Source organism: Drosophila bipectinata, chromosome 4 (genome assembly GCF_030179905.1).
Source record: "Drosophila bipectinata strain 14024-0381.07 chromosome 4, DbipHiC1v2, whole genome shotgun sequence".
In the NCBI taxonomy this organism is placed as follows: Eukaryota; Metazoa; Arthropoda; class Insecta; order Diptera; family Drosophilidae; genus Drosophila; species Drosophila bipectinata.
In genome coordinates, this window is record NC_091740.1 from 3072641 (window position 1) to 3144729 (window position 72089).

Genomic DNA, 72089 nt, shown 5'->3' on the forward strand with positions numbered 1-72089 from the left:
AAATTGACCATGTTAGCATTTTGTTAGGTCGGCTTTTAGACTTATGTTTTGTATCTGATCCTGATGGTACCACTCTTTCCAGAGCTTTGCCCTTTCAACCCCAGAGGATACAAATCACCTCACGCTCGAGGTTTCAATTAAAACCATTTCTGGTATCGATCAGAAGCTTATTTGCAGGCTTTTAATTAAAAATACAAAAAAACAACAAATAACATAAACGAAAGCTAACTTTGGGCGGATCCGATTTTGATATACCCTCGCAGTTGAAACCGGATATATATCGCAAAAATCTGATATAGTTGGACGATCCTTATGAGAATATAATAATATATCCTATTTATTACAATACAAAATCTTAAAAAAGTCCCAAACTTCAATCTTCAAAAAAAAAAAACGAAGTTGGTATTTTTACCTAAAATAATTCCGATCGTTCAGTTATATGGCAGCCACAAGATATAGTCGGCCGACCCATATGAAATTTGATAGGTCGCATTATTTTGCAAAACATAGGACTCATGCAAAATTTGAACTCTCTAACTCTAAAAACATTAAAGTCATAGCATTTCCAATCAATCAGTTACATGGCAGCTATAGGATATAGTCAGCCGTTCCGACTTATATACTGCGTGCAAAGAAACAAGGGTGTGTGCGAAGTTTCAAGTCGATTGCTTTAAAACTGAAAGACTAGTTCGCGAAGAAACAGCCAGACGGACAAACGGAAATGCTCATATCAACTCAGGAGGTGATCCTGATCAAGAATATATATACTTTAGGGGTTGGAGATGTCTCCTTCACTGCGTCGCACACTTTTGCAGAAAAATCCTTTGCAGAAACTTGGTTAAAGCCGGATATTTTTACCTCAGAAGTTTTTCCAAGTAAGTGCACAGCTTTTAGACGCATTCTTACTTGCGTGGCAAATAATATTTGCAGGCTTTTAATTAAAAATACAAAAACAACAAATAACATAAAGGAAAGCTAACTTTAGACGGATCCGATGTTGATATACCCTCGCAGTTGAAACCGGATATATATCGCAATAATCTGATATAGTTGGCCGATCCTTATGAGAATATAATAATATATCCTATTTATTACAATACAAAATCTAAAAAAAGTCCCAAACTTAAATCTTCAAAAAAAAACGAAGTTGGTATTTTTGCCAAAAATAATTCCGATCGTTCAGTTATATGGCAGCTATAGGATATAGTCGGCCGATCCTTTTGAAATTTGATAGGTCTTATTATTTTGCCACACATACCACTCATGCAAAATTTGAACTCTCTAAAACGTGCTATCCGCCTAAAATGACAGGTCATCCTTACGCATAAATCATTTAATCAGCAAATCTTATTTTCTGTCGGTATTTTCCGAGAATAGCTTATTATCAGATTTTCTTAAGGTCAAACTAGTTGTGCGGGGATGTTTCTGACACTGATCATCAGAATCATCCTTAAGACTCGTTGTTTGCATTAGTTTGTCACGGCCGTATTTGAAGATGTCGCAATAGATGTCAACATATTAAAGGTAGCATTTGGTTCCGGCCGTTCCTCGGATATTTGTTTCTTTTTCGGTCCCAAGCTACTTCAAGGACAGATAGTTTTGTAACACATAATTTAATTTTATTTTTTTGTAATTCAGTTGTGTTTTTATTAGCTCGATGGTGTTTTTTTTTAATGCTTGTGATCAAACAGCTTGTGAATTCAAAGTTCATTCAAGAACCACATACGGCATAACAATTACGATCGTGTCACATAAGCTAAATTTTAACAGCATAATTACCACGTGTTGTTGACGTGTAGTAATTACCAACATAAATAGAAATGACGAAATAGCACGATACCAAATGGGCAGATACATTAGCAGCAATGAAGCTATTTGGCATATTCTGAGCTTTCCCATCCACGAAAGAGTTTCTGCTGTCCAACATCTGGCAATACATCTTGAAAACGGCCAACGTGTATACCACTGAAGAAAATGTTCTCCAAAGAGCGTTCGAAGCTCCGAAAACGACTCTAACTGAATTTTTTACATTGTGTCAAAAACCTGATGTTTTTGGCCAATTCGCGAAAACATTGGCGTATGGTGATGTTCCACGTTATTTCACATGCAACAACTCCAGTAAAAAATGGGAGCCACGGAAACAAGGAAAACCACATCCTTCCATTACAGGCATATTCGAAGCTACCGCTTTGAACCTAACGTATCGTTTTATTATTTGTTAAAAAATAAAAAAATTTTATCAAAAACCAAACAATTATAAAACTACTTTTATTTACACAATCTTGCGTCCAATCGCGGTCAAAACCAACACGATGGACTGGAAAGACCCCCCAAGAAGTCCAAGCGTGAGCCGTTACTCTACAGCAGAGACAAATTAAACAACTCGAATCCACAAAACTCGGGCTAAGATTAATTAAGGTGCTGCAACGAATTTCAAAGCTCCCTCTGATCGATGAACTGTATTTTTGCTGTATGTATGTGTGTGATGGTATGTGCATGTGAAGAGAGAAAGAACGGCAACGAGCAACTAAAGAACCAACCTGTAATCTTGACACGTGTTTGCCTCAAAACTTACGCCTTGGCTGATATTTTGCAGGCTTATGTATGTAGTTCATTTACCAAAATGCTATCAATTTGTTACTTAGCGATTAGCGAATACCAGCTGATGTGCTATATGAACAATGAATTCCAGCGGCGTGTCGAGTACAAGCCCAAACTGATATTGCGGATGTACGTATAGCTGATCTGCTAGGTATATATGATGATACGTCCTTCTGAGTCCACCCGGGGGCGCTAAAAAATGTTTGCTCCAAAATGGCAAAGTGCGAAAATGCCCGTTTCAGGCCAGCAACTATGGTCCCAGTAGAAACGCATCAACCGAATTCAATGGAAGTTAATTTATTACTAGTTTCTATCTGCTTCTTCTCTTCTTCCATTAGAAACTGCGACGCAGCGAGTGACAAGAACGAGTACTTAACAGAGCGATAATATCTTTAGGCGGTACAATTCAAATATATTTCACGTAGATATCTTGCAGCTCGGACTCGTTGGGGGTTATTTTATTTGCTCGTAGCTTGCTATGCCCCGTCTCATAGCTAAGTAGCCCAAGTTGCGAGTTCTACGTATTTCCCTCACATATTATTCTTAAAAACAAGTTACGACTAAACACAATCTTAAAAAAAAAAACGAAGTTGGTATTTTTACCAAAAATAATTCCGATCGTTCAGTTATATGGCAGCTATAGGAAATAGTCGGCCGATCCCGGTCGTTCCGACTTATATATTATAAACAAGGGTGTGTGCAAAGTTTCAAGTCGATAGCTTTAAAACTGAGAGACTAGTTCGCGAAGAAACAGACAGACGTGCTGTCCGAACAGCACAAAAAAAACAAAAAAACAGAACAGAACAAAAACGTGCTGTCCGCCTAAAATGACAGATCAACCTTACGCATAAATCATTCAATCAGCAAATCTTATTTGCTGTCGGTATTTTCCGAGAATAGCTTATTATCAGATTTTCTAAAGGTCAAACCAGTTGTGCGGGGATGTTTCTCACACTGATCTTCGAACTGATCATCAGCATCATCCTTACGACTCGTGGTTTGCATTAGTTTGTCACGGCCATATTTGAAGATGTCGCAATAGATGTCAACATATTAAAGGTAGCATTTGGTTCTGGCCGTTCCTCGGATATTTGTTTCTTTTTCGGTCCCAAGCTACTTCAAGGATAGATAGCTTTGTTTGAAAATATGTCGGTTTTGTTTTCTGCTCGGTTCTGCTTTGGCTTGAAACAATTTAAATTAATTCATATATAATACTATGTTTATGCGATGGAAATAACTATTTCTTGAAAGCGTGATATAAAAATAACCTCTGCTTATGCGACACATATAATTTCGTGATTTGGATTTAGTAGAGATGCCATCAGTATAAAATTAGGTATTGTCGTTTGGTCAGACTTTCAAAAAAAGTGAAACCAAGCAACGCGATGGACAAACTTAAATTCATCATTTACAGTCGGAAAATATGAACTCGGAATATATGAAAAATTAATTTCCAAAGTCCCTAAGATGAAATTTCATTCAATTGCAACCTGATTTGTAAACCAATTCATTCTTTGAGGCTGACATTATAGTCATCTTTCGTGTGTTGCAGAATTCACGAAATGGCGTTTATGCACACACAAATCGGCTGAAATCGTGAAAGGAAAGCATAAATTCGACATCGCAGAAACAGAATAATATTTAAAATGTAAGAACGAATCAGGTTTATTTACGGTTACTGCACAATTTTCCAGTTTTATGGTTGAAAAAATAACTGAAGTATTTTCTCAAAAAAATGTTTAAAAAAAAATTTTATGTAACAAAAGAATTTTTATAGAAGTATTAAATTTTCTTATACTAAACCTACAAACATATACAATATGTAAAATAATTTTTTCTCATTGCTTTTTTAAAACATATCATAAGCTGCTTAAATTATTAATAATAACGAATTACCAAAAAGAGACATCTAAAAAACATTGACAAGATTACACATATTTTAATTTTATTTTTTTTAAATTCAGTTGTGTTTTTATTAGCTAGATGGTGTTTTTTTTTAAATGCTTGTGATCAAACAGCTTGTGAATTCAAAGTTCATTCAAGAACCACGTATGGCATAACAATTAAAGGTTCATCGTTGTAAGATTTTAATTGAAGAACTTGGTGCCATTCCTTAAATTTTTGGATTGTTGAAGTAGATTGGACAACGTTGTCTAAATTATTCTTTGATAGGCGAATACCAATACGATGCTCAATACTAGGAGACTCGACTGCTTCAAAACATTCATCATCATCATGACATTTTTGATTATTTAATAAGGCTCCAATTGAAGATGATTTTTGTCCAATAAGTTCAATTTTACTATTGTTAACATGGATGCTATTTTTTAAACAACTAAGTTCAACATCCTCGTTTATATTACAAACGTTATTGAGCTCAGTTTGTAATATATCCAGGGAACCTTTTTCTTCCTTAGGTAAATTACCTCCAACAGAATTTAAATTATTTATTAAGCTGTGTTTCTTAGCAAAAATCGAATTGAATGATAACAGCATACCATTGTTTCTTAAAATTTCATATTCATGAACATTGTTTTTTATTATTTTAGAAGTAGAATGAATTAAATTAATATCTTTTTCTTCGTCGCTACCCAGCGAAAGTACGTCTTTGTCCTCAACTAATTTTACAGGTAGCACGGATTGAACGCTTCTATCAATTTCTTTTATATTTGATTTTGCGATTTTTTTTGCATCACCTTTTTTTTTCACTGCAATGTATTCAAAATCGCTGTCATCGAAACTAGAGCTACTACTGCTGTAATTTATTATTCTGTGTTTTTGACCCCTAAAATTCTCTGTTAACAATTCATCTTCAAAAAAAAGTTTCTTATGAAGTCTTTGTTTTTTTTTAACAGTATTTTTCACTTTGTCCTTAAAGCGAAACCAATGCTTTAAGTCCAAATCAACGGTATTACTTTTACGAGAAAAAGACTTTCGAATTGTTTGTCGATCAAGATGACGATTCCGATGACGGATAGGCAAACTTTCTTTGGAAAGAATTAATGAATTTGAGAGGGTTGAGAAGTTGAGATTAGGGGTGGATGACGATTCTTTTAAAATTTCAGTTTCGAATAAATTTTTTGGAGTTTTTTTGATTGTCAATACGATATGATTGCTAGAAACACCGCCATCATTGCTCGTACGGTGCACAATTTCATATTCATTTTTCCCATGTTGTCCATCAACCTCAATATGGTTCACAGTATCGTCATTTTCACTGCTATTATTTTCACCCCTCCGGTCAGTTATTGTGTCATTTAAGCTTATTTTAATCCGTTTGATTTTCCTCATTAAATAAGTGTTTTCCTCAGAATCTTGTTTTTGTCCACCACCTGGACCACGTCTTTTACGATTTTTTTCGTGTCTTCTTATTTGAGCTTTTTTTTTACCAATATTTGACACGTTTTTTAAAGTTGGAGACTTACAACTGTTTTTACAAATAGGGTTGGCATTGTCTTGAGTTTTTAGATCCACAGCATGTCCATCACGTATCTCTTTTTTATTAGCGAATGTTAGCAAATTGTTACTGATTGCTGAAATATAGCTACTATCAAAATGATCGACTAGGGCAGGATTAAAATAGCTTTCTTTGTATTTCATATTTTCCAAGCTGTTGTTGTAGGTAATCATATCAGAGATTGGTATTTCAGTATCGATCTGGAGTGGACAGTCCCGATTTAGCTTGTTTTTAAAAGTTTGGTCTGCACTTTCATTATGACTATCTAAGGTTTTGCGCTTATATTTTCTACATGTTGGCAAGCATTTAGCAACTCCAAGAAAAGGTGAAAAATCTTTCTGAAAAGATTTTACTTGGGTAGGTTTGAAAAATTTAAGCGAACTTAAATCTTTTCTAATATGATCATATTGAAGAAACCCGTATTTGGGTACAACGTCAGATCCATTTGTTACATTGTAAGAATATAAAGTATTCAGAAAATCATTTATTGATTTGAAAGAAATAGATTCATCTATACTATCCCAATTTCCATTAATATTTGGAATATAGTAATTGTGCAATGCATTAATGTGAAAACTACTAACTTTATTAGTTTGCACATAGAATCTTTTTTTTGCTAAGCAATCTGGATCCTCGTTTATGGTAAATACAGATTGAATTACTTTAGGTAACTCATCGACATTTTCTTGACTACAGCTGTCAAGTTGAGCATCGATATTGGTATTGCTCAAACTCAATAAAAATTTATTTGTAAAAATATGTGGTTTTGATATCTTCTCTGTCGCTTTATTAGCTACTGGTTTTGGAAATGCGTTCACTAAAGACTTCAGTGAATCATCTTCATCTTCAAAATCTAAATCAAATATAGACTTCTGAGGTTTTTTCAGAATTTCTTCCTTCTCAGTTGACTGCTCATGACTTGTACTTATCTTTTCTTGTTTTGTATTATGATCGAACTTTCCTTTGCATTTTATGCCAGGATTGGCTTTATTTCCCTGGTAATCTGATGTGAAAGGTTTCGACTCTCTCAACAAGTTAATATCATTTTCAAAAATTATGCAACTACAGGGTACTAGTTGAGCTTGGTAAGATTCCTCAATCTCATGCACACTGATTGGGCTACCAAAGCTGTTAATAAGGTGCATTAGCTGTGTGGTAATATCATTTAAACTTTCCGTGGTAAAGCTCCTAGAGTAATTAACGAATGAGGAAGTCTGACGACTACAGCTGTTGCTATCCAAAGATGTACACTCCTTAACTTCTTGGGATTTGCTACTGAAGTGGTCTGAAGTATCACTATCCGTATTAACAGTTTCTGTAAAAAAAAAAAAAAAAAAAAATATATATTGTATTATTGGCATGAATATGAGTATGAGTATGGCATAATTTAGACACCATATAAAAATATTCATAATTTCTTAAAATGAAAGAGCATGTTAAAACTCTGGTAGAAAACTTGTATTTAAAATAACACAAAAAACAAACAAGAAAGCAAAGCTAACTTCGGGCGGAGCCGAAGTTGATATACCCTTGCAGTTAAAACCGGATATATATCGCAAACATCGGATATAGTTGGCCGATCCTTATTACATTATAATAAAACCAATCAATTACAATAAAAAATCTAAAAAAAAGTCCCAAGTATCTTAAAAAATACGAAAGTTGATATTTCTACCAATACCATTTCCGATCGTTCAGTTATATGGCAGCTATAGGATATAGTCGGCCGATCCGGGCCGTTCCGACTTATATACTGCGTGCAAAGGAAAGAAGGGTGTGTGCAAAGTTTCAAGACGATAGCTTCAAAACTGAGAGACTAGTTCGCGTAGAAACGGACAGACAGACGGACATGCTCATATCAACTCAGGAGGTGATCCTGATCAAGAATATATATACTTTATAGGGTCGGAGATGTCTCCTTCACTGCGTTGCACACTTTTGGACAAAATTATAATACCCTCTGCAAGGGTATAAAAAGGAAAGCTAACCTTGGGAGGAACCGAAGCTGATATATCCTTGCAATTAAAATCTGAGATATATCACAAATATCGATTTTTTCGCGGTCTTTAAGAAATTAGGGAATGGTTAGTGCACCAATAAGTACAGTTAGAATTTCTGGATTCATCAAAATGCTTGGAGGTCAAACCGACCGAGGAGGCGTTTCCGCATAAAGTGCGCTCGAATCGCGGTAAGCGAGTTATTAAGAATCAGTCTAAAAAATTAGGAAGATAACGAGGAAGAATGGCCTAAAAAATTTAAAATAGATTTTAAGTTTGAAGGATTAAAAAGTGAGATGATACGGAGGAATGAGAAATTTCCTAATAGGAAATTCCTATGCACTCGGAATAGGGACGTGCTGAACACTGATTTAGAGTTTAAGGAAGATAAGATTTGCATCCCAGTGAAGACCCCTAAACTCTTATGTATAGATTCTATGCGGTATTGATGTACGAGGGCTGCTATATATATTTTTGGCCTAGTGGCCATTCTAAGTGTTGCCTGGCGCCATCTGACGTTTTCATTGGGAAGTTTGACAATTTTAGAAGAAACGTGCTCAGAACATTTTCGCGCAATCATTTTTCACGGCTTTCGACGTGAATTAACCCGACAAGAGTGCGTCGTTGAAATTAAATCTTTGTATGACGATCGAGCACTGTGAAAAACTAGTAAAAAGAATTCAATCGTGTGGCCGACGCTCGCTCGAAGTCGAAGTTTGTCCAAAAACAGTCGTTGTTCCAGAGAACATTGACGCCGTGCATGAACTGATAATGCAAGATCGTCATGTGACATACCGTGGGATAGAGGCATCGGATCTTTATAAGATCGCCACAGGTAAGGAATCATGAATCTATGCTTACAAGCCCTAAACCAAACAGCAATCGACCGTGTGGGTCTTCGAAGACGAACCAAATCCAACGAAAGTTGTTCGTGGAAGAAGCACTTCAAGCAAATGGTGGCCTGTTTCTTCGGTAAAACAGGTCATGTGGCGACTGTTCCGCTTGAGCAACATAGGTCAGTCAATTCTGAGTGGTACACCACAATTTGTTTCCCTGAAATCTTCGGAGAAAATCCGAAATCTTCGGACTTGGCACCTAATGACTTCTTTTTATTCGCGCACATCAAGAGAAAAATTCGTGGTCAACGATTTTCGACGCCAGAAGATGCTGTTGAAGAGTTCAAAAAACCATGTTTTGGAGGTGTCTCAATCGGTGTGGACAAAGTGCTTCGACAATTGGTTTGAGCGCATGCAAAAGTGTATAATTCATGCTGGAGAATACTTTGAAAAACAATAAAAACCATTTTTAATCATAAATATTCGCATTTTCATTATTAGGCCAGAAATATATATAGCAACCCTCGTAATACATATTGAGGACTTCTTTGGGCGGACCAAAGAAATGAATAAACTATTAGTAATATAGAGGTCGTTAAATTATTTTGATCACCTTTTAAAGGGTTATATACCTTTTTTATTTTCAAAAAATCGAAATTTTTCTTATTGCTTTATCTTGAAGAAAAAAACTCCTTAAGAAACTTTTCCCAAATTTTCATAGAGATTGGAGCAGTAGAAAAAAAGTTACAGCGCTCCTAACCGCGCGCCTCGTTGCGGCCTTGAACTGAACTTGAAACTTTAAACGCGAATATCTCGAAATGGTGTTTCTTGAAAAATGACTTTGCGGTGACATGGATTGGCGGAAAACTACTGAACCGATTTAATTCAAATTTTTTTTTAAATGTTCGTAATGAAATTCTTCTGTGCTTGAACGATCGACTTTTTACGCACAAACTATTTTTCGCCGAAATGAATTTTTTAGTAAAATTTCTAGAGACCAAAAAGTTCATTTTTAGCATAAAACGTTCCCGTATGCATAAAAAAACTAAAAATTTTAAAACCAATCGTTCAAGCACAACGAATTACACTAAACTAATGAAATTTTTTTACTTTTATGGTTTCAGTTGACCTGTTTGACTTGGGGAATAAAGTGTTAATAATAAAGTGTTAATAAAGTGTACTATAAAAAAATTAAAACATCCCTGTAATTAAATAATTGCTACGAACCTAAAAAAAAATCCGAACTTTGCTCTTTTTCTTCGACAAAGAAGGTATATAACCCCTTAATAAAACCAAGGACACCTTTAGCCTTATTAACCATGACAGGGTGACATGGATTCTCTGGGGTTGAATGTTTCTGAACTCTGAAGTTCAGAAAAAGGCGGTATATATGGCCACGTAATGTATAAAGATTTAGCGAACAAAATGATTTTAATGCAAATAAATTCTATGTCACCAAACTCTTGTGATTTCACCTCTTCAGAATCAAGTTTGGAATCTACCGAAATGACAAGTGGTATAGTCGGAACGGCCGAGATTGGACGACTATATCCTAAAGCTGCCATATAACTGATTGATCGGAAATGCTGTAACTTTGTTGTTTTTTGAGTTAGAGAGTTCGGATTAAGCATGAGTGCTATTTTTGGCAAAATAATACGACATGCAAAATTTCGTTTAACTATATCATAGCTTTCATATAACTGAACGATCGAAAATGACCAAACTTTCGTGTTTTGAAGATGGAAAGTTGGAACTTTGTATAGATTCTATTTTTTTTTACCCTCCAAAATTAATAACGATCGGCCGACTATATCCTATAGCTACCATATAACTGAACGATGAGAAATCGTATTTGGTAAAAATACCAACTTTGGTATTTTTAAAGATAGAAGATTGGGACTTGTTTGTAGCTTTATTGTAATAAATTGGTTATATTATGATATTCTCATAAGAATCGACCAGCTATATCCGACGTTTTCGGTTTTAACTGCAAGGTTTTAATAAATTGTTCGCTCAACACAACAAAGCCCCGTTATAGATTCCTCCGTCAAAAAATATATTTGTATCTCGGTTTGCCCCTGATATTACTGAGGTTGATATCTCGGCTTACATAAAAGCCAAAACAAAACCCGATATAAAGGTGGAGGACATAACTAAATAAAACAAGAAAGGAAAGCTAACTTCGGGCGGAGCCGAAGTTGATATACCCTTGCAGTTAAAACCGGATATATATCGCAAACATCGGATATAGTTGGCCGATCCTTATGAGAATTTGATAATATAACCCAATTTATTATAATACAAAATTTAAAAGAAGTCCCAAACTTCTATCTTTAAAAATACCAAAGTTGGTATTTCTACCAAAAACCATTTCCGATCGTTCAGTTATATGGCAGCTATGGGATTTAGTCGGCCGATCCTAATGAAATTTGGTAGGTTGGATCAACTGATCAAAAATATAATCTGTACCAAGTTCAAGCTTTCTATCTTCAAAAACACCAAAGTTGGGTCATTTTCGATCGTGCAGCTATAGGATATAGTCGACCGAATCTTATAAAATTTGGCATGTCGTAATATTTTGCCAAAAATAGCTCTTGTGTCAAATTTGAACTCTCTAACTCTAAAAACACCAAAGTTATACCATTTCCGATCAATCAGTTATATGGCAGCAGGATATAGTCGGCCGATCCGGGCCGTTCCGACTTATATACTGGGTGCAAAGGAAAGAAGGCTGTGTGCAAAGTTTCAAGACAATAGCTTTAAAACTGAGAGACTAGTTCGCGTAGAAACAGACAGACAGACAGACGGACAGACGGACCTGATCAAGAATATATATACTTTATAGGGTCGGAAATGTCTCCTTCACTGCGTTGCACACTTTTGGACAAAATTATAATACCCTCTGCAAGGGTATAAAAAGTCCCAAACTTCTATCTTCAAAAATACGAAAGTTGGTATTTCTACCAAATACTATTTCCGATCGTTCAGTTATATGACAGCTATAAGATACAGTCGGCCGATCGTTATGAAAGATCGGATAAACTGACCAAAGGAAAGAAGGGTGTGTGCAAAGTTTGAAGTTGATAGCTTTTAAACTGAGAGACTAGTTCCCGTAGAAACAGACAGACAGACGGACCGACGGACAGACGGACATGCTCATATCAACTCAGGTGATCCTGATCAAGAATATATATGCATACTTTATCGGGTCGGAGATGCCTCCTTCACTGCGTTGCACACTTTTGACCAAAATTATAATACCCTCTGCAAGGGTATAAAAAGAGCTTATTCCGTAACACTAAAGTCTAAAGCCGTGACACTAAACTATTCACATGTAAGTATATCATACTGTATGAAAGTATATTGAATCTTCTGTCTTACCACGAACTTTTTTTGAAAAGTTATCAACATCCAAAAGAGTAACGTTGCTCGAGTAATTTTCGATTAAATTTGGTGAATTTATTGATGCTTCTGTGAACAATTAAGAACCTTCAACGACTTAAGATTCCAAAAGAGAATAATAAAACTTACCTGAACATGACGACGTTCTCCTTTTTATTCGTGCACATTTAGTCAAATTACGAAATGTTGAAGAGTGCGCAGTAGTACTTAATTTTCTGCTCTGAATTTCATTAAAAAGTTCTTTAGTTGTTTTGACTTTTTTAACAGCAGAGCTGCCTGAGAAGATTTGCTGGCATAAGCTAGACGACTCTTTAGAAATTACAGCATCCACACCTCTAGATCCCTTTTTACGACCACGTTTTTTTTGGGAACGTGACTCGGTTGTGTCATTTAATAATTCAGTCGTGTTTGAAACAGGACAAAGGGCCTCAACTGGCAAGTGTATTTGAGAAGCGATTGATTGTTTATGCTTATAAAAATCATTTAATTTTTCCGAATTTTGTGTATTGACGATAGAAAAAAAACGGCTACAAGATGCACTAGAGTCATTAGCATTATAATCTTCAAATAATGGTTTATGAATTTCATTTAGATGGGAAGACACATTATTTTTTGCGGAAAATATGCAGAAGTTATTCTGATTTAAATCCTCCTGTTGATTTATTGAATTGAATCTGCCACTAAATGTCAATTCACTTGAGTTTGTCCGTTTTTTATTGCTGTTATTTCCCATTGTGGCATCGCCTGATAAAATTGAGCTCATCGAACTGTTTGATAGTGAAAATACCTCTACAAAATAAATAAAAAGTTCATGAGCGAGTATAAAAACATTTCCTTATTACACTATTTTTTATTTAATAAATTTTTAAATAGATTTATATAATATACACTATTGATTCTTTTGGACTTCAAAAATCTGTAGGTATCTCTATTTAGTATAGAGAATATTTAAAGTATTTTTTAACTATAAGTAGTGTTTAAAATAGATTTACAATTTTATTACATTTCGTTTAATTATAAACAAAAAAGAACGACTATAGTCGAGTTTCCCGACTATATTATACCCAGTACTCATCTCTTTCAGCCACAATTTAACTATACTATAATTGCTATAATAATAGTTAACTATAATTAACTATCGAAAAGTTTGGCAACATTTTCCAAAAACATAAACGAACTGGCGCTACAACCAGATTTCTGTTTTGGGGGCGGGAGTGGACGTGTCAACATTTTGACACAAACTTGTTCTCCGTGGATACCATACAAGTTCAAATTCCCAATCGGATAGTTTTATTTATTATACCTAGTCTTCGAAATCCATGCGTTCAAAATTTTAGCCTGTTTGTAGTCTTCGAAATCCATGCGTTCAAAATTTTAGCCTGTTTGTATGGGAAATTTTACATACATTTCTTGTTATAAGCGCTTTAACATTTTAACATTTCTTGTTAGATCTCTTGTTATGTTTATTTTGTTAGGAAAATAACGGAAAATAACACTTATTCAAACTTGTTTAAATACTTTGTCTTTATTAATTCACTAGTGTTCGCTTTGTTTCGCACTAGGTTTCGCTTTCCATTCCGCCGTTGACGCTTTTCTTAATTCACATATACTTATATATTATTTATTTTTAGTGGTAACATTTTTATTTTATAATTTATCTTTTTGTAACTTAAGGGGTTATATACCTTTTTTATTTTCAAAAAAATTTTATTGATTTATCTTTAAGAACAACTCCTTGAGAACATTTTCCCAAATTTTCATAGAGATTGGGGCAGTAGAACAAAAGTTACAGCGCTCCTAACCGCGCGTCTTGTCGCGGCCTTGAACTGAACTTGAAACTTTAAACGCGAATATCTCGATATGGTGTTTCTTGAAAAATGACTTTGCGGTGACATGGATTGGCGAAAAATTACTGAAACGATTTACTTCAAATTTTTTTAAATGTTCTTAATGAAATTCTTCTTTGCTTGAACGATCGACTTTTTACGCACAAACTTTTTTTTTCGCCGAAATGAATTTTTTAGTAAAATTTCTAGAGACCAAAAAGTTCATTTTTAGCATAAAACGTTCCCGTATGCATAAAAAAACTAAAAATTTTAAAACCAATCGTTCAAGCACAAGGAATTACACTAAACTAATGAAATTTTTTTACTTTTTTGGTTTAGTTGACCTGTTTGACCTGGGGAACTGTCACCGCAAGGCTCTAAAAAAAAAAGCCTCTAAAGGAAACAGCCACCCATTAAAAACTATTTAATATTTTTCCACCAAATTTTGCACAAACATTGTTAATAATGTGTACTATCAAAATATTAAAACATCCGTGTAATTAAATAATTGCTACATACCTAAAAAAAAAATCCGAACTTTCCTCTTTTTCTTCGACAAAGAAGGTATATAACCCCTTAATTGTTAGGTATTTTTTTCTATCTTTTTCCGTTGTCATCTTTTTAAATCAGTGGTCGGCACCCCAATACATTGATAGGATTTTAACGTACAGTATAATTCACTTAGCTGCCTCGATGCTTAGCTGCATCGTCAAGATAACTGCCTTAATTTATATTTTTTCTGCATTTATGGTCTCATTTGTATGAAATTAATTACGTTTGCTGCATTCAAGTTAGCTGCCTTTCGCACTTAAGCACATAATCTTTAAGTATATACCTACTGTTAAGAATACTTGCACAAAAATTTATAACGATCGGAGCATTAGAACCGAAGTTGTAGCTATTTATAGTGCACTACCTGCATATAAAACTTGAACAAACTTGAAACTTTAAACGCGATTATCTCAGAATCTTTTTTTTGGGAAATTACCTTTGCGGTGGACACGATTACTAAACAACTACTAATCCGATCGACACCAAACTTTGACCACTTATTTATTATTGTTTGGTCATTGAGCGTTTTCAGTTCCGTAAAAAAAAAGACGAATTTGTTACTTTTGAACGTTATAAAAAATGTTTATTCCTGCATGCAGATGAAGCCGGATGATCCGCAGATAGACCAGCTTATGGTGCATGCAGGGACTCAAGTGAATACAGAGAGAGGGCGGCCCGACAAGTCACCTCGAGCTAAAGCTCTCGAAAGTGGAGAGGGCGGCCCGACCTAGACATTGCCGAGCTAAACTCTCTATGGAAAGCTTGTTGAGTCGAGCGGCCGAGAAAGAGTCGGCTTGCGATCAACAAAGCCTTTGTACAAACTTAAGCCTAATAAATAAACATTACACTAATAATTACACTAAACATTACATAAACATTATTTAAACATAAACATTAAACGCCGTGCTGCTGCTTGACCCGACAATTATGATATTAGCTAGTCCGTAAACGATTTCAATTTTTCAATTATAATCTTCAATTTTTCAATTTTTTAATCATTTTAAATGCTTAAAGCATAAAAATCGAAAATCTTATACCTTGAAAAAGTCCATTATTTGTTAAAAACGTTGCCATTTTTTTGTTAATCAAAATTTTTACAACACAATATACTAACTAAATTTTTTTGAATTTTCGATTTCGGATGAACCGTTTTTGGGATATCATGTCCATCGCAAGACACCATCGAAAAAAGACGATCCGGGAATTCGGCTATACCATTTTTATTATGTAATATTTTTTTATGGAAAAATTTAAATAAGTACCCAGAAACATGTACTAAACAACGTCGGTAAAACATTTTTCATAAATATTTTCTATGGTGTCCAAAAAATTGTCTGTATTATTTTCTCCACTTAACCCAAAAAATATCAGCCAGTCTTTGAGAAGCCCTCTACATGTTTAACAATTTCATGTCTCCATCCGACACATCACATTGGAAAGATTCTCTATAGTTTGTCTATAGTATATTCTCTATAGTCTATGGTATATTTCTTAACTGATTGAATAATTCTTTCCCATGCTCCTCCCATATGAGGATACAAAGGGGGATTGAATGTCCATGCTCTTTCGTGAAATTGGCCATTACGAATTATTTTCTTGACCGAATTTCTACATTTTATTATTCAGTATTTCATTTGCAAATTGGAAATGACGGTTTCGGTACAAATGTGACAGTTTTTTTGATGATAGGAATAGATTAGAAGTGTAGTTATTGGGTGGTCATTACTCAATAGAATCGGATTTTTAGCGTTCATGTCATACTCATCATCATTTAAATGATCCAATCCACCTTTCAATCTAAGCAATCCATCAGTGGATAAATGCAGTGGCAATGATTTTAGACAACTTGAAACCCTAAGGCTTTTCTTTTTTGTACGCTTTGAATTTCAGTTTGAAAGGAATCAGATTGTAGTTTTTTTTTTTTTTAAATTAGGCCTTTGGCATTATTTAATTCCTTTGCTGTACGTTCGCCACAAGCTCGATGTTCTTTATTAAGTTTGACATTGTGGGGGGAGACAACGGGGGAGGCGAAGGAGGCCAGCGGCGTATCGCATAGCAACAGCAGGGGTCAGCGGCCGAAAGGAAAGGGGCAACGTCCGCAAGGACGGCCGACTGCCAGCGGGAAAGTGGCGTGATGGAAGCAGGAGTAACGGCAGCCCGCCAACGGGAAAGGGGCGTGATCTGTCGAGCCAGAAGAATTAACGCGCGCTCCGATTCGCATATAAGGGGGCCCATTGGAGCAGATCAAGGAGGACCGCCTTTGGAGAGTCTGACATTCAAGCGTTGGAGCGTTTCTAAAAAGGGACTCGGTGTTTTAAGTTGAAGGACCGCCTCTGGAGAGTCCAACAGCCCAAAAACGAGCAGCAACAGAACGAACAAAACGAGAAAGGATCTGTACTGGGACAATTCCTTGGAAAGACCTAGGCGACAGGAGACGAGTTGGACCAGTTCCTGGCCCCGGCAGGTAGCCTTGCAAGGAAGTGAGGAAAGGATAAGTCTGGCGCACGCCACACTGACTCCTGACTTACAACCAACAGGCGTGGTCCTGCAACGGTACCACGCCTGCACGGCGTTTTCCTGGCGTAGCGGAGCCGACTGTAGGCAGCAAACTCTGAACCGCTGGTGCGCATGCACGGCGTGTCTTCCTGGTGTTGCGGAGGCGACAGTCAGTAGCTATCTCCCAAACCGGACTCGCCGGCGCGCAAAGCACGGCGTTCTCCTGGTGTAGCAGAGGCTACAGCCCGCCAACTCCCGAGCCCGGCGGTACAGCGCGTAGGCGCGGTATCACCGGCAATTTAGTGGAGGCCTGTCAGTGCGCAGCCGAAGTCCAGACCAGACCAAGTCAAAGAGGTGGAAGGCTTGACGAAAGAACACCAAAGAGGAACCCCCGGCAACGAAAGCAGCGACGAAACAGTAACAACGGAGCAGACCATCAGGACGGCCAAAGAAGGCACCAAGGATCACGAGTATTCGGAGTGGGGCCCGTTCTCGGGAACCAGGTCAAAATATCATTGTAAATAGAAAGAGCAGCAAATAAAGAGACTGCATAAAATAAAAGCTATTTGTATTATTTCTGGGCTCGGGCAATCGCGTCGAACTATAAATTCGGTGGAACTAACCCGCAGACTCTGTGAGCTAGCCGCGGCATTGTGACGAGCGGAAGCAGACAAAACAGTTCGTTACAACATTGTTCACAAATCGTAATAACCAAGCTGTTGTTTGTGAATACCTCGTCCAACTTTTCATCTGTGAAAATCTGTTCACATCAGGTGGAATTGGTTCATGTTTTGCTTCAGTCATAGCATTTACATATTCGTTTGAGTCATCTTCTAAGGTTATTTTACTTTTTGGGCACTCGACAATATCTTTGTACAGGAGTTCCGGTCTTTTTATCCATAAATTGTTTGTATTAAAGTCTACCTTTGTAACCTTCGTTGCTTCATCAGCAGGATTCGATTTAGAAGGAACGTATGTATCTTCAGTTGCCGACATTAGTTGTTTCGGTTGTTTTTAGTTGTTTTGCATTAAAGTTATAGCATTTCTGATCAGTTATATGGCAGCTATAGGATATAGTCAGACGATCCCGGCCGTTCCGATTTATATACAGCGTGCAAGGGAAACTTTAAAACTTAGAGACTAGTTTGCGTAGTTTTCGTATGTCCGACATACGGATATGCTTATATCAACTCAGGAGGTGATCCTGATCAAGAATATATATTCTTTATAGGGTCGGAGATGTCTCCTTCACTTGGTTGCACACTTTTGACCAAAATTATAATACCCTCTGCAAGAGTATGAAAATACCAAAGTTGGTATTTTAAAAAATCGACAAGATGTTAAAGCTATAGTTATTAAAGCTATTGTCGTACTACTTTCCCAAAAGTATAGTCTTTAATAAATCCCAACTAACTTTAAAAAACCAAATTTATAGTACAGTAGCTGTCAATGAAAACCAGGCAGAAAATAATACTTTTTTAATTTATTTTTTCAGCCAGCGTTTATTATACCCTTGCAGAGGGTATTATAATTTTGGTCAAAAGTGTGCAACGCAGTGAAGGAGACATCTCCGACCCTATAAAGTATATATATTCTTGATCAGGATCACCTCCTGAGTTGATATGAGCATGTCCGTCTGTCCGTCTGTCTGTCTGTCTGTTTCTACGCGAACTAGTCTCTCAGTTTTAAAGCTATCGACTTGAAACTTTGAACACACCCTTCTTTCCTTTGCACGCAGTATATAAGTCGGAACGGCCCGGATCGGCCGACTATATCCTATAGCTGCCATATAAGTGATTGATCGGAAATGGTATAACTTTGGTGTTTTTAGAGTTAGAGAGTTCAAATTTGACACAAGAGCTATTTTTGGCAAAATATTACGACATGCCAAATTTTATAAGATTCGGTCGACTATATCCTATAGCTGCACGATCGAAAATGACCCAACTTTGGTGTTTTTGAAAATAGAAAGCTTGAACTTGGTACAGATTATATTTTTGATCAGTTGATCCAACCTACCAAATTTCATTAGGATCGGCCGACTATATCCTATGGCTGCCATATAACTGAACGATAAGATAAGATGTTTCAAAGTAGAGGTGGGCACGGGCCGGGCTTTTTTCGTGGCCCGCGGGCTTACACAGGCCCGGAGCGGGCCCGGGCTTTAAAATTAAGATTCGTGCGGGCCCGGGCCTTTGCAAAACGGCCCGGCCCGTAAAAACCCGAAATAGGCCTTAAAACATTTTTATTTGACCGCGCTATTTTTTTTTATTCTCGAATTACAACCGCCATTTATCGTATTTTAATTGCTTATCAATGTTACTATCGATTTGCTTAAACAATATTTTACTTGTTTGCACACCACTATTTAAAATTTGGCGTCCTATTGCAAAAATTCATAAACTTTGAAAAATAAAATAATAATAACTACCAAACATTTCAACAATCCTACGATTCCTAAAAACAAAAATTTATACCACCGCATATAACTTTATTTTATCTTAGCCGATCATATAAATAAATACTTATAAGAAATCCTAAAAATATTATGTACATATCGAAATGAAGGCCCAAGTTGCCATTGCTCAAAATTATTGCTAGCCCATAATTTTAATTATCTGTTAGCCCTTTATAAATAAATAAATAAATAAAAATAAAAACATGAATTAGGATTAATAAATATGAACTTATATACAGCTGTGTTCATAATAATAGCAGTGCAGTAGCAACGAAGTAAAAGAACGGTAATTTTTGCATTTTCCTTTTAGTTAGTTGATCGCTTGGTCATTATTTTTGTTAAATGGAATATAGAGATAGGAAAAGTACAAAAATTTCGTTAGATTTACTATTTATTTTCGTTTTCTGGGCATTTTTGTTCAAAATCACATGTTTTTGGCTGTTCATAAAAATAGCAGTTTTTCATTTTGATCTACAAAAAGTGCCAAAAACATTAAAAGTTGAGGAAAAGTGAGTTTGCTTAAGTTTGTTAATATAATTTAAATGAAAATACACAATAACCATGTAAAAATTCGGTTTTTAGTGGGTAAAGGACGCCACTGTTCAAAGGAAGAGAGGAATGTCATAGTTCAGCTTAGGAAGCTGGGAAAACCCCATATAAAATCCAAGATTTGGTAAATTGTTCTGCCAAAATGGTATCCAATGCCATTAATTATGAGGGAAGGCCGAAACACGTGGGCGCAAAGTTTGCAAAGTGGGAGTTTGCCAAAAGCCATTTGAACTGGCCAGTGACGAAATGGCGCAATATTCTTTGGATAGATGAGTCCATACTGGTCTTGTTTGGTGGGACAGGCTCCAGACAGTATGTCCGACGACCCCCAAACACTGAGAACCACCCAAACCACACTTTTAAGACCGTTATGCACGGTGGCCCTAAAATATTGATATGGGCTTGTTTTTCGTACAGCGGCGTGGTCCCATACATATGATCGATGGGATCATGGACCAAGACGTCTATGTCGACATACTCAAAAAAGTAGTGCTTTCTTATGCATAGTGAGATATGTCCTTAAAATGGACTTTCTAGCAGGATAACGATCCAAAACATACCAGCAAATTGGCTAAGAGTTGGGTTGGTCAACCAAACATTTATGCAATGTCGTAGCCAGCACCTTCCCCGGATTTAAATCCGATTGAAAATTTATGGGGGAACATCAAGGGATATGTGGCAAAGAAATACCCGACTTCAACACCGCATCTTTGGCAATTGTACAGGACGCGTGAGCCCAGATTCCCCTCAAGCGTTGCCAAGACTTGGTGGACTCCATGCCACGTAGGGGTGAAGCTGTTTAAGCCAATAAAGGCTTTACGACAAAATATTAGTTTATATTTATCATTTTTGTTATTTGTTCTAAGTTTTTTTTAAGATTTGATGAATTTATTAGTTTTTTTTGGTAACACTGCTATTATTATGAACACCCCATTTTGTCGATATTATTTTGTTATTATCTATATTTTCGAAATAAATGGAGTAACTAGACTGAAACAAATGTTAACATAATTAAAAATAAATATATTATGTGTATGTATACCAATTTTGTCCCATTTTGGCGTTTGTACTACAATTATTCGAATTAAACATTTGTGTCACGAGCACTGCTATTTTTATGAACACAGCTGTATATGCATACATAAATAACATGTCTTTTAAATTTTGAAATATGTTTAAATAAGTTTCGGGCCGGGTCGGGCCCATGATACAATTATATAAGGTAGTCCATTCGTTGACTTAAGTCCGTTATTTTTGTTTTAACATAGTAAGCGTTGAATAGTGCGAGTGAAACGGCTATACAGTACTTTGATTAACCCTTACAAGGAGCATGGGGCTAAAAGTTTTTCTTAGTTATGACAAGAGTTGTAGTGTTTATCATTTTATTTTAATAAGTTTAGAGTTTGACATTATTCTTTGTTTTTGTTTTTGGACAGCCAATCTTTTGTTTAAGTTCTTAATTCTAAAGTGTATGCGTATCTCAAAATAAAATTTTTTTATGTTTACACTTATATCGACCTGCTCAGCGGCGTTTAACAATGTGTGTTTTAAATTTTTAGTTATTTGAAATGTGTCCTTAACAATATGTAAAAATATGAGTTCAAGTTGTTTTATTTTGTTTTTAAATGTCGATGAAGGCTTCATCAGCCCTCCATGCGAAACCTCATCTACATATGTAAACGTCGACTCATCTGCTAGCTCATTACACAAACGTAATTTTTTTATGACAAAACCTGCCAGGTATTCAAGTGCATCCTCCGTCAACTCGTTTACCTCTTCAAATTCTTCGTCAAAATCAAACTTTACGCCTAGCACGTGCTTGCGACAATAATAGCAAAAAGTCATTTTTTGCTTGGCCACTTAAGGGTTAAAGGTATGAAAACAAAATCACCTTTCAGTTTGACAGTTTGGAATTAAAGGACCAAACCCGAACGATATGTCAGTGGAATGGACTACCTTATATAATTGTATCATGGTCGGGCCGGGCCCGGGCCTTGATGAAAAAGTTTCGTGTTCGGCCGGGCCGGGCCTCTCAAAAAAGATTTTGTTTTCGTGCGGGCCCGGGCCCCAAAATACAGGCCCGCGCCCACCGGGACTCCCGACCTAAACCCGATTTAGAATGTGTGGGGTATACTCTCAAATAGAGTATACAGCAATGGACGACAGTTTGAAAATTTGGCACAGCTCAAGAAGGGTTTTGTTGAAGAATAGGCCAAAATCGACGAAAAACATTGCAGGATTTGGCTAATTTAATGTCTAAACGCTTGGCTGAAGTCATTTCAAAGCACGCAGGCAATACCCACTATTAGGTGAGAAAATACATTTTTTTTCTACAATTATGAATTTTTTAAAAATTATTTTCTATACAGTGTTCCCAATCATTATTTCTAAGGGAGCTAACATAACAATACAAATTTTCGTGAAAAGGATCAGTAAAATAAAAAAGTTTTATCTGTTTTCAATGCATTTCTTCTCTATATTTACAAATAAAATAAAAACAAAAAAAATTAAAAATCATTTACGAATTTATTAAAAAACAAGAAAGGAAAGCTAACTTCGGGCGGAGCCGAAGTTGATATACCCTTGCAGGTAAAACCGGATATATATCGCAAACATCGTATACAGTTGGCCGATCCTTATGAGAATATGATAATATAACTCAAGTTATTATTATATAGAATCTAAAAAAAATCCCAAATTTCTATTTCAAAAATACCAGAGTTGGTATTTCTACCAAAAACCATTTCCGATCGTTCAATTATATGGCAGCTATAAGATAAGCCGGTCGTTATAAAATTTGGTAGGTCGGATTAACTGACCAAAAATATAATCTGTACCAAGTTCCAGCTTTCTATATTCAAAAACACAAAAGTTGGGTCAATTCCGATCGGTCAGTTGTATGGCAGCTATAGGATATAGTCGGCCGATCCTTATGAAATTTGGTAGGTCTGATTATCTGACCAAAAGTAGTATTTGTACGAAGTTTAAGATTTCTATCTTGAAAAACACGAAAGTTGGGTTATTTCCGATCGTTCAGTTATATGGCAGCTATGGGATATAGTCAGCCGATCCTTATGAAATTTGGCATGTCGTATTATTTTGCCAAAAGTAACTCTCATGTCAAATTTGAACTCTCTAACTTTAAAAACACCAAAGTTATACCATTTCCGATCAATCAGTTATATGGCAGCTATAGGATATAGTCGGCCGATCCGGGCCGTTCCGACTTATATACTGCGTGCAAAGGAAAGAAGGGTGTGTGCAAAGTTTCAAGACGATAGCTTTAAAACTGAGAGACTAGTTCGCGTAGAAACAGACAGACAGACGGACAGACGGACATGCTCATATCAACTCAGGAGGTGATCCTGATCAAGAATATATATACTTTATAGGGTCGGAGATGTCTCCTTCACTGCGTTGCACACTTTTGACGGCTACGGCTATATCATATAGCTGCCATAGGAACGATAGGATAGAAATAAGTATATAGTAGGAAAAACTTTTTTGTTTTTCAAGATATGTAAACCCAACTTACAAATTGTATGCTTGGACCAGTTTTATATATGCTTGCCAAATATAGTCCAAATCGGATAACTATATCATACAGCTGCCATAGCAAAAATTGTAAACACAAATAAGTCCCCGTTTCAAGTAATATTCAAATACTTTAATAAGACACTTTTAAAGAAAACAATTTTCTTATTTTAAAAAAGTAAAATAAGAAAAATCTATTTTCGGCTGTCCAGGACACTTTCTTGTGTTGGTTGAGACCACTCATGACCACAGGTCAACACAATTGTTTCTATTTCATTCAGCCAACTTGATTGATATTGCATTATTGCAGTTTTCTTCCGTTTGTATCTATCCCAAAAAGTAGCAATTCTTTTGCATATGCAATCAATTCGTTTTGGTAGTTGGCTTAGCTCGGGAATGTAACCGTTATTTTCAATTTGCTCTTGCATAAATTCAATTTCCTCTATATCTCTATATCCCATTTTACAAAAATAATGATCAAGCGATCAACTAACGAAATGAATAATGCAAAAATTACCGTCCTTTTACTTCGTTGCTATTGCACTGCTATTTTAATGAACACAGATCTTCGAATGAGCTCGCTGCACTATGTCAATTTTGCTGTTACTTACAAAAAGTATTTGTAAGTATTAGTATTGTTCCAATGTTACTGGATGTCGGAGTAAAATAAACAGTACAGGAGAGTGATCAGATGAAAGATCCGAAAGGCATTCTATTATATTCAAAAAGTCTATTAAATCTGGTAGTTTCTTAGGGTTTACCGGCCAGTCTGTTGGTGTGCCAAAGGAACATAGTCGAGCATGGTAGAACTGCTTTCCTTTTGAAGTCACTTGTCATTGTAGGCTTCTGCTGCTATGAAGTGGTCTTCTAGTAAGTTAAAAAACCGCATAAACTCATTTTTAGCTATAGTGTAAGTTTTTTGCCAGTATTTAGTTCTATATTTATTGATGTGTGTTAGAATTTCAGTCCGATCTGTCCCGTGTCCTTTACAATCTGGATGTTTTTTTCCGTAAGGTGTGTTTTTGAAAGCAGCATTACGTCTACATGATTGCCCAGTAGGAATTGCGCTTACTCAAGTTTTTGCTGTGAAACTCCGTCAGCTTACTAAGTAGATATCCGTAGGAAAGTCATTATTTAGATTGTTGTAAAACCAGAATTTTAATCAATAAATTTTGGTTTCGTATGGTTGTGCGCATAAACAAAATAAATTCTGTAAGGATTAGTTGAAAGCTGCACATCAAGCTGCTGAGCACTGTTCGGTTCATAGTATGCGGATTGCAGAAATAAACCTTTTGAGGAAGGGGTAGCCAGCCCTGATCTTAAAGTGCTTGCGAATGTCACATTTTTGTCCGATCTTTTGGGTCCTAGTGAGGCTGCAGTCGAGAAAAAGTCTTAAGGAAGTGTTTAGTTAAACTTTAACTAAACATGAAAAAGACGTTCACAAAATAGACAAAAAAGGGTTAATCGATCTAAAATACACAAAAAAAATTTTATTAGTCAAACAAATTTCATAAAACCAATTTATTGAAGGTTAATACCTTCAACTTCAAGGATGTAGTCTCATGTGTGAGGTTGAAAAAATCGATTTTTTTTTACATATTTCAAAAGTATTTTTTATTAGAATGTACTGTTAAAGTTTCAAATAAAAATATCAAATAATGACAGAGATACAGCCAATAATCGAGAGCGCGCCTACACCGAAAAGTATGAGTTTCTCGTTGGCGTCTAAACTTTAAACGCGTTTTTCTCGGAACGACATTTTTGTGTGGATATGTTGTTCTAAAAAGTAACACCTCTGTCCGTACTACAATCATTTATTTTTAATGATTAGTTTTTTTTATCATTAATTTAAGATAAATTTTTGTACATTTTGTTTTTTTTGTTAGTTCGCCATTTTGTTGTTAATTAATGAAAATATTTCATTCTAGTACGGGACAGAGCCATAAGCTTACAAATCAATAATCTATTCTAATTTTTTGTTTCGGATGACTCTAGCAGTAAAAAACACCTGCGCCAGGGACCTACCATTTTTTTATATGCATACTTTGGCATGCTATAAAGTGTATTAAATTTAACAAAATATTTTCAAATAGTTTATGATGCCTATAAAAACATATTTGAAAATTGAAATAACCTCTAAAAAGTAGGCCGGAACATGAGACTACATCCTTAAAATGCATTTTAAATAATTAAATTTAGTGAATTTTTGCGAACGTCCACTTTGAACTTCACTTTTGTTTTGACGAAAAGCTCACTAAACGCAGCTGCCAAAATGTGGTCAATTTAGAGAAAAATTATTTACATTTTGACTAATTATTTTCAAGTCGATTTTTCGATTTATGGCCTTCGGGTGCAACCACACTCGAAGCACTCAAACGTGAACAGGAATTAGCTCCATAGTTCTGGCACTAACCATACAGCATATAGACAACCCATTTCATACAACGAAAATGGACGCGAAAATTTCTTGCGACAGGCCCCAGAGCGGATTTCTTACGCTCTCTTACGCTCATCGTTCGTTCATCTTACGCTCATTCTCGCATTAAATGTTTTCTGTTTCTCAGTCTCTAAACGGAGCGCGATGAAGAAGGTTGGCCTGCGCTTCGGTTGATCTTTGTATGTATGCGTGTCACACATTCACATACACGGGTGTATGTGTGCGTGCGATTTCGTTTCGAAGCCAGCGCACAAAATTTGGATTTTTCTTACTTTTCAGGCTTGCTACCCTAACCAAATTCGGGTATTCGTTATTTGATGAAATGACGAAAGAAATTATATTATTTTTTATATTATATTTTTTATTATTTCAGCATACTTTTTTAATTTATTTAGGAATAAGATTAAGTGTTAGTAGTAAAATGTTTTCTGTATATATATTTTTACGAATCATTAAAAATCAATATACTGAGAAAGTGTCAGAGTATATTTCAGTCGGAGTCACTTAAAACGCCGATTTCTTTTAAGTTTTTGTTGTTCTGCAAGAGGCTTGTGCATGCCTACTCTAACGATCAGCTAAAACAGCTGATGGAATTGTTTACCTTTTTTGTTTACAATTTTTCAGGCACTCGTTATTAATTTGGGTTATTGTGAGATTTAATTAAATTATTGTCGTTAATTTAATAATTTCCATATATATTTTGGAACTTTAAAAAAGTCACCGCTCGAATTTGTTACAGATATATTATATACATATATTTATATATTTACATTGGTTTTCTGATACCTCTTGCAGAACAACAAAAACTTAAAAGCAATCGGCGTTTTAAGTGACTCCGACTGAAATATACTCTGACACTTTCTCAGTATATTGATTTTTAATGATTCGTAAAAATATATATACAGAAAACATTTTACTACTAACACTTAATCTTATTCCTAAATAAATTAAAAACGTATGCTGAAATAATAAAAAATATAATATAAAAAATAATATAATTTCTTTCGTCATTTCATCAAATAACGAATACCCGAATTTGGTTAGGGTAGCAAGCCTGAAAAGTAAGAAAAATCCAAATTTTGTGCGCTGGCTTCGAAACGAAATCGCACGCACACATACACCCGTGTATGTGAATGTGTGACACGCATACATACAAAGATCAACCGAAGCGCAGGCCAACCTTCTTCATCGCGCTCCGTTTAGAGACTGAGAAACAGAAAACATTTAATGCGAGAATGAGCGTAAGATGAACGAACGATGAGCGTAAGAAATCCGCTCTGGGGCCTGCTGAGGCCTGTCGCAAGAAATTTTCGCGTCCATTTTCGTTGTATGAAATGGGTTGTCTATATGCTGTATGGTTAGTGGTTCTGGTTAGCGGTCACATACAAAGCCTCCAACGTCGTGCATCGCTGCTCCAGAAACACTGCCAGCGTGTCCTAAGTAGGGGTGGCGTCTGAACTTGAGGAGTTTTGACTGGGCACATGGGCATTGAATTTGTCCGAAAACCCTCGAAGGCCTGCTATTGAGTCACCTCTCAATAGAATGAGGCCCAGAATTTCGTTCACATGAGCCTGACATATTAAGCTACGGTTATTAAATCGCTTTTGCAACAAATTTATTCGCGACATCGTAGGAGACTTCCAAGGAACGAACTGCTTCGAAAGCGGACTCCTGAAGGCAAGAACGAAACCTTTTCCACCTTACTGAGACGCGGATTGCTGCCGATGATTTTACAGAAAATCGAGTAGAACTCAGACCATTCCTAATATCCATTCCGAGGCAAAGCTTGAAACCTTTGACTGAGCTCTGAGCGAGCAGAGCAGTGAAGTCTCGTTCTTGATTTCGGCATGCATCGTCGCTAGGAGCTCGGAAACAGTCCAAAGCAGCTCGCTTCTGATCTCCGAAATATCCACTTGTCTAAGCGAATACCTGGCCATGACGAACGTGGAGCATGGCATCATCCACCTTGGACACTGGCTGGAGGGTTCCTTAAATTCTTCTTAAATCCTGGAGATTACCGTTTGCCTTGCACTTTAAAATTTCACTCCGGCTGGAGTTGGTGCTACGTGACTGGAGGTCATAATTTATTATAATTAGGTTACGACCAATGTTATTAACTCGAAGTAGCTAATTACAGCGCCAAAATTGTATCGCTCAAATTTATTTTCTCGCGGCGAATAGGATCTATGCGCTCAGAACCAAAAACGAAATTGTGGAACGTTTACAGTAGTGGCCACAAGTTTAGCACACTATGCTTCGCCAAACTTTAATGAAAGGAAATTTCGATTCGGCAAGGACTTGATCCTTGATTCTTTTTCGTACGGCTAGGTTGTCATGTTGAGAGTACATATGGTTGTTTTTATCATCCCAGCTTTTTCCGTCTTCCTGCCGCAGGACCTTAAGTGCAGCAACACCAAAAAAACGCTGGACACAACACACTAAAACTGATCGCTATTGATGTTCGTTTTTCAGTAGAAAGTTTAACAATTTAAGATCAAAAGTATAAAAAGCAGTCTTAAACTATTTTAAAAAAATTAAATAGCTACAATATACAATGGCAAAGGGGTCCTGGTGCCCTGAAGCCAAGCGCTTGGTTATAATTATGATGAAGTCATCTGGAAAGTCGATTTCATAATTTCCAAAGAGTTGAATTGCTCCTGGAATATGATTTACAATGCTCTTAGTCATTACAAAAACAACAACACGTTTAAAGACGTAAAACACAAGCCCAAAAGGCGGAAAACAACCGCCAAAGGAGATTGAAAAACTTTAAAGGCTAGATTAGCGTTCGCCAAGGAGCACCTCAAGAAACGTCTAATTTTTTGGAAAAATATATTGTGGAGTGACGAATCCATGTTTCCCGAGCTGTGATCCGATGGTAAGCAGTATGTTTGGCGACCCCCCAACTTGCAACACAACCGACGGTATACTGTGAAGACTATCAAGCATGGCGGTGGAAATGTCATGGATTGGGCAGGCTTTTTTGTGGCACGGCGTGGGTCCTATCTACAAAATTGATACTTGAATGGACCAGCATATGAATAAGGACATAATCACAAACATTATGATACCCTTTGCCACACCACACTAACCACACTTCACAGTTAGTGAAAAGTTGAATTCAGGTTAATAAAATAGAGGTCCTAAAATGTCCAGCTCAATCTCCAGACTTTGATCCAATTGAGAATATGTGGGGCAATTTCGAGCAGCACATTCGGACTGTTAAACCCATGAATTTTGACGATTTATGGACTGAAATCCAAAAAGCCTGGTATGCAATTCCCCAACGAAGATGTGCCGTCTTGGTGGAAGGCCTCTCAAGAACATGTGCTGCAGTAATTAAGTATACAGTATATACCACCACATACTAGTTATATTTTTTCAAAATTGTTTTCCCATAATGAAATAAAAATATTTTTTACTAATTGTGCTAAACTTGTGTACAGCGTTTTTTTGGGGTTGCTGCACTTAAGGTCCTGCGGCAGGAAGATAGAAAAAGCTAGGACGATAGAAACAACCATAGATACTCTCAATATGACAACCTAGCCGTACGTAAAAGAATCAAGGATCAAGTCCTTGTAGAATCGAAATTATCTTTCATTAAAGTTTGGCGAAGCAATGTGTGCTAAACTTGTGGCCACTATTCCACAACGCGCCGGCGCATGGACTTGCGTTGTGGAATAGAGGTGGAGAACTATCGATGGCACTATCGACGCTATCGAAGGCTTGGCGCTATCACACCACCATCGATTGCAGCCCTGCACTATCGATAGTTTTGCACTTTTCATTTTGTTGAAATGAAAAGCAAATGAAAAACCAACCACCAGACGAAGCGATGCAATAATCGTAAAACGGAAATATCTAGAAAGAGGTGTAGCATCCCAGGATACAGATCCTCTGATCTGGATACAAGTAAGCATACATACATATTAAATAAAATTCAGTTTTTTGTTTATAATTTCAGATGAACGAAACGGATCTGGAACTTATAAAAACCGTAATGTTTAAATTTTTGTGCGTACCCGCCACATCAGTGGAGTCCGAGTGCATGTTTAGCAAGGCCGGACAAATAGTCTCCGATCGCCGAACTCGACTGAAGGAGGAAAATATTAACATGTTATAAGAACAAATGGCTCTACGAAGAAGCTTATTGAAAATGTTTATTAATTGAATGAAATGGTTTATTAATTTGTATAACACAAAAGCAACAAATGAAATGTATTTTCATATTAAGAGCTAAGAATATAATAAAGTTTTGTTTAAATTTCATATTATAGCTTTTTTTACATTTAACAATTAAAGTATCACACTACCGATAGCACTATCGACACTATCGATGGTTTGAGAAAAATAATCGCTCGCTATCGATGGCTCCGACTATCTATAGTTCTCCACCTCTATTGTGGAACGTAAAATGTAAAATTTTTTATGTGCGATTAACTAACCAAATATATAATCTTTACGAATTTCCAACTTTCTGTCTTCAAAAACACGAAAGTTGGGTCATTTCCAATTTTTTAATTATATGTCAGCTATTGGATATAGTCGGCTGATCCTTAAGAAATTTGGTATGTCGTATTATTTTGTCTATATAGCATAATATAATCCAGCATTCGAACAAAATCCGAACTTTTTAACTCTAACAAGAAAGGAAAGCTAACTTCGGGCGGAGCCGAAGTTTATATACCCTTGCAGTTAAAACCGGATATATATCGCAAACATCGGATATAGTTGGCCGATCCTTATGAGAATATGATAATATTACCCAATTTATTATAATACAAAAACCAAACCTAAAAATGTCCCAAACTTCTATCTTCAAAAACACAAAAGTTGGGTCATTTCCGATCGTTCAGTTATATGGCAGCTATAAAATATAGTCGGCCGATCCTTATGAAATTTGGCATGTCGTAATGTTTTGCCAAAAAATGCTCTTATGTCGAATTTGAACTCTCTAACTTTAAAAACGTCAAAGTTATACCATTTCCGATCAATCAGTTATATGACAGCTATAGGATATAGTCGGCCGATCCGGGCCTTTCCGACTTATATACTGCGTGCAAAGGAAAGAAGGGTGTGTGCAAAGTTTCAAGACGATAGCTTTAAAACTGAGAGACTAGTTTGCGTAGAAACACACAGACAGACGGACAGACGGACATGCTCATATCAACTCAGGAGGTGATCCTGATCAAGAATATATATACTTTATGGGGTCGGAGATGTCTCCTTCACTGCGTTGCACACTTTTGGACAAAATTATAATACCCTCTGCAAGGGTATAAAAATTCATAGTACATCGAATTGTAATAAATCAGTTGATTCAACATATTTGAATATTCTTAGTCGCTTACACCATATAATTTTATATTATATTGTGCAAAATCGTATAACTCTATTTTATGCGTATATGCTTATAAGCATGCTCAGGAAGGTATCCTGATTAAGAAAATATATATGTACTTTATACTTTCTTTACTTTATACCTTATAGACATATATATGTATGTCTAAGAGGATTCCTTCAGTGTGTTGCTTAGTTTTGACCAAAATTATACCCGACTAATGTACCCGATCTACCAAAATTTAAATCGATCGTTCCTATGGAAGCAATATTCTAAAGCTCTAGACATTGTTTTTCGATCTGAAAAATCTTCAGACTTGATCTGCCTACAAGAAATTAAGCAAAAGCTCTGGCCCTATCTCGGGGGCATAGGAAATTACTCTGCCCGAGCTCTGCCAGACACACACAGTATAAATCATGATACAATTATAATATAATTTTATAATTCAGTGGTCGGCACCCCAATATATTGATATGATTTTAACGCATTAGTGTTAGTTCCGAATAGCAGAAAGTAGGCTGTGAGCAAAACTAATCAACGATTCCCTTTTGGATTAACTAAAAAAGCCGAAATTCGTCGGCTCACTTGAATAGCGCAGTTGCTTGTATTATCATTTCGCAATCGTTATAAAGTGGGAAAATTAAACAAAAATTATTATTTGAATAAAGTTTAATAAAATAAAATCAAAGATATTCGAAACTACGAAAAAAAATGGGTGGTCCAAACCCTTTAAACGACGAAGAAAAAGGAAAAATTCAAGCTTTTAAGGAGTTTGGCCTTTCTTTACAAGAAATAGCAAAAAGAACAAAACGAAGTCGCAAAGTTATAAGCAACTATTTGAAGAATCCCCAGAATTATGAAAAAAACATGAAAGGACGAACCTCCAGTGCAGTTACGCCAGCGGACAGGAGAGCTTTTTTGAGGCATGCATCCAATTCCCATGACTCTGCTGCAAAAATTAAGGAAAAATCCGGTGTGAAGGCTAGCTTGGCCACAGTTAAACGCGTCATTTCCAAAGCAGAAAATTTAAAGCGTCGTAGATTACAAAAAAAAACCACCGTTAAACGCATCTTGCAAGGCCCAACGCCTTGTCTTTTGCCGAGCTAACATGTCTCTCAATCGAGAGTGGTATCGAGTCGTTTTTTAGGACGAAAAAAAGTTTAACCTTGAGGGGCCCGATGGATATAACTTTTATTTCCATGATTTGCGTAAAGAGGAACACATTCTTAAAAAAATGCACAGTCGAGAAGGTGGTGTAATGGTATGGGGTGCGATTTCCTACTACGGCACACTCCAACTGCAATTCTTAACATCAAGAATAAATGCAACAGCATATAAACGATTCTAGAAAAGGCCCTTCCTGAGGCAAAAAACTTGTTTGGAAGCATGGAATGGAAGTTTCAGCAAGACAATGCCCCAATACACACGGCAAGGATAGTAAAATCATGGCTTGATAAAGAAAACGTGTCAACATTACATTGGCCACCTTATTCGCCCGACTTAAATATAATCGAAAATGTTTGGGGATGGTTAGCAAGAAAAGTCTATGAGTCCGGAAAGCAATATGATAATAAGAATGATCTCATTAATGCCATCCAAGCGGCCTGGTCAACAATTTCCCTGGCCTACCTTAAGGGGAGGGTAAGGTCAAATCATGCGAAAAAAGCCATGTTTTTGTGATTTTTTTCCTGACGACACAGTTATAATTTATTTATTCAACCAACGCTATATTAAAGTATGACATTAGAAGAATGTTTAATAAAATTTTTACAAAAAAATATTTAAAAAATATGGCAATGGTAGCAATTGTCCGGACGTGTCGCAAAAAAAAGTTGAATTGCGGTGCCCCTCATAACTCGGTGCTGGATCGTTTGTAATCAAAAAATGAAAATTCATTCGTTAGATAATAGTTCGCCCCAGGTAACGCTGTAAAGGTTTTTTGAAAATTGGAATTTTTTAATTTTTTCGAAGACTTTGAAGTGAAAAACTCAATTTTTTGGGAAAAAATCGGTTAATTTGTCATTGCAAAAAAACTCGACAGCGTTACCTCGTAAAATATGTACAGAAATGGTGTTTAAAATTTCAAAAGGATCGGTGCAGTAGTTTTGAAGTTATGAGGGGCACCGACTTTGAAAACGTGAGTTGTGGGAAAAACGCTTTAAAGTTTTAAACACAAAAAAATCCAGTGTAAAACGTTTGCAAGCAACTTCGTCAATAACTAATAACTTCGTCAATTTTGCTTAATTTGACTTGAAATCAAATTAATAGTCGGCCGATCATTACGAAATTTGGCATGTCGTATTATTTTGCTAAAAATAGCTCCCAAATTGCCAAATTTGAACTCTCTATCTCTAAAAACACCGAAGTTATACCATTTCCTATCAATCAGTTATATGGCAGCTATAGGATATAGTCGGCCGATCCCGGTCGTTCCGACTTATATACTGCGTGCAAAGAAAAGAAGGGTGTGTGCAAAGTTTCAAGTCGATAGCTTTAAAACTGAGAGACTAGTTTGCGTAGAAAAAGACAGACGGACATGCTCATATCAACTCAGGAGGTGATCCTGATTAAGAATATATACTTTATAGGGTCGGAGATGTCTCCTTCACTGCGTTGCACACTTTTGACCAAAATTATAATATCCTCTGCAAGGGTATAAAAATAGTAACTTGTGAGTAGCTATGTATTATTTAGTTGCTCATTTTAGTATTTAATTTTCAAAACTGATGCTCTTTTTAACAGTACGTAAATAACAAGCAAAGTGTGATGAAAAAAAAAAAAGGATTTTTAGGTAGAATTGAAAAAGTGTCGCACGCTACAAGCATAAATGTGCCAAAAAAAAAAATATATATGTACATACATAATAAATCAAACTTACAACTATTCAAGAATGTTCCTTTAAAATTTCAAAAACTCTTGAAGACATAGCCGATTTATGTTGGAAGCGACAGGCGACGGCAAGAGCCGTCTCAAAACTTTAAAAGCGTTTTTCTCGAAACAGTGTTTTAACGGCTGGCGGATGAGGTTACTCAAAACCTATTAATCCAATCGGTCCAATCCAAATTTTAACACGTTATTCTATACATATATAGCTCTGGTATGAACTAGTATAAATCAAATCGGTGAAGATCTTCTTTACTTTGCAACTTGATTTGTGGCTTAAAAAAATACTATTTTCAAAAAAAAAAAATTCAAAGGTCCGCCATTTTGCTAATTTTTTTGCGAAATTAATAATTTAATTTTTCTTTCTAATCCCGATGGCACCGCCGAAAAGAAAGGCTTTTGTTTGATCACAAAAAACAAGAAAAAAAAGCTAGCTTCGGGCGGAGCCGAAGTTGATATACCCTTGCAGTTAAAATTGGATATAGACTGCCATGCACTTGAATGGGGACAAGAATTTGTTTATGTTTCGTTTCATTTTTCTCTTAATCTACTAAAGCTATTGGCATGTGTTTTGCTGTTTTCTGAAGAAGAGAACATAGACAAACTATGGAAATGAGCCAGAGGTCGTGACAATTTACCTTTAGCATTTTGTTTCGGTTTTGCTTGACCATTCCTAGAATGCTGTACTTTTTTGGATGCACTTGAATAGGGACAGACGTGATTTCTTCACTTTGAGCAAAATTCCATGCGATAAAGTTTATTATTTGCCAACTGAAACACATTTTAAATATAAATAAAACGTACTAGGTCGCGGCAAAGCTCTAAAAACTCGACAAATTACGGGAATAACATGTGTTGCGAAATAGTTCGTCTTTATGTTGCATTTAAATAGTATTACATTTGCTTCTTTACTTTTGCCTATTTACCTATTACCTATTTTTACCTATTACCTATAGTACCTATTTTTGCGCACATCATTGTATTGTAACCATTTGGGAGCTTTAAGCTCACACGCATAGCCGAAATTGCAGTGCAATGCGTTAGTATTAGAACATCACGCGATCGTTTTTCTGTTCTTTTTCTGCACGTTTTTTTCAAGCCGGCCGCATTCGCTTGTTGATATTAACCGCAACCGCTCGCTGATAGCAACCCCGCTTAACGTATTGTAAACCCGCTAAATAGTGAAAATAAATGCATAAAACTATAATAAAAACCATAATACAGTCCACTATTCATAAACATAACAAATTTTGGTCCTTCGAGCCGGATACCCGCGTTTATTTGTGCATTTACTTTTGTGAACATTAGAGACAAATTTACCGTTTTTTCGTCATGAACGCGATAATGCATAGAACGATTCAACAACGTGGTGCCTGCAAGGGGAAAATAACGCGCACCCTCAACAGTGCTGTGGAGTTTTCACAAAGATGTAAGGTGGAAACATTGCAATTCAAGCTGGAGCGTTTGGTCGCCACTTTCAACCACTTTATGGAGCTCTCAGATGAGTTAGTGGAATTTCACTTGGAGGAGGGATATGAAGACCCTGGATTGGACATAACCGAATACGAAGACAAGTTCTACGCCGCGCATGCTATTTTGAGTAACGCCATCAAGGACATGGGAGGTCACGATCATGGACAGGACCAGTCGAACATTCTACTTTCAAGTACAGTGGAACGCCTATTTGAGGGACAAAACAACCTTTTAGAGAAAATTCATACTTCATCGGGAACTGCTGATTTAAGGTTTGAGAAAATTCGGATTCCCACATTTTCTGGTAAATATGAGGATTGGAGCCAGTTTAGTGATCTGTTCTTAAGCTCAGTAAATAGTAACGAAAAGCTCTCCAAGTGCCAAAAGTTTCATTATCTCAAATCATATCTGGAGGGAGAAGCACTGTCCCTAATTAAACATATTGCCGTCTGTAATGATAATTACCAAGACGCATGGGAAAAAAAAGAAAATCGTTATAATAAAGGGTCGCTCATCGCTCGATCGTTTGTTCAGAATTTTTTATCGTTGCCAACCGCTAACAATTCGAATATTGCAGAATTACGCAAGGTAATTGACTCGTCCGACGAATGCATTCGAGGCTTACATGCGCTGAACTGTGACAGCCGCGATGTATGGCTCATTCATATTTTGCTGTCAAAGTTAGGTTCAGAAATTAAACAAGCTTGGGCCAACTGCAGTTTATCGGCCACTGAAGACGTCACCATAGAGGAGCTGTTCGCCTTTCTTTTCGCTCATTTTGATACTTTGGAGTCTTGTCAGGATTTACCCGCAATGCAACCCTCAAGACCAGCCCAGAGTAGACGCCGCCAAGCCGCTTTTCATGCCAGTGGATCAACTCAGTCGTCTCGCGAATGTATATATTGCCAAGGACAGCATTCTATATATTCATGCAATGAATTCAAGGCACTGGATGTAGTCAGCCGCCGCACCTTCGCCAAGGATACAAAATTATGCTTCAACTGCTTGAGTCGATCGCATCAAGTCAGGGATTGTAATTCATCGAACACTTGCCGTCAGTGCAACGCTAAGCATCACACGTAAGTACACCCGATTGAAGCAAGATCGGTTCCTGTGGCACCTGCGCACTCGACTGCCGCTGATACAAATACTGCCGCTGTTAGCCATCATATTTTGGAGAGGGCCAACAATCCAGCCCTACTGCCAACTGTTGTCGCCAATGTTATTGACACATGGGGAAACGAGACCTCGTGTAGGTTATTGCTCGATACTGGATCAACAATAACCATGGTATCTGAGTCGTTTATCCAAAGGATCGGAATTCCTCGCACGCATGCCCGCATTTCGGTAGTTGGTTTAGGTGCTAACCTGGCTGGTGTTAGCCGAGGTCGCGCTAGCTTCACCTTACTCTCAAGAACCACGACTGCAGCATTGGAAGCTGCCTTGTCTAATTATGAGTTCTCTAACTTCTACGATTCCAGCTCAGCAGGTCAAATCAAATGCAACTATTTGGACCAAGATTCGCAGCCTACCGCTAGCTGACCCGACGTTTGGATCTCCGGGAAAAATCGACGTTATCTTAGGCGCTGATCAGCTGTGGAACTTATATACTGGACATCGCCGAGAGTTTGGTATCGAATACCCCATCGCACTGCATACTAATTTTGGTTGGGTTATTACAGGCAGCTATACTGATTGTAACGAAGCATCTACGCACGCACAAGTTCATCACGCTTATGAAGATTTGGATTCCTTAGTTCGCTCATTTATGGACATGGAACAAGTGCATCCGAGTAAAACAACGATAGACGCCAGTGATCCCGCCGAACAACATTTTCTGAAAACACATGCTCGTAGAGAAGATGGTGTTTATATTGTTCAATACCCATTCAAGGAGCCCCGCACGCCAATTGGCTCCACTTTGCCACAGGCTTTAAACCGCTTCGCCGCTTTGGAAAGGAAATTTAGAAGATTCCCCGCACTCAAACAACAATATGTGGATTTCATGGATGATTATTTAAATCGAGGACATATGGAATTGATTCCGGCTGCTGCAGGCGGTGAGGATCCCGCACGCTACAACTATTTGGCACACCATGCAGTTTTTAAGCCAGATAGTACTACCACACGTTGCCGAGTGGTATTTGACGGCTCTGGAAAGGATTCCACGGGTCATTCTCTTAATTCGCGACTGCATATAGGACCGCCTATTCAACGGGACTTAATTGGAGTATGCCTTCGATTTCGTCAGCATCGTTATGTATTTTGTGCAGACATCGAGAAGATGTTTAGAGGCATTTTGGTGTCGGACGAACATACACAGTACCAACGCATAGTTTGGAGGAAGGATGAAAACGCTACGCTGGATCATTATCGACTGTTGACAGTAACATATGGATTAGCTTCATCGCCGTTTATTGCAGTTCGAGTTCTTAAACAGCTCTCGAATGACTATGCCGAATTGTATCCCACCGCTGCTGTCGTGCTCAACAGAGACGCGTACGTTGATGATATTCCTACTGGATGCGACAACATCAAGGATCTCATTGCACTCAAAGATGAATTGATTCTGCTTCTTAGCGAAGCTCAATTCAAATTGCGAAAGTGGAGCTCAAACTGTTACGCCCTTTTAAAGTCGTTGCCAAAGGAGATTTGTGAGTATCCACCAGAGGATTTAGAGGAAGACCGCTCAATTCGATTTGTTAAAGTCCTGGGATTGTGTTGGGAACCAAAACCGGACTATATTTTCTTCAAATTAGAAACCCCCGCATTTACGACTGCTCTTACTAAACGCATATTGCTTTCAGAACTAGCCAAGATCTACGACCCGTTGGGTTTGCTTTCGCCAACTGTTTTTCTGAAGATCCTATTTCAAGATAGTTGGCTAAGTCCTGTCGATTGGAATGAAGTACTACCGCAGCAAATATGTACACGATGGCAACAGTTTGCATCGGAAATGCATTTATTGGAAACTTATCGAGTTCCTCGCTACATATCTGCACCACATCAAGAAATGGAACTGCACGGATTTGCTGATGCATCATCTCAAGCGTATGCTGCCGTCATCTATAGCCGCGTCGAAGTCAACAATGGATATGCTGTCAAACTGATTATGGCTAAAACTCGCGTAGCCCCTATTAAGCCTATCTCCATTCCGCGACTAGAGTTAAACGCAGCTCATTTACTCTCTAAACTGATTTATCTGGTCAAGCAATCATTAACTGTTCCTATTTCCAGAATTAATTGTTGGTCAGACTCTGAAATAGTCCTGCATTGGCTATCTTCTCCGCCTAGGACTTGGAACACCTATGTTTGCAACCGCACTGCTGAAATTCTAGAGGTTTGCCCACGCAGCTGCTGGCAACATATTCGAAGTGGTGATAATCCCGCAGACTGCGCATCGCGAGGAGTACTGCCAAAGGACCTCGTGGATCATCAAATATGGTGGAATGGACCACCTTGGCTATCTCAGTCACGTTCAGCTTGGCCACCTGTTAAAGCTAAGTTTGTTCTGTCGACAGAAGAAGAGGCCTGCCTAGAGATGAAGGCTGAAACGAAAGTTAATCTACACATTTCCGACGACGGAAATTCGCTATCTTGTATGATCAACAAATCCTCCTCATGGTCCCGTTTATTAAGGATAGTCAGCTACTGCCTTCGCTTCGTTCATCGTCTTCGTGAGAGGAATCGACTTTCACCATTCCTATCGGCGTGGGAGCTACAATATGCACGAGCTAAGATTTTTACGCACGCTCAAGAGGAGTTCTTCAACGTGGAGTACAAGCAGTTAACTACCGGACAGCCATTGTCGAAGAAATCGAAGTTGATCCGCTACACACCCTTTTTAGACGAGCAGAGAGTAATGCGTGTTGGTGGTCGCATCGATAATTCTATAGCTACTTATGACGCAAAGCATCCCATTCTCCTTCCTAAGGAATCTCCAATAGCTGGTCTGCTAGTTCGCTATCAACATGCTGCATTGTTACACGCTGGAGTCGAATACACGTTTCATAGTCTACGCCAAAGGTATTGGATTCTAGGAGCTCGGAACCTCGTCCGCAAAACTGTATTCAATTGCAGAACTTGCTTTCTGCAGCGAAGACACACGAGTTCTCAACTTATGGCTGATTTACCGGAGTTTCGAGTTCAACCCGCCCGTTGTTTCCTGCACACTGGATTGGATTATGCTGGACCTGTGTCAATCAAAACATCGACAGGCCGGACACCAAGATTTGGCAAAGCTTGGTTTGCGATCTTTGTCTGCCTATCTACAAAAGCGATTCACATAGGATTGGTCAGCGATTTGACGACATCCGCCTTTATAGCCGCTTTCAAACGCTTTTGGTCTCGACGTGGACCTATATCGGATTTATACTCGGACAATGGAACGACTTTCCATGGAGCCAAAAGAGATTTAGCTGAAATGCAACGAATGGCAATAGCTCAAAGTCAAGATGAAAAAATTTCAAGCTTCATGGCCAGCCACGAGATTAATTGGCATTACATTCCGCCATCTGCTCCCCATTTCGGAGGCATTTGGGAGACTGGTGTGAGATCCATAAAGCTGCACTTAAAACGAGTCATTGGCAGCAGTGCCTTGACATTCGAGGAGTATTCGACCCTGTTAATTCAGATTGAAGGGCTTCTGAACTCTCGCCCTTTATGCGCACCTAGCGATCACAGTCTTAACCCGCTAACTCCTTCTCATTTTCTAACAGGTCAGCCTCTCACTTCGGTACCAGAACCATCTTTCCTGGATGTAAATATCAACAGACTGCAGCGCTGGAGACAACTACAGGCCAAGGTTCAAGGTTTCTGGAAACGTTGGAATCTCGAGTATCTCAGCACGCTTCAACCTCGCACGAAATGGCATCAAGATGCTCCAAATGTTGCCGTGAACACACTGGTTGTGCTGAAGGAGCCCAATCAACCGCCAAGCAAGTGGATGCTAAGACGAGTCACCGAAGTTCATCCTGGCCAGGATCAGAGGGTTCGGGTGGTCACCGTTAAAACCGCCAAGGGAATCTACAAGCGCCCTATTACGAAAATTGCTGTGCTTCCTTTGAACTGAACCGTCGTTCACGGGGGCCGGTATGTTGGGAAATAGTTCGTCTTTATGTTGCATTTAAATAGTATTACATTTGCTTCTTTACTTTTGCCTATTTACCTATTACCTATTTTTACCTATTACCTATAGTACCTATTTTTGCGCACATCATTGTATTGTAACCATTTGGGAGCTTTAAGCTCACACGCATAGCCGAAAATTGCACTGCAATTTCGGCGTTAGTATTAGAACATCACGCGACATCACGTTTTTCTGTTCTTTTTCTGCACGTTTTTTGCAAGCCGGCCGCATTCGCTTGTTGATATTAACCGCAACCGCTCGCTGATAGCAACCCCGCTTAACGTATTGTAAACCCGCTAATTAGTGAAAATAAATGCATAAAACTATAATAAAAACCATAATACAGTCCACTATTCATGAAACACATGAAAGGACGAACCAAAAAAGTCCTTCAGCTTTTGCAGAGCGCCGAATTGTTCGAGAAGCGTCAAACTCACATTGTGCGGCTTCGAAAATTCATTAGAAAGTACATTTAAATGCAAATGTGGATACAGTACGGATATTTATACGACGAGCTGATCATCTGAAGAAATTGAAACTAAAAAAAAACCTCCATTAAATAACCAACGAAAGGATTCTCGCCTCGTCTTTGCACGTTAGCAGATGGAATGGCAAACCGTTGTAATTTCGGATGAAAAGAGCTTTAACTTGGATGGACCCGATGGTTTTTCATATTATTTTCATGATGTGCGAAAAGAAGAACACTTTTTGTCCCGTCACCATAGCCCATATCACCATAACATACTATGGCACATGCAAGCTGCAGATTGTGTCTTCCAAAATGAACGCAACGCATTACAAAGGCTTGAGGCTCGAGAAAGCCTTTCCTGAAGCAATTAATATCTTTGGACCATTATCGTGGACTTTCCAACAGGATAATGCCCCTGTTCAAAGCTTGGAAAAGCGGCAGCCAAACGTGGATCTTATGGAATGGTCCCCATATTCTCCGGATCTCAATATAATTGAGAATGTGTGGGGATGGATGCCAAAAAAAGTATATGAATCTGGGAGACAATACAAAGACATACAGGCATTAACAGATGCCATCAACACAGCCTGGAGTCAAATATCCTTAGATTACATAAAGGCACTATATGACTCCAATCCTAATAGGATTTACGAAGTTATATCCAACAATGGTGGCCACACACATTATTAAAAGAGTTTAATTTGACACATTTTTTAAAAATAAGCCTTATAGTTAATAAAATGGTTTTATATAGTTCGTTCACTTATATGGCATAATTCGTTCAGTTATATGGCAGCTATAAGGTATAGTCGGCCGATCCTCGCCGTTCCGAGTTATATACTGCGTGCAAAGGAAAGAAGGGTGAGTGCAAAGTGCAAAGAGTACATGCTCATATCAACTCAGGAGGTGATCCTGATCAAGAATATATATACTTTATAGCAGTTGTCGGCACCCCAATACATTGATATGATTTTAACGCATCGAATAGCAAAAAGTAGGCTGTGAGCATGACGTTTCACACATTTATACTGTGTGTGTGTGGCAGAGCTCCGGCAGAGAAATTTCCTATGCCCTCGGGATAGGGCCGTGCCGACCACTGCTTAATAGGGTCGGAGATGTCTTCTTCACTTCGTTGCACACTTTTGGACAAAATTATAATACCCTCTGCAAAGGTATAAAAATAGGGTCGACAGAATGGGCTACTGCGAAGCCAGCCGAGACAGCCATACATATGAACGAAGTGGTGTTTTATACATACACCGCAATGTTAAGGCTATCCAATAAAAAAAAATATTGAAAAATATATACTCGTGTTTTATTTATAGCGATTTTAAAATGCAAATCTTTCTTGGGCCACACTGTATTTATTTTATATTAATAATGGTGGTACTTACCAGAATCTGGGGGATGTAATATTCCATCTGTATTTTTTTCCCCTATTTTCGTGTTTGGTCTATGTAGTGTTGGTTCATTTTTTTTGTCTTTTCTATTTTTTTTCAAACGTAGACTCGGCGATGATGGGATCACGAGTGATGATGGCTCAGATATGTCAGATCTAACTATTTTAGTACTATCATTGTCATTTTCATCAGAGTCTGAGACTATGTCAATAACAACTGAAACTTCGTTAAATTTTTTATTGCATACATCAGACATACTAGAAAAAGAGTTTAAAGATTGTTTCATCAGCTGCCTCTGTGGCGCATTAACGGCTCCGCCGACAATGTTATGTGATAGTCGATTATGGTAATTATGGGCAGAAATTGTTGAGTTATTTTCTCTGCGATCCAAATCGATTATGTTATTGTAAGGGCTTGATAAGGTTGAATGAGCCTGAGAATGCATAGAAAGTGACTGAGTTTCTGACTGGTCAATATTCACATTAATATCTGAGAATATTTCCTGCGGCTGCATTGAGGAGGAAATTGGCAAATGAGAATTTATCTCAGGAAAATGTGGAATTGGCGGTGCGGATTTAAGAAAATCTAAAGATTCCGTCTGCTGAGAAGTTTGCTGCTGAGAATCAACAGTTTGTTGAATTCCCACCATTTCTCGCCACTTTTTCAAAAGTGACTTGGCACGACGCGCCAGATGCTCATTTGTAGTTCTCCGTCTTAGTTGATTAATATATTTTGCCAATCTGGTGGCTTCCAATTGTTCCTTCGTAATTTTTGTGCCTTCCAACGCACATATAACAGAAAGAACTGCATCCATATTAATGACCTAAAAATATATTCCTTTTATTACTTCTTTCATATTCAGAGCATATTTAACTTACATCATAGTTTTGATCAAGCGCCTGAGATAGGTGAGAAGTTAGTTGCTGGATTTGGTGTTGATTCATTTAAGTTTTCTGGTTTGTAACGCTTCGTTAATCCGAATACAAGGATTGATCACAATTGAACAGATACTTCGATTATTACAAGGAACTGTTTATATTAATATTTTTCAACTTAAAATGTGTTTACGAAGTTCAAAAATTTTAAAACAAAATTTAAATGCGTCACTACTTTAATATATGTATATATGTATTTATCTATATGTGACCAATGTCATATATTAAGATATATACTTCTCCACAATTAATTCATTCTTACATGGTAGAAATTCGCGCTTATATTTTAGACAGCTTTCTGTAAATTTTATGTCTTAATTGGCAGTTAATAGATGAAAATTTAAATTTATTTTAAACTTCTTCTATCGGTAACAATCGCCATTTTAAGAGACGTTTTAGTGTGACCATTTCTTAAAACATAAAATATACCCTTCTTCCAAGATACCCTTGTTCCGACAAAATAGCGTCGCTAAGTTAGAGTCGAAGCAAAGTGGTGGAATTGGAACACAGCCACGATTTTTTTTTTAAATTCTTTTTCTAGTAAGCCACTAAATTGAATACTAGAATTGTAATAAACTGAATGAATTATTGTTTTTTCTTACTTTGAGCATGTTCTACACTATTTGAGAAGCTAAAAGATGTGTTTAAAAATTGACCCCACATTCCATTCTTCCTATCTCAGGACCAACTAGAGGATGCGACAAGAAGCCAGATACAGCAGCTTATAACCCATTATTAGGTTGTAGAGTCGATGTAGGACCTCTTCAAGTATGTCTGGATACAAATCGCTCCTTACAATTTTGAAAAAATCGACTTACAGTTAGTTCCCCATATATTTTTACTGATAAGAGGAGAGGCAACTACAGAACCGAAACCGGTCTACAAAAAAAATCATTCATCTAAATCGAAAATAAAAGATAGCCTCTGGTACGCTTAATGGGACCTTCACAAAGGTGTCGATGTAGGACCTCTTCAAGTATTTCTGGATACAAATCGCTCCTTACAATTTTGAAAAAATCGACTTACAGTTAGTTCCCCATATATTTTTACTGATAAGAGGAGAGGCAACTACAGAACCGAAACCGGTCTACAAAAAACATCATTCATCTAAATCGAAAATAAAAGATAGCCTCTGGTACGCTTAATGGGACCTTCACAAAGGATGCACCACATTGCACGGTTACCGTTGTCAAGCTTATTTTATAAGACTATTTCAAAAGTCTTCTTCTAACGAGGGAAGAATAAGCGAGAAGAGAGAAATACCTGATCTAGCAACACAACGAAGCCATAAACGGCCTCAGTTCGAAAATTGAGTCCCCATCATACCATCCCCATAACACCTTAAGGTCTCATGTCTCACGAGAGACTTAATTACCTCCTCTCCGACACGGCCATCGGTCTGACATATACACATCCTCGAGTCTATAATAAACATCTGAATTTCATACCACTTTATAATTTTTATTGAATGCTTCCAAACAACTCAACCACATAATCTCAAGTTCATATAATGTTCATTTATATATTGTAACTTTATTTTTAACATTTCGGCTATTTTAACGGGCTTTGTGTTAGGCTATTTTAATCTCTGTTAGATTCTCCTACAGACCATTTTTTTCAAAATTTTTATTTCAAAACAAAAGATCAATAAAACGTTTCCAAATTGTGCATTAACCAGTTCAAGTCGTTAATTCGTAATCCAAAATACCATACATAACTGGACTTTTACAAGCCAACTTTTAAATTCTTTGCCAAACACATTGGCTTCACATATTTTCAAAAAAATTAAATTGTCCATCGCCCAAGAACCTGGCTTCAAAAATTCATTTGATCTAATTTCATAAATGGTGTTTAGGTGAGGGGCCGTTGTGCCGCTCAGCTGAAGAGCGCATCCGCGCTGAAGAGCGCACCCGCGCTAAAGAGCGCACCCGCGCTGAAGAGCGCATCCACACTCGCCCCTCTGTGCCCTCTCTTCTCGCTCGTTGGTTGTCGTCGATCTCTGTTTTTGTACTAGTTTCTAAGTTAAGTTAGTTATCTCATGTAAGCAGCCGAATAAAGCTGACCGCGTTATACCATCCGAAAGACGCCCCCGACTTCTTATTTCAACATTTCATGTTTTCTGGAATCTTTGGCGGCAGCAGCGCCCCCCTACAAAACATTGGTCCTTCGAGCCGGATAATTCCTGGATTTTCTTCTGCCAGCAGTTCTCGGCATTGTTCCGCCAAAAGATAAGTACATTTTTCCGTCTCCATCTCTCTGCCGGTCTTCAGAAGTGATCCGAACATTAAATTTCGTTCACACTGCTGCAAGATTGTTTTTCCCTCCGTGTCAACTCCAAGTCCGAGTTTTCCGACACAACGGCAGGTTGAGTTTTTCTAATAATCTATAATAATCATAAAATTCTGCAAATTTTTCCATCCGTCTCCGTTTTGTGTGCTGCCCATATTCCTCGCCGTTTTCGGCCTCTCCGTTATCCATTCGCTTGCCAACGGTCGAGGCATATGTGCATTCACATACATACATACGCACATACATATTTTTTTTGGTGCAATTAATCCGCAAAAAATTCGCAAGTGAACAGTGAAATTGTGTGGTGACAAAAAGAAGGCATAATTAATATTGGCCACCGGTGTGAATTAGTTCCGGAATTTCCAAATTCACCGAACAGTCCGCCGCTGTCGTAATATTTGTTTTTTATCTTCCTCAATCAGTGTCTTTTTTTACACCACATAACTTTTCTGTTCCCCCAATTATACAGTCCACTTATCAAAGCTCCACTGTGCCAACATATGCCCACATGCCCTTACATATATCCGTACCTGCATGCATGTCCATATATTTTCTGCCTTCAATTCCAGGAAATATATAACCGATAAAATTTAACATATACAGTCTTATTTAACATATGGAAGCTCTACTGTACCATCATATGCCCCACATGCCCTTGCCCTACTTGCATGCATGTCCATATAATTTCCAAATATTTTCTGCCTCCAATTTCAGGAAATATATAGCCGATAAAATTTAAAAAAAAAAAATTTTGCATTTTCTAAAACCAACAATTATAAACCGCCATTTCACTACAAATCCGTGATTGTGTCGCTTAAATTCTCGACCTAGCCGTGTTGTGTTTTTCGGTTCTGTTTATTTTTCTTTGAGGTACGTACAGGGTGCCGACGGCATAACCGGCTGCATAACAAAATAGATTAAAAAATCAATTAATTATAAATTTATGTATTTATAATTATAACTACGAAAATTTATTTAATTCTTATTTTCCGTTCGAGCAAAGGGCCAGGTTTTTTAATTCACCTTTCCGGCCACTCAATAATTAAAGTCGAAGATTTAATTATCGGAAAATTGAAATTAATTAATTTAATTATCCACCTTCTGTCCGAATAGAGCCGCGGTTTTTTAATTCCATCTCCCCAGCTTCGTGTTAATTAAATTCAATTAATTAAATATTTAGGTTTCAATTCCACCGTTCCAGCTTCGTGATAATTAACCTCAATTGATTAAAAATTAAGATTTTCAACTCCACCCTTCTGGCTCCATCATATTTAAATCCGACAGTTAGCCAAAAATTAATTATTTATATTTTTGTGTGTTAAATTCAAGCCAAAGTTAAGTCCACCTTCCGGCTCCGCAAATTCGAAAATAGTTAAGAATTTAATATCTCAGTATATATTAAATTCAGTACGAACCACACAAGTCGAAATATACATACTATACATACGTCATCATTTTTTTCCGAACAAGCACGAATTTTCCGGTACTTTTTCCATTTTTCGTGCCTCCAACTCTGCTTCTACTCCGCATCAGGCAACATCCGCCTACAATCCGAACAAACCTCGTCTCCTTTTGGGTTTTTTCTGGTGCCTGAAGTTTTTCTTTCCACATTCAAATTGTGCCGCACACGACTTTCCTTTCCACATCGGCGCCACTAGTTCGCACTTGCTCCTTGTAATTGCCTTTCATCCGCGATCTCACCGTTCTCATCACATTAGTGCGACCGGCCACCACTTCGTACGGGGCCCCTGTTGCGCGAGTCAGTCGACAAGCGCTGACCAGCGAATTGGACTCTGAGAATGCCCACGGGAGACGACAAAAATCCGCGTTCGATCCCAGCCATCCGTTTGGACAGATCTCAATCCGCATCTCCGCGGACGCCTCTTTTGAAGCCTAAGGCTACCAGTGCCAGTCCAAGGGCAAGGAGTGACGAATCCGTCAATACAACCCCCGGTCCTTCACAGAGGCAGACTCACTCCGTTGCAAAAATGGCTCCAAGTGCGGTCGAAGTGGCGTTGAAAAAGTTCATCGCCACAACAGATCGAATTATCCAATTTGAGGCTAACATAAGTACTCCGAGCGCCCCAGAAACGGAAATAGGCTCCCAATACATGTGCGAAGTTCATCGGGACCAAATTCAGGCACTATGGGAGAAGGTGGAGAAGAGCTATGAGAGCTGCTCCGATTTGCTAGCCGTGTCCGACGACAATGCGGCCGCCTCGACAGTGCTGGAAGCGAAGTACAGCTACTGTTACTCCGTCTATTCGAGATGTATTGCCCTGCTTCGGGAGAAAATTGCTTCCCAATCCACTCAGGCTCCCGTCAATGTCCACACGCCCGCGCCTACAGGCTGCCGGTTACCTCCGGTGGATACCGAGGTCTTCGCGGGTGATTATCTTCGGTGGCCCATCTTCAGAGACTTGTTTACGGCCATTTACATCCAAAACTCGCGGCTCACCCCGGTAGAGAAGTTGTTCCACTTATTGTCCAAAACAAGTGGTAACGCCCACGCCATTGTTTCTAAGGCTCCGCTTACCCGTGAGGGGTTTGTCGCCGCATGGCAAAGCCTCACAGACCGCTTTGAGAACCGGCGGCTATTGGTCAACAGCCAGTTGAAGATCCTTTTCAACATCCAGGCTATTTCTCAAGAGTCCGGGGTCGCGCTGAAGGAGCTGCAAGCTACCATTCAGAGTTGTTTAACAGCCCTAGAAATGCCCTCCGTTAATGTTGAGGCTTGGGACTGTCTCCTGGTATTTATGATTTCGTCAAAGCTCCCCAAGGTCACACTTTCTATGTGGGAGCAATCCGTAAATAATAATAACGAGAATCCAACATGGAAGGAATTAGATAACTTCCTGACAGAGCGCCATCGCACTCTGGAGGCCATCGACGACGTCAGGCCTAGTGGCTCCGTGCAATTTCCGCCAAGGTCGGGACTTCCTACTGCCCCTGCTCGGAGGCTCACTTCATACGAGACTCGAGTGGTTCCGGGCCAAAAGGGCTGCGATCTCTGTTCGAGGGAGGACCACCCCATTCGCTTATGTCCGCGTTTCCTAGAAATGGATGTAAATGGGCGCTCTGACTACATAAGGAGGAAGCAGTTATGTTTAAACTGTTTTGCCCGGGGGCACCAGCAGCGAGACTGCACGAGTGCCCATACCTGCTCCACATGCCACAGCAGACAGCACACCCTCTTGCACCGCGGCAATCCATTCGCAACCGCTCCAAGTCCGCCTACGCAGCTTACCGCTCCAAGTCCGCCTACGTCAACTAACGGCTCCGAGGATCAGTCGAATGTGCAGGTGTGTTTCGCTTCCGGGTCAGGAGCCGTCCTACTGGGCACGGCCCTTATCAACGTGTGCCATTTGGGGTGCACCGTCCAAGCACGAGCACTGATAGACTCAGGCTCCGAAGCGACGTTCATAACGGAACGACTGTTCAACCTCGTCAAGCCTCCCTTCAAGACGATTCAAGCCCAAGTTTCCGGCCTTAATCAAACCATTTCCGCGCAGTCTACTAAATTGTGCCATTTCTCTATTCGGTCGCCGTCAAGACCCGGGCTACAATTAGAGACTGCGGCTTACGTTCTTCCGCAGTTGGCAGGAAATCTGCCATCATATCCGATTTCGCGAGATCGTCTCAAGGGGCTGCCCAATATTACCCTGGCGGACCCCAACTTCTTTGAGAACTCCCAAGTCGATGTGTTATTAGGAGCTGACATTCTTCCGTCCATTCTCCTCGGTAATTCCAAGGCTAACATCTGCGGGTCGCTTCTCGGTCAGGAGACCATTTTCGGATGGGTGCTGGCCCATTATCTCCAGCCAACCCCCGCAGCGTGTCTGTTTTTTCCGCACGAGTTGCCCGCAGCCTCGGTGACTCACTGGTTCAGGGTTTCGATTCAGGATGCGAGAATAATTCTGTTACGACCCCTTCTTCGATTTACACATCGCATCACGCTGCACGGTGGCAATCAGCTGATGATCCGACTGATCCGGGCCTAATTCTAGATTCCAAGGTCATATTCAGCACGATGTCGCCACGCGTACGCAACGCCCCGTCACTGGAGAGCAGATGTACTCGAGGTACACTATCCTACCGATGCCGAGTCTGCAATGGGATCCATCCGTTGAAGAAGTGTCGGCGCTTCCTACGCCTTAGTGCCGAGGAGCGGCTCCGAGCGGTTCTCGTGAACCGCTATTGCTCGAGCTGCCTGGCCCACGAGCACTCCGACGGATTCTGTCGGCGTGGGGACGGCTGTAAGACGTGTGGTCAGGATCACCACACGCTGCTGCACCCCGGGACCAAGGAGCACCGGTCACCGCCCACGGGAGACAGTACACGGGGTGTCTCGCTCTTTCGTCGGCCGTCATCCGCCAACTCCCGGCGCGGTTCGGGTGCTTCTCGCCCTGCGTCCGCCATTTTCCGGCACTCACAAGCCGATCCACGGCCATCGACTTCCCGGCGCTCGTCGGCAACTCCTCGGCATTCTTCCGCCACTGGCTGGCAGTCGTCAAGCGCTCCACTGCTTTCGTCCGCCACTCATCGGGTGCCGTCCACCGCTCTTCCGCCCGCGTCATCCGCGCCTAGGCAACTTTCCGCCTCTCCTCGAGGGCCCCCGCAGGACGCGCTCGCTGCGCCCACCCTATCGTCGCTGCTGAGACGGAACAGCGTCAACATCGGGACCCGGATTTTCGACACGGGGGCCTTCATCGACCCGTGTACGCCCTCTAGCTGCAGTGACGCATAGCTAGCGACGAGGGATCTGTTGCAACCCGAGCGATTATAAGGGGGGGAGAATGTTTAGGTGAGGGGCCGTTGTGCCGCTCAGCTGAAGAGCGCACCCGCGCTGAAGAGCGCATCCACACTCGCCCCTCTGTGCCCTCTCTCTCGCTCGTTGGTTGTCGTCGATCGTCTCTTTTTGTACTAGTTTTTAAGTTTAATTCGATGTACGCAGCCAATAAAGCTGAACGCGCTTCTTTTGTAAATTATTGAAGACGGCCCCGACTTTTAATTTCATCCCCATTTCTGGAAACTTTTGCGGAACCAACGCCCCCCTAAACATTTTGGTCCTTCGAGCCGGATAATTACTGGATTTTCTTCTACCAGCAGTTCTCGGCATTGTTCCGCCAAAAGATAAATACATTTTTCCGTCCCCATCTCTCTGCCGGTCTTCAGCAGTGATCCGAACATTAAATTTCGTTCACACTGCTGCAAGATTGTTTTTCCCTCCGTGTCAACTCCAAGTCCGAGTTTTCCGACACAACGGCAGGTTGAGGTTTTTAATCTATAATTATCTTAAAATTCGGCAAATTTTTCTATCCGTCTCCGTTTTGTGTGCTGCCCATATTCCTCGCCCTTTTCGGCCTCTCCGTTATTCATTCGCTTGCCAACGGTCGAGGCATATGTGCATCCGAATACATACATACGCACATACATATTTTTTTGGTGTAATTAATCCGCGAAAAATTCGCAAGGGACAGTGAAATTGTAAGGTGACAAAAAGAAGGCATAATTAATATTGGCCACCGGTGTGAATTAGTTCCGGAATTTCCAAATTCACCGAACAGTCCGCCGCTGTCGTAATATTTGTTTTTATCTTCCTCAATCAGTGTCATTTTTTACACCACATAACTTTTCTGTTCCCCCAATTATACAGTCCACTTATCAAAGCTCCACTGTGCCAACATATGCCCACATGCCCTTACATATATCCGTACCTGCATGCATGTCCATATATTTTCTGCCTTCAATTCCAGGAAATATATAACCGATAAAATTTAACATATACAGTCTTATTTAACATATGGAAGCTCTACTGTACCATCATATGCCCCACATGCCCTTGCCCTACTTGCATGCATGTCCATATAATTTCCAAATATTTTCTGCCTCCAATTTCAGGAAATATATAGCCGATAAAATTTAAAAAAAAAAAATTTTGCATTTTCTAAAACCAACAATTATAAACCGCCATTTCACTACAAATCCGTGATTGTGTCGCTTAAATTCTCGACCTAGCCGTGTTGTGTTTTTCGGTTCTGTTTATTTTTCTTTGAGGTACGTACAGGGTGCCGACGGCATAACCGGCTGCATAACAAAATAGATTAAAAAATCAATTAATTATAAATTTATGTATTTATAATTATAACTACGAAAATTTATTTAATTCTTATTTTCCGTTCGAGCAAAGGGCCAGGTTTTTTAATTCACCTTTCCGGCCACTCAATAATTAAAGTCGAAGATTTAATTATCGGAAAATTGAAATTAATTAATTTAATTATCCACCTTCTGTCCGAATAGAGCCGCGGTTTTTTAATTCCATCTCCCCAGCTTCGTGTTAATTAAATTCAATTAATTAAATATTTAGGTTTCAATTCCACCGTTCCAGCTTCGTGATAATTAACCTCAATTGATTAAAAATTAAGATTTTCAACTCCACCCTTCTGGCTCCATCATATTTAAATCCGACAGTTAGCCAAAAATTAATTATTTATATTTTTGTGTGTTAAATTCAAGCCAAAGTTAAGTCCACCTTCCGGCTCCGCAAATTCGAAAATAGTTAAGAATTTAATATCTCAGTATATATTAAATTCAGTACGAACCACACAAGTCGAAATATACATACTATACATACGTCATCATTTTTTTCCGAACAAGCACGAATTTTCCGGTACTTTTTCCATTTTTCGTGCCTCCAACTCTGCTTCTACTCCGCATCAGGCAACATCCGCCTACAATCCGAACAAACCTCGTCTCCTTTTGGGTTTTTTCTGGTGCCTGAAGTTTTTCTTTCCACATTCAAATTGTGCCGCACACGACTTTCCTTTCCACATCGGCGCCACTAGTTCGCACTTGCTCCTTGTAATTGCCTTTCATCCGCGATCTCACCGTTCTCATCACATTAGTGCGACCGGCCACCACTTCGTACGGGGCCCCTGTTGCGCGAGTCAGTCGACAAGCGCTGACCAGCGAATTGGACTCTGAGAATGCCCACGGGAGACGACAAAAATCCGCGTTCGATCCCAGCCATCCGTTTGGACAGATCTCAATCCGCATCTCCGCGGACGCCTCTTTTGAAGCCTAAGGCTACCAGTGCCAGTCCAAGGGCAAGGAGTGACGAATCCGTCAATACAACCCCCGGTCCTTCACAGAGGCAGACTCACTCCGTTGCAAAAATGGCTCCAAGTGCGGTCGAAGTGGCGTTGAAAAAGTTCATCGCCACAACAGATCGAATTATCCAATTTGAGGCTAACATAAGTACTCCGAGCGCCCCAGAAACGGAAATAGGCTCCCAATACATGTGCGAAGTTCATCGGGACCAAATTCAGGCACTATGGGAGAAGGTGGAGAAGAGCTATGAGAGCTGCTCCGATTTGCTAGCCGTGTCCGACGACAATGCGGCCGCCTCGACAGTGCTGGAAGCGAAGTACAGCTACTGTTACTCCGTCTATTCGAGATGTATTGCCCTGCTTCGGGAGAAAATTGCTTCCCAATCCACTCAGGCTCCCGTCAATGTCCACACGCCCGCGCCTACAGGCTGCCGGTTACCTCCGGTGGATACCGAGGTCTTCGCGGGTGATTATCTTCGGTGGCCCATCTTCAGAGACTTGTTTACGGCCATTTACATCCAAAACTCGCGGCTCACCCCGGTAGAGAAGTTGTTCCACTTATTGTCCAAAACAAGTGGTAACGCCCACGCCATTGTTTCTAAGGCTCCGCTTACCCGTGAGGGGTTTGTCGCCGCATGGCAAAGCCTCACAGACCGCTTTGAGAACCGGCGGCTATTGGTCAACAGCCAGTTGAAGATCCTTTTCAACATCCAGGCTATTTCTCAAGAGTCCGGGGTCGCGCTGAAGGAGCTGCAAGCTACCATTCAGAGTTGTTTAACAGCCCTAGAAATGCCCTCCGTTAATGTTGAGGCTTGGGACTGTCTCCTGGTATTTATGATTTCGTCAAAGCTCCCCAAGGTCACACTTTCTATGTGGGAGCAATCCGTAAATAATAATAACGAGAATCCAACATGGAAGGAATTAGATAACTTCCTGACAGAGCGCCATCGCACTCTGGAGGCCATCGACGACGTCAGGCCTAGTGGCTCCGTGCAATTTCCGCCAAGGTCGGGACTTCCTACTGCCCCTGCTCGGAGGCTCACTTCATACGAGACTCGAGTGGTTCCGGGCCAAAAGGGCTGCGATCTCTGTTCGAGGGAGGACCACCCCATTCGCTTATGTCCGCGTTTCCTAGAAATGGATGTAAATGGGCGCTCTGACTACATAAGGAGGAAGCAGTTATGTTTAAACTGTTTTGCCCGGGGGCACCAGCAGCGAGACTGCACGAGTGCCCATACCTGCTCCACATGCCACAGCAGACAGCACACCCTCTTGCACCGCGGCAATCCATTCGCAACCGCTCCAAGTCCGCCTACGCAGCTTACCGCTCCAAGTCCGCCTACGTCAACTAACGGCTCCGAGGATCAGTCGAATGTGCAGGTGTGTTTCGCTTCCGGGTCAGGAGCCGTCCTACTGGGCACGGCCCTTATCAACGTGTGCCATTTGGGGTGCACCGTCCAAGCACGAGCACTGATAGACTCAGGCTCCGAAGCGACGTTCATAACGGAACGACTGTTCAACCTCGTCAAGCCTCCCTTCAAGACGATTCAAGCCCAAGTTTCCGGCCTTAATCAAACCATTTCCGCGCAGTCTACTAAATTGTGCCATTTCTCTATTCGGTCGCCGTCAAGACCCGGGCTACAATTAGAGACTGCGGCTTACGTTCTTCCGCAGTTGGCAGGAAATCTGCCATCATATCCGATTTCGCGAGATCGTCTCAAGGGGCTGCCCAATATTACCCTGGCGGACCCCAACTTCTTTGAGAACTCCCAAGTCGATGTGTTATTAGGAGCTGACATTCTTCCGTCCATTCTCCTCGGTAATTCCAAGGCTAACATCTGCGGGTCGCTTCTCGGTCAGGAGACCATTTTCGGATGGGTGCTGGCCCATTATCTCCAGCCAACCCCCGCAGCGTGTCTGTTTTTTCCGCACGAGTTGCCCGCAGCCTCGGTGACTCACTGGTTCAGGGTTTCGATTCAGGATGCGAGAATAATTCTGTTACGACCCCTTCTTCGATTTACACATCGCATCACGCTGCACGGTGGCAATCAGCTGATGATCCGACTGATCCGGGCCTAATTCTAGATTCCAAGGTCATATTCAGCACGATGTCGCCACGCGTACGCAACGCCCCGTCACTGGAGAGCAGATGTACTCGAGGTACACTATCCTACCGATGCCGAGTCTGCAATGGGATCCATCCGTTGAAGAAGTGTCGGCGCTTCCTACGCCTTAGTGCCGAGGAGCGGCTCCGAGCGGTTCTCGTGAACCGCTATTGCTCGAGCTGCCTGGCCCACGAGCACTCCGACGGATTCTGTCGGCGTGGGGACGGCTGTAAGACGTGTGGTCAGGATCACCACACGCTGCTGCACCCCGGGACCAAGGAGCACCGGTCACCGCCCACGGGAGACAGTACACGGGGTGTCTCGCTCTTTCGTCGGCCGTCATCCGCCAACTCCCGGCGCGGTTCGGGTGCTTCTCGCCCTGCGTCCGCCATTTTCCGGCACTCACAAGCCGATCCACGGCCATCGACTTCCCGGCGCTCGTCGGCAACTCCTCGGCATTCTTCCGCCACTGGCTGGCAGTCGTCAAGCGCTCCACTGCTTTCGTCCGCCACTCATCGGGTGCCGTCCACCGCTCTTCCGCCCGCGTCATCCGCGCCTAGGCAACTTTCCGCCTCTCCTCGAGGGCCCCCGCAGGACGCGCTCGCTGCGCCCACCCTATCGTCGCTGCTGAGACGGAACAGCGTCAACATCGGGACCCGGATTTTCGACACGGGGGCCTTCATCGACCCGTGTACGCCCTCTAGCTGCAGTGACGCATAGCTAGCGACGAGGGATCTGTTGCAACCCGAGCGATTATAAGGGGGGGAGAATGTTTAGGTGAGGGGCCGTTGTGCCGCTCAGCTGAAGAGCGCACCCGCGCTGAAGAGCGCATCCACACTCGCCCCTCTGTGCCCTCTCTCTCGCTCGTTGGTTGTCGTCGATCGTCTCTTTTTGTACTAGTTTTTAAGTTTAATTCGATGTACGCAGCCAATAAAGCTGAACGCGCTTCTTTTGTAAATTATTGAAGACGGCCCCGACTTTTAATTTCATCCCCATTTCTGGAAACTTTTGCGGAACCAACGCCCCCCTAAACATTTTGGTCCTTCGAGCCGGATAATTACTGGATTTTCTTCTACCAGCAGTTCTCGGCATTGTTCCGCCAAAAGATAAATACATTTTTCCGTCCCCATCTCTCTGCCGGTCTTCAGCAGTGATCCGAACATTAAATTTCGTTCACACTGCTGCAAGATTGTTTTTCCCTCCGTGTCAACTCCAAGTCCGAGTTTTCCGACACAACGGCAGGTTGAGGTTTTTAATCTATAATTATCTTAAAATTCGGCAAATTTTTCTATCCGTCTCCGTTTTGTGTGCTGCCCATATTCCTCGCCCTTTTCGGCCTCTCCGTTATTCATTCGCTTGCCAACGGTCGAGGCATATGTGCATCCGAATACATACATACGCACATACATATTTTTTTGGTGTAATTAATCCGCGAAAAATTCGCAAGGGACAGTGAAATTGTAAGGTGACAAAAAGAAGGCATAATTAATATTGGCCACCGGTGTGAATTAGTTCCGGAATTTCCAAATTCACCGAACAGTCCGCCGCTGTCGTAATATTTGTTTTTATCTTCCTCAATCAGTGTCATTTTTTACACCACATAACTTTTCTGTTCCCCCAATTATACAGTCCACTTATCAAAGCTCCACTGTGCCAACATATGCCCACATGCCCTTACATATATCCGTACCTGCATGCATGTCCATATATTTTCTGCCTTCAATTCCAGGAAATATATAACCGATAAAATTTAACATATACAGTCCACTTATGGAAGCTCTACTGTACCATCATATGCCCCACATGCCCTTGCCCTACTTGCATGCATGTCCATATAATTTCCAAATATTTTCTGCCTCCAATTTCAGGAAATATATAGCCGATAAAATTAAAAAAAAAAATTTACATTTTCTAAAACCAACAATTATAAACCGCCATTTCACTAAAAATCCGTGATTGTGTCGCTTAAATTCTCGACCTAGCCGTGTTGTGTTTTTCGGTTCTGTTTATTTTTCTTTGAGGTACGTACAGGGTGCCGACGGCATAACCGGCTGCATAACGAAATAGATTAAAAAATCAATTAATTATAAATTTATGTATTTATAATTATAACTACGAAAATTTATTTAATTCTTATTTTCCGTTCGAGCAAAGGGCCAGGTTTTTTAATTCACCTTTCCGGCCACTCAATAATTAAAGTCGAAGATTTAATTATCGGAAAATTGAAATTAATTAATTTAATTATCCACCTTCTGTCCGAATAGAGCCGCGGTTTTTTAATTCCATCTCCCCAGCTTCGTGTTAATTAAATTCAATTAATTAAATATTTAGGTTTCAATTCCACCGTTCCAGCTTCGTGATAATTAACCTCAATTGATTAAAAATTAAGATTTTCAACTCCACCCTTCTGGCTCCATCATATTTAAATCCGACAGTTAGCCAAAAATTAATTATTTATATTTTTGTGTGTTAAATTCAAGCCAAAGTTAAGTCCACCTTCCGGCTCCGCAAATTCGAAAATAGTTAAGAATTTAATATCTCAGTATATATTAAATTCAGTACGAACCACACAAGTCGAAATATACATACTATACATACGTCATCATTTTTTTCCGAACAAGCACGAATTTTCCGGTACTTTTTCCATTTTTCGTGCCTCCAACTCTGCTTCTACTCCGCATCAGGCAACATCCGCCTACAATCCGAACAAACCTCGTCTCCTTTTGGGTTTTTTCTGGTGCCTGAAGTTTTTCTTTCCACATTCGAATTGTGCCGCACACGACTTTCCTTTCCACATCGGCGCCACTAGTTCGCACTTGCTCCTTGTAATTGCCTTTCATCCGCGATCTCACCGTTCTCATCACATTAGTGCGACCGGCCACCACTTCGTACGGGGCCCCTGTTGCGCGAGTCAGTCGACAAGCGCTGACCAGCGAATTGGACTCTGAGAATGCCCACGGGAGACGACAAAAATCCGCGTTCGATCCCAGCCATCCGTTTGGACAGATCTCAATCCGCATCTCCGCGGACGCCTCTTTTGAAGCCTAAGGCTACCAGTGCCAGTCCAAGGGCAAGGAGTGACGAATCCGTCAATACAACCCCCGGTCCTTCACAGAGGCAGACTCACTCCGTTGCAAAAATGGCTCCAAGTGCGGTCGAAGTGGCGTTGAAAAAGTTCATCGCCACAACAGATCGAATTATCCAATTTGAGGCTAACATAAGTACTCCGAGCGCCCCAGAAACGGAAATAGGCTCCCAATACATGTGCGAAGTTCATCGGGACCAAATTCAGGCACTATGGGAGAAGGTGGAGAAGAGCTATGAGAGCTGCTCCGATTTGCTAGCCGTGTCCGACGACAATGCGGCCGCCTCGACAGTGCTGGAAGCGAAGTACAGCTACTGTTACTCCGTCTATTCGAGATGTATTGCCCAGCTTCGGGAGAAAATTGCTTCCCAGTCCACTCAGGCTCCCGTCAATGTCCACACGCCCGCGCCTACAGGCTGCCGGTTACCTCCGGTGGATACCGAGGTCTTCGCGGGTGATTATCTTCGGTGGCCCACCTTCAGAGACTTGTTTACGGCCATTTACATCCAAAACTCGCGGCTCACCCCGGTAGAGAAGTTGTTCCACTTATTGTCCAAAACAAGTGGTAACGCCCACGCCATTGTTTCTAAGGCTCCGCTTACCCATGAGGGGTTTGTCGCCGCATGGCAAAGCCTCACAGACCGCTTTAAGAACCGGCGGCTATTGGTCAACAGCCAGTTGAAGATCCTTTTCAACATCTAGGCTATTTCTCAAGAGTCCGGGGTCGCGCTGAAGGAGCTGCAAGCTACCATTCAGAGTTGTTTAACAGCGCTAGAAATGCCCTCCGTTAATGTTGAGGCTTGGGACTGTCTCCTGGTATTTATGATTTCGTCAAAGCTCCCCAAGGTCACACTTTCTATGTGGGAGCAATCCGTAGATAATAAGGCCGAGAATCCAACATGGAAGGAATTAGATAACTTCCTGACAGAGCGCCATCGCACTCTGGAGGCCATCGACGACGTCAGGCCTAGTGGCTCCGTGCAACTTCCGCCAAGGTCGGGAATTCCTATTGCCCCCGCTCGGAGGCTCACTTCATACGAGACTCGAGTGGTTCCGGGCCAAAAGGGCTGCGATCTCTGTTCGAGGGAGGACCACCCCATTCGCTTATGTCCGCGTTTCCTAGAAATGGATGTAAATGGGCGCTCTGACTACATAAGGAGGAAGCAGTTATGTTTAAATTGTTTTGCCCGGGGGCACCAGCAGCGAGACTGCACGAGTGCCCATACCTGCTCCACATGCCACAGCAGACACCACACCCTCTTGCACCGCGGCAATCCATTCGCAACCGCTCCAAGTCCGCCTACGCAGCTTACCGCTCCAAGTCCGCCTACGTCAACTAACGGCTCCGAGGATCAGTCGAATGTGCAGGTGTGTTTCGCTTCCGGGTCAGGAGCCGTCCTACTGGGCACGGTCCTTATCAACGTGTGCCATTTGGGGTGCACCGTCCAAGCACGAGCACTGATAGACTCAGGCTCCGAAGCGACGTTCATAACGGAACGACTGTTCAACCTCGTCAAGCCTCCCTTCAAGACGATTCAAGCCCAAGTTTCCGGCCTTAATCAAACCATTTCCGCGCAGTCTACTAAATTGTGCCATTTCTCTATTCGGTCGCCGTCAAGACCCGGGCTACAATTAGAGACTGCGGCTTACGTTCTTCCGCAGTTGGCAGGAAATCTGCCATCATATCCGATTTCGCGAGATCGTCTCAAGGGGCTGCCCAATATTACCCTGGCGGACCCCAACTTCTTTGAGAACTCCCAAGTCGATGTGTTATTAGGAGCTGACATTCTTCCGTCCATTCTCCTCGGTAATTCCAAGGCTAACATCTGCGGGTCGCTTCTCGGTCAGGAGACCATTTTCGGATGGGTGCTGGCCCATTATCTCCAGCCAACCCCCGCAGCGTGTCTGTTTTTTCCGCACGAGTTGCCCGCAGCCTCGGTGACTCACTGGTTCAGGGTTTCGATTCAGGATGCGAGAATAATTCTGTTACGACCCCTTCTTCGATTTACACATCGCATCACGCTGCACGGTGGCAATCAGCTGATGATCCGACTGATCCGGGCCTAATTCTAGATTCCAAGGTCATATTCAGCACGATGTCGCCACGCGTACGCAACGCCCCGTCACTGGAGAGCAGATGTACTCGAGGTACACTATCCTACCGATGCCGAGTCTGCAATGGGATCCATCCGTTGAAGAAGTGTCGGCGCTTCCTATGCCTTAGTGCCGAGGAGCGGCTCCGAGCGGTTCTCGTGAACCGCTATTGCTCGAGCTGCCTGGCCCACGAGCACTCCGACGGATTCTGTCGGCGTGGGGACGGCTGTAAGACGTGTGGTCAGGATCACCACACGCTGCTGCACCCCGGGACCAAGGAGCACCGGTCACCGCCCACGGGAGACAGTACACGGGGTGTCTCGCTCTTTCGTCGGCCGTCATCCGCCAACTCCCGGCGCGGTTCGGGTGCTTCTCGCCCTGCGTCCGCCATTTTCCGGCACTCACAAGCCGATCCACGGCCATCGACTTCCCGGCGCTCGTCGGCAACTCCTCGGCATTCTTCCGCCACTGGCTGGCAGTCGTCAAGCGCTCCACTGCTTTCGTCCGCCACTCATCGGGTGCCGTCCACCGCTCTTCCGCCCGCGTCATCCGCGCCTAGGCAACTTTCCGCCTCTCCTCGAGGGCCCCCGCAGGACGCGCTCGCTGCGCCCACCCTATCGTCGCTGCTGAGACGGAACAGCGTCAACATCGGGACCCGGATTTTCGACACGGGGGCCTTCATCGACCCGTGTACGCCCTCCAGCTGCAGTGACGCATAGCTAGCGACGAGGGATCTGTTGCAACCCGAGCGATTGCAAGGGGGGGAGAATGTTTAGGTGAGGGGCCGTTGTGCCGCTCAGCTGAAGAGCGCACCCGCGCTGAAGAGCGCATCCACACTCGCCCCTCTGTGCCCTCTCTCTCGCTCGTTGGTTGTCGTCGATCGTCTCTTTTTGTACTAGTTTTTAAGTTTAATTCGATGTACGCAGCCAATAAAGCTGAACGCGCTTCTTTTTTAAATTATTGAAGACGCCCCCGACTTTTAATTTCATCCCCATTTCTGGAAACTTTTGCGAAACCAACGCCCCCCTACACAAATGGCAACTAATTTCAATGGTAAATTATTTAAAATTTTTGATATTTCTGAATCCTGTTGTTGTTTCGCCAGTATCCAGTACTCCGATATTTCTGTTAAGTCAATTTATTTTTCTTCTATTTTAATTGGCAGCGACTTATTCTTTATACACACCGAGTTCCTAGATAGATAACATGTGCCATACGTTTATCATCTCTGTATTCAATTTCGAATTCAACTGTTTGTAAAAACTCATTACTTAATGGATCAAAATGGAAGCTAATGTCTTTTTATCGTTCTTGCCCTCTGCAGGATACGTATACTCTTTATGGGATTACCTTAGAGAACAATTTTTTTTTTTTTTTTGTAATAGCAGGGTACCGTTTATTTAAAACTGTCCATTAGGGACAACCATTATGCTTCAACCATGTTATTAAATAAACTTCACTTATAGATAATTTTAGATATTAATATGGTAGAAATAAATTAGAGTAGTAAGGGGAGGTCCAGCGGGTGTGTCCTTTTTAGTCTTCTGGGCTGCTCGCTGTTGTCCAGCAGGGAGCTGGCCAACCGGTTCGGGTGATTATGAAGCCTCTGCATGTAACGTGCGCTGCTTCTTTGTATCTCGTCCTTGACCCAAGGGAAATTGAGAACCTCGTGGATGGTGCGATTGTCATGATAGACGTGGGCCTCAGTGGCGATTCGAAGGGCTCTATTATCGAAAGCTTGTATAGTTCGGACATTCGTCTTGCTCGCAGTGCCCCAGAGCTGTATGCCGTACGTCCAGATTGGGCGTATTATTGCCTTGTAAATGAGGAGTTTGGTGGAAGTTCTCAGCTTCGATCTCCTACCCATAAGCCAGTAGAAGAATCGAAGTCTTTGATTAGCCTGTTTCCTCTTCTTAATCAGATGGGGCTTCCAGGTGAGCCTCCTGTCTAGGGTGAATCCCAGGTACTTGGGATTGTCTACCTGTGGAATTGGAGAGCCGTTAAGGTTAACTGGAGGGCAGTTGCCTTTGCAGAGAGAAAATGTGGAGGCAGTGGACTTCTCATTATTGACGGCAATGTTCCATCGCTTTTGCCAGTAGCTGAGCAAGTCAAGCTGCAATTGCATCGTTTCGGCTGCCCCCAATGCGCTATCGGCGGTGGAAAGGAAGGCGGTGTCGTCTGCATAGGTTGCTGCGAGCAGGTCAGGCCTCTGAAGAACAGGGAGGTCGGCCGTGTAAGCATTGTACATCAACGGGCCAAGAACGCTGCTTCTCTTATACCGGAGATGGCCTCAACACATCTAACAGCAAATTTACGGTCTTCCAAGAACGACTTTAGGAACTGGAAGTATGGTCGGGGTAGGCCAGTCTTTAATTTATATAGAACAGCCGGCATGCCAGACTCGGTCAAACGCCTGCTTCACGTCCAGCATGACGGCCATGCAGTATTTCTTGGTTTCAAACGCGCCCAGGATGCACTGCACTACCCGATGGCACTGCTCTGGCGTACCGTGTCGTCGCCTGAAGCCAAACTGGTGGTCAGGGATCAGTCCAGTTAGAGAAAATAACTCAGGTTAATGATATCGGCGTCCAATAGGACGTCTAATAATGTCTAATAAGACATTAAACTTAAATTTGCCGACCTCAATAGTTTCCTCATTAGTTAATAAGGCTAAAGGAGTCCTTGGTTTTATTAAAAGGTGGTCAAAAGAATTTAATGACCTTTACATAACTAAAACATTATTCATTTTTTTGGTCCGTCCGATACTGGAGTACGGTTCATGTGTCTGAATTTCTCAACATGGAGTACATCAGGACCGCATAGAAATCATACAAAAGAATTTCTTAACTTTTTCGACTTTATTTCGAGAAGATTTGATTGAGTTACAGTCAGTAAAAATTACGAACATGCTCTCATGCAAATTGTGACGAAAATGTTTTACAGCATTCTCGACAGCCAACGTTTCTAATTCTTATGATGTATATCTGGACTCACAGGGGCTAGTTGCTCTGTTAAAGTAGTCAACCACATAAGGCTTATAGTTTAAGCGGTGCAAAAGGATGGCACCATACCCGATAGAGCTGGCGTCGGTATGCAGTTCTATGGGAAATTGAAGATCAAAAATAATCAAAACATGCATATATGTATGTTAATACATTTATGATTTCAGATGTGAGAAAATATAAGGGCTTCATCATTTAAGAAAACCTCGGAATGAATTGATAAAAATATGACGCTAACCAAATGAACTATCTTAGAGAAGCAACTGACTTTGGTGGAGGCAACGCCACTACTGATGATATTTTGTTAGAATTTGGACGTATCTCCCCCGCTTGTATCTTATGGCTCAGGTAGCGCACTTTGAAATGTTAAAAGAGAATCCTGCCTTCACTAAAACGTCTAATACAAGTTTCAAACGTTCATACGCTTCGTCCATGTTTCTGAAATAATTAATATACCAACCCCATAAGCAAACGAATGATTAAGACTGCCGAGTACCTTTAATACAGCTCTCTAAAGCACTAAAGCTAAATTTTTTAATCCAAAAGACATTGCACGAAATTGACACCGTCTATCAGGGGTAACAAAAGCAGTATATACGATTAATTCAAGGTGCATTAAAATCTGGTAATACCCGCTAGCCATGTCAAGAGAAGTGAAATAGTTAGATCCCCTAAGTCTAGCTATTTAATCTGATGTTTTCGGATTAGCTAAGGTATTTTTATTTAATTTTCTGTAATCAACGCAAAGGCTTGCTGACCCTTTTTTTATCTTTACTATTTTAATAATGTAGGACTTGCAAATGGTGAGTTACTGGGCATGATAACTTACTCATGATAACTTATAAGTAATAAGTACTCAGCTCCCGCATAAAATGTAATTGGAAATTTCTCACCATCGACCAGCATACTCGATTGAGGCTCCTGAGTCAATCCCCGAGCGAGAAAATATGGGTGCGAAGACAGTTTTTCTTTGTATGACTCTTTTTGCTTCTGGATTTCGTCTTTCACTGTGAGGATGCCCAGATCCCAAGGTGCCCCAGTGATAGTTCTCAAGATTTTTGATTGTACGCGCTGTATGATGTCTATGGTGCTGCTGCTCGTATTCACCCACAGCTGTACAGTAGTATTGTAGTCCAGGCACAGTGTCGATCGTGAGTTTATGATCCAGTAGAGGCTGCTGGCTTTCAGTTTTAGGTGCATCTCCTTGCATTCGATGTGCTTACGCCAGGTAAGTCGTCTATCAAGGTGGACGCCAAGGTACGTTACTTCGTTAGCCTGAGGGATCTGCATACCGTTTAGTGAAAGCGGAGGGCATGTTTGTCTATTAAGGGGTTATATACAGTTGTGATATATGAAAAAAACGATTTTTTTTTATTGCATATTCTTAAAGTATATTCTATTGGGAATACTCTCACAAAAATTCATAATGATCGGAGCATTAGAACCGAAGCTGTAGCTATTTATAGCGCACTATCTGCATATAAAACTTGAACAAACTTGAAACTTTAAACGCGATTATCTCAGAATCTTTTTTTTTGGAAATTACCTTTGCGGTGGACACGATTACTAAAAAACTACTAATCCGATCAACACCAAATTTTGACCACTTATTTATTATGATATTAGCTAGTCCGTGAACGAGGGATTTTCCATTTTTTTGAAAACTCATTTTTTAAAGCACAAAAAACGAAAATCTCATACCTTGAAAAAGTACATTTTTTGTTAAAAACGTCGCCATTTTTTATACCCTTGCAGAGGGTATTATAATTTTGTCCAAAAGTGTGCAACGCAGTGAAGGAGACATCTCCGACCCTATAAAGTATATATATTCTTGATCAGGATCACCTCCTGAGTTGATATGAGCATGTCCGTCTGTCCGTCTGTCCGTCTGTCTGTTTCTACGCAAACTAGTCTCTCAGTTTTAAAGCTATCGTCTTGAAACTTTGCACACACCCTTCTTTCCTTTGCACGCAGTATATAAGTCGGAACGGGCGGGATCGGCCGACTATATCCTATAGCTGCCATATAACTGATTGATCGGAAATGGTATAACTTTGGTGTTTTTAGAGTTAGAGAGTTCAAATTTGACATGAGTGCTATTTTTGGCAAAACATTACGACATGCCAAATTTCATAAGGATCGGCCGACTATATCCTATAGCTGCCATATAACTGAACGATCGGAAATGACCCAACTTTCGTTTTTTTGAAGATAGAAAGCTGAAATTTAATACAGATTAAATTTTGATCCATCCTACCAAATTTCATAAGGATCGGCCAACTATATCCGATGTTTGCGATATATATCCGGTTTTAGCTGCAAGGGTATATAAACTTCGGCTCCGCCCGAAGTTAGCTTTCCTTTCTTGTTTTTTAATCAAAATTTTTAAAAATCCCTCGTTCACGGACTAGACAATAAAATATACTAACTAAACTTTTTTGAATTTTGGATTTCGGATGAACCGTTTTTGAGAAAATCCTGTCCACCGTAAGACACCATCGAAAAAAGACGATTCGGGAATTCGGCTATAACATTTTTGTTATGTAATATTTTTTTATGAAAAAATTTAATTAGGTACTCAGAAACATGTACTAAACAACGTCGGTAAAACATTTTTCATAAATATTTTTTATGGTGTCAAAAAAAAATCGTTAAAATTCCATATTCTTGCGTGGTACAACTGTATATAACCCCTTAAGAGTAAACGTTATATGTTTACTCTTTTCTTGGTTTATTTTAATGCGCCAGTCGGACAGCCACCTTTCCACTATTATAAGATGATTAGCCAGTTGGGTTGTTGCCTGCGTTGGGATCTGGAGTCGAACGTTGACGTTGTCAGTTGTGCGCTCCTAGAAATATCCGCAGTATACAAAATATATAGACACGAGCCGAGTGCGCTTCCTTGTGGAACTCCAGCTTCGATGATGAAGTCGCCGAAAGTAGCTGCGTTGCATCTCACTCCGAATACCCTATTGTAGAGGTATGATTCCAGTAGCTTGTGGGTGTATGTTGGCAAAAACGTTTTAATTTTGTGCATGAGTCCAAACTCGGTCGAAAGCTTGAGATACGTCGAGGAAAATAGTGCTGCAGTATTCTCCGATAATTTAAACTATATAAAAAATAACGCTTTAAACATATATGTATAAGTCTCAAGTAGTACTAAAAGAATCGCAAAAGGAATTGCGATCTAACAAAATCTTGTATAAAGAAAAATAAAGACACATTATGCAAACAAACGGAAATAAATCTAATATTTTATAATTAATGCAAGAAATCTTTCCAGATATAGGCCTAGCCATTTATTGAGAAGACGTTAATTTGTACGTGAATTTCCAGGAATGTTACAGATAATACTTTGCATGCAATGAAAACTTAAAAATAATAAATTATTATTAATTATTAATTTTTGTTTTATAAAAATTTATTTCTCAAAATTTATTTAGGAAGGATTTATTCCAACGCTGGAAGATTAAAAAAAAATATTGAAGTTATGGAAGAGCAAATTGAAAACAATGGTTACATTCCCGAGCTAAGCCAACTACCAAAACGAATTGATTGCTTATGCAAAAGAATTGCTAAGAATTGGAAGAAAACTGCAATTATGCAATATTAATCCTATTGATTATTAGACTACTTTTGTCTTCTGATCCATTTATTACAGGACTAAGGAAATTACCTGGCAAATTTAAGTCCAATTTAAAGAAATCAACTTTAGATTTGTTAGAAGAATTTGATTAACTATTATGTTTTCTTTGTTTTTATACCCTTGCAGAGGGTATTATAATTTTGTCCAAAAGTGTGCAACGCAGTGAAGGAGACATCTCCGACCCTATAAAGTATATATATTCTTGATCAGGATCACCTCCTGAGTTGATATGAGCATGTCCGTCTGTCCGTCTGTCCGTCTGTCCGTCTGTCTGTTTCTACGCGAACTAGTCTCTCAGTTTTAAAGCTATCGACTTGAAACTTTGCACACACCCTTCTTTCCTTTGCACGCAGTATATAAGTCGGAACGGATCGGCCGACTATATCCTATAGCTGCCATATAACTGATTGATCGGAAATGGTATAACTTTATACCATGTTTTTAGAGTTAGAGAGTTCAAATTTGATATGAGAGCTATTTTTGGCAAAATAATATGACATGCCAAATTTCATAAGGATCGGCCGACTATATCCTATAGCTGCCATATAACTGAACGATCGGAAATGACCCAACTTTCGTGTTTTTGAAGATAGAAAGCTGGAACTTAGTACAGATTTAATTCTTGGTCAGTTGATCCAACCTACCAAATTTCATTAGGATCGGCCGACTATATCCCATAGCTGCCATATAACTGAACGATCGGAAATGGTATTTGGTAGAAATATCAACTTTCGTATTTTTGAAGATAGAAGTTTGGGACTTTTTTTAGATTTTGTATTGTAATAAATTGGATTATATATTCCTATTCCCATAAGGATCGGCCAACTATATCCGATGTTTGCGATATATATCCGGTTTTAACTGCAAGGGTATATAAACTTCGGCTCCGCCCGAAGTTAGCTTTCCTTTCTTGTTTTTTATTTATTTTATGTTTTTTTTATTTTATTTGATATGGCATCTAATTTGTTTACAAAAGTGTATTATTATTAAAGTATTTGAATATTACTTGAAACTGGTACTTATTTCTGTTTACAATTTTTGCTATGACAGCTGTATGATATAGTCAATATATCATACGGCTCAATACAAGCCTAACCACTGTGGAACGGCGACACGCCAACGGGAGAGTGGCGTGATTCTGGAAGTAGGATTAACGGCAGGAGCAGCATCCAGGAGGATTAACGGGCGCTCCAGTCAGTATAAAAGGAGGTCCATTGAAGCGGCTCGGAACGAGTCTTTTTAGGAAGCTTCTAGTGTTGAATTCGAGGACCGCCTGTGGAGAGTCCCTCATTCAAAATTAGAGCGTTTCTAAAAAGGATACGGTTTTGTTTGAGTTGAAGGACCGCCTTTGGCAAGGCAAGCTTGAACCTGCCGAAAGGATACTTCGAAAAGTTGGCGGACCAGTTCGTTAACGGAAGCAGCGACGTGGAGAGCCCTTCAAAGAGTACATGGTGGACCTTTCGTCACAAATGAAACCATTAGGAAAAACCACGAAAGAAGTAATCGAGAGGCTCGTCGAAAGCTGCATGCCAAGGATGAAGATGTTCATAAGGCCATACGCCTGCGCGTCTTTAGAGGAGGTGATGGGCCTGGCAGAGGAGTTTGAGGAATTAGCGCAGGAGAAAGAGGCATTTAACAGGCAAGTCGCCACGGAACAAAGGTGGAGCGACAGTCAGCCGGCCGTAAACGAGAGGTGGCAGAGAGAAGAACCGCAGCATAGTGAAGCGGCAAGGTACCAGAGGGACCAATGAACCCAGGCAGCGGGACGAGTTCCACCACCAGACCGTCCAAAACACACAATGGGCTCCAAGGTGGCAAAGAGAGGAACCGCATAGGTCGGCTCCGCAACAACCTAATCAGCAGTGAACAGCAGGGCCAAGGCAGGGTCCTGTCGAGAACCCAGCACAAGCGTGCAACAGATGCGGTGGAATGGGCCGTTGGGCCAGTGGATGCAGGAACCCAAGGTTGTTGTTCTGCAAGATGTGCGGCGCGACAGGAGTAAGAACCACAGAATGCTGCCAGAGGTCGGAAAATGCGCAGCGGTCCCAGCAACAGGGAGGAGAGCAGGGATCGCACGGTGCTGCCTCTCAAAACTAATAGGAGGACTATCCGGAGAAGAGCAGCAGTTGACGGCAACCATCGAGGTCGAGGGCACGGAGGTGAAAGCCATGCTGGATACAGGAGCGACGGCGAGTTTTATGTCAGAAAAACTAGCAGAGAGCCCGGAAATAGCTGGGAAACGCGTCGCGAAAAGGAGACGGGTGAAGTTAGCCAATGGAAGCCATACGGAAACACGCGCCGCATTCCAGGCTTAAATAAGCTTCGGCAACAGGACAAAGACCCTGAACCTGCTGGTGATGCCGGGCATAGAGGACAGTCTGGTACTGGGATGGGATTTCCTAAGCGAGTTTGGCGCAACAGTGACATGCGCAGGCCACCGCGTTACCATACCCAAAAGGGAGAGATGGGGCGGCTGTCTGGAGGACAGACTGTCCGTAGCAGTGGCCGGATGTCCAGAGGTATGGGAAGACGAACGCAATAAGAGGTTTATCGAGAAAGAGCTAGCGGCGTTCGCCGGCCAAAGAGGATGATCGAACATAACTCAGCACAGGATCACAATGAATTCCCATAAAACAGCGATATTACCCCCAACACCCCAAAATACAGGGGGAAATAAACGCAAAATTGGAGGAGCTGTTGGAAAAGGGATGCATTGAGCCCTCGAATTGCGCAAATAGCTCACCCATTGTGATGGTGAAGAAAAAGACGGGTCAATGGAGAATGTGCGTGGACTTCCGGCAAATCAACGCAAAATCAGTAAAAGATGCGTAACCACTGCCACGAATAAATTTCGTATTGGAGCAACTGAGGGAGGCAAGATTCTTCAGCAACCTCGACTTGAAGGACGGATATTGGCCGATCCCTCTAGAGCAGTGGTGGGCAAAACAAACACATGTTTAAAATTTGTTACATGTTAAAAAATTTGTTACACACACATGTTAAAAAATTTAAAAATTCAAAAGTTGGAATGGGCACTAAACAAATGAAAAAATACGCTTCCCTTTCTATATTCTCCATGAAGAAAACTTTTTCCAACCCAATTTTTGAGAAAATTTTTCGAAGTGGAAAAATTTTGATTATTAGTTTGGGCTGTCAAATGAATCAAAATGAGAGCAAATGAGAGAGCTTCTAAAAAAAATTTGAGAGTGCTTACACTGTCAGTGTACCGGCAGGGCTGCGGCAGAATTTCCTACCCTATACACGCGTGCTATGTAAAATACGAGTCTGCCCACCACTGCTCTAGAGGAAGGAAGCAGAAAGTACACCGCCTTCACCGTTCTAGGGAAGGGTCTGTACCAATGGAAAGTTATGCCTTTCGGGTTGCACTCAGCCTCGGCAACATTCTAAAGGGTCCTTGACCAGGTCATAGGGCCGGACATGGCTCCACATGCCTTTGCATATCAGGACGATATCATCGTGATCGGACGCACCAAGGAAGAACACATGACGAATCTAAGAGAAAAATGTCATTTTTTCAGGCAGAAACTGCTATACTTGGGACACCAAATAACGAGCCAAGGGATCGGCATGGATCCGGGGAAGGTCGCTGCCATTACAGAGCTGCAAACCCCGAAAAACGTCAAGGGAGTGCGCCAGTTCATAGGGATGGCGTCATGGTATCGGCGATTCGTCCCAGATTTCGCGGGAATCGCAAAGCCCCTGAACGATCTGCTACGGAAAGGAATAAAATGGGAGTTGGCACCCAAGCACCAGGAGGCGTTTGAGACACTAAAATCACGGCTTGCCGAGGATCCAGTGCTGGTGTGCCCAGACTTCGACAATAAATTTGTATTGCAAACGGACGCCAGCGACTACGGCGTCGGGGCGGTCCTGACCTAGGACACCGAGGAGCGCGAAAGAGTGATCGCGTACGCCAGTCGGACGTTAATTGGAGCTGAGAAGAATTACTCGGCAACGGAGAAGGAGTGCTTAGCCATAGTATGGGCGATCAGGCAAATGAGGTCCTACCTGGAGGAATATCAGTTCGACGTAATCACGGACCATATGGCACTGAAGTGGCTCAACAACATCAACATGGAAGAATAGCGAGGTGGGTGTTCGAATTGCAGCAGTATGACTACGTGGTCGCCGACGCGCTATCTCGCCAGCCAGTATTGGAGAAGTTAAGAAGAACCGTAGATCTGGAAGTCAAAGAATGCGTGTGGATAAGCGCGCAAAAAAAAATGAAGGCAAGCCCTCAAAAATTCTTGGATTACGTCGAAGAGGGCGGGTTGATGTACCGTCACGTCCCGCATAGAGCAGGAAGCGAGGAAGTAGCGTCATGGAAGTTGTGCGTGCCCATGGAGTCGAGGCAGCAGGTCCTCAAAGAGAACCATGACGCACCGGCGGCAGGACACCTAGGCGTGAGGAAGACGATAGCCAGAGTGGCCGCCAGGTACTTCTGGCCAGGGATGCAAAGGGACATCCGTTAGTACGTCAGGAGGTGCGAAACTTGTTTAAAGTATAAGCCGTGCCAGATGCAGGCAGCAAAATGCTGACACAAGTCCCGGAAGAGCCATGGGCAACAGTGTGCGATGACTTCGTGGGTCCATTGCCAAGATCGAGCAAAACTAGCGCCACGGTATGATGGCCAACACCAAGGAGGCCGGCGCTGGTCCGGCAGTCCTCGTGCCCGGAGAAGCGGCCGATGAGGCCGGTGTTACTGCGGTCGGCGTCGCATGGAGGCGGCAAAGAGGTTGCAGAGACGGACTGGCCGCCGGAGCTCAGCGTGAAGGTGGCGGCGGAAGTGGAGAGACGGCGCGGAAGAACCGGATGATGGTGCGTGGTGGCGCAGTTAGGAGCGGTGTACTTCCGGGTACAAGGAGGTGCCAACGGCGTAAAAGTAACGAGAAAAGTTTAAAAAATAAAAAAAACACGAATTAACAAGAAAAAAAACTTATCAATAAAAAAAAAAAAAAATTATT

General features: G+C 40.7%; 2 protein-coding genes across 5 annotated transcripts; one reads left to right on the top strand and one right to left on the bottom strand.

Moving 5' to 3' along the window:
• Nucleotides 1–4529: 4529 nt before the first annotated feature.
• On the bottom strand, nt 4530–44186 carry MED26 (mediator complex subunit 26). Of its 4 annotated transcripts, XM_043213661.2 has the most exons (6): nt 44037–44186; nt 43718–43805; nt 42834–43662; nt 12423–13082; nt 12273–12362; nt 4530–7373 (listed from the first exon to the last, which is right to left on the bottom strand). In XM_043213661.2, exons 2-6 carry the CDS (start codon nt 43781–43783, stop codon nt 4636–4638), a joined length of 4383 nt encoding a protein of 1460 aa, XP_043069596.1. In that variant the 5' UTR covers nt 43784–43805; nt 44037–44186; the 3' UTR covers nt 4530–4635. The 4 variants fall into 4 exon arrangements, with proteins under 4 accessions (XP_043069596.1, XP_043069595.1, XP_043069598.1 ...); XM_043213660.2 differs by having other exon boundaries at nt 43718–44186; XM_043213663.2 differs by lacking the exon at nt 12273–12362 and having other exon boundaries at nt 43718–44186.
• Nucleotides 44187–71105: 26919 nt separating this feature from the next.
• Nucleotides 71106–71597, top strand: LOC138926840 (uncharacterized). Its single transcript, XM_070282408.1, has one exon. The coding sequence runs from the start codon at nt 71106–71108 to the stop codon at nt 71595–71597; it is 492 nt and encodes a 163-aa protein (XP_070138509.1).
• The last annotated feature ends 492 nt before the right edge of the window (nt 71598–72089 follow it).

Excerpts from the sequence above, each read along its gene's own strand:
- MED26 (XM_043213661.2), bottom strand. The coding sequence starts at position 43,783 with ATGAATCAACACCAAATCCAGCAACTAACTTCTCACCTATCTCAGGCG. Across the intron at positions 43,663-43,717 it reads CGCTTGATCAAAACTATGAT|GTCATTAATATGGATGCAGT; the intron begins GTAAGTTAAATA and ends ATATATTTTTAG. Across the intron at positions 13,083-42,833 it reads ATTACATCCCCCAGATTCTG|AGGTATTTTCACTATCAAAC; the intron begins GTAAGTACCACC and ends TTTATTTTGTAG.
- LOC138926840 (XM_070282408.1), top strand. The coding sequence starts at position 71,106 with ATGGGCGATCAGGCAAATGAGGTCCTACCTGGAGGAATATCAGTTCGA.